Source organism: Hordeum vulgare, chromosome 2H, assembly GCF_904849725.1.
Source record: "Hordeum vulgare subsp. vulgare chromosome 2H, MorexV3_pseudomolecules_assembly, whole genome shotgun sequence".
In the NCBI taxonomy this organism is placed as follows: Eukaryota; Viridiplantae; Streptophyta; class Magnoliopsida; order Poales; family Poaceae; genus Hordeum; species Hordeum vulgare.
Window position 1 is genome coordinate 659,559,359 of NC_058519.1, and position 72,089 is coordinate 659,631,447.

A 72,089-nucleotide genomic window follows, 5' to 3' on the forward strand; every position below is an offset into this window, starting at 1 on the left:
CTCCACAAGGAATGGAAGGGAGGGGGTGGCCATCATTGAAATGAGGGGAATGACGGGAACAAAGTGAAGAGATAAGGACAACTTTTTTTTCTTTGAGAAGAAGATGAGGAGAACGTTTTTTCGAAGAAGATGAGCAAAGTGCTCCGGAGGACGCGCTTTGTGTCTCGTCCGGAGGCTTGGTGTCTATGCTCAGAGCAGCAAAAAATAATTTAAAATATATATTGTTCAATTTATTTTTGAAAATATGTTGTAAAAAAAATGCTATTACCCATCAAAAAACAAAACATTATTACCATTCAATAAAAATGACAATTGTTATTAAAAAAGTAATCCAATTTTTATGTAAGCATTACATTATATTTTAAAACTTAAAAAAATACTCCTTTCGTCCAAAAATAGATGTCTTACATTTAACATTTAATATTTAATGACAAAAAAAATAGGTTTTCAATTTTTTTTTCTAGCCCGGTGCAACGCACGGGCATTTATATTAGTATTATTAATGTAAAGATTCGTGACCCACGTACAAACATCAGAAAAAGGCCAACGTATGAAAAAACAACAACGAAGAACAGCTATGCCCGATGCTGCCAGCCCATATAAACAAAGGACCCAACTATACGAGACAACCATGCGAGAACAGTGCTAAAAGAAAAACCATGCGATAACAAGCCCTAGAAGGCAGATACAGCTTGGCACACAAAATTGACAAGGACACGGAGCAAATCATTAGTTTGCACGAATATTTCAGCCTTGATCATGTGGTGGACAATTTAGATGTGAGATACTAGTACGTAGTTATTTTACATCTAGATGTGAAATACAAGTAAAACTGTTTTTTTTTTCGTTGCAAGACTCTTTTCTGCTATATAATGGGATGGGAAGGGCTGCTACGTACGTAGATTAGTGAGGAAACACCAGACGACGGCAGGCAGAGCACTAAGAGTAGACGACGATGACGGCGGCGCCCGCCGCACGTTGTGGTGATCGCCTTTCCCTTCGCCTCCCACGCGATGAAGCTGTTCCGCCTAGCGCGCACCCTAGCGGCGGCGGCGCCGGCGGCGACCTTCCCCTTCCTCTCCACCGCCGGTTCCCTCGCGCAGCTGCTACAGGGGCAGGAGCAGGACGCGCTCGAGGTCGAGGGTAACCTACGCTTCGTGGAGGTCGCGGACGGTTTGTCAGGTGGCGCCGGGGAGGTGACGACGACGCCGCCGCACCCTATGATGCGTCTGAACCTCTTCTTGGCGGCCGCTGAGGCTGGCAGCGTCAGGGAGGCGCTGGAGACGGCTTGCGCCTCCGCGGGCGGCGCCAGGGTGACCTGCGTGGTCGGGGACGCGTTCGCGTGGATGGCCGCCGAGGCGGCGGCGCCATGGGTTCCGGTCTGGACGGGCGGTCCCAGCGCTCTCCTTGCGCACCTCCGCGGTGAAGCTCTGCGCGATGACATCGGCGACCAAGGTACACACGAACATGACACGATCTATCATCATGAATTAATGCATGGAGGTTACTTGGAGGAAGCTTCGCTGATTGTGATTGCTGGAAAAATTTACTCTACTGTACTAACTTGACTTGCAGCCGCGAGCCGAGGTGATGAGCTGCTCACCTCCCACCCGGGCCTCGCCAGCTACCGCGTCCGGGACCTCCCCGACGGCTTGCTCTCCGGCAGCATGGACTTGCCACCAATCGTCGCCTTGTTCCGTCGCATAGCCGAGCGCCTTCCCCGCGCCGCCACTGCCGTCATCTTGAACACCTTCCCGGGTCTCCTCCCGGAGGACGTCACGGCCGCTCTCGCCGCGGAGATCCCGGAGTGCCTCGCCGTCGGCCCCTTCCACCTTCTCCCAGTCCCCGGCGATGATGGCGTCGACGGCACGACCGACCCCTACGGATGCCTCGCCTGGCTGGACCGCCACCCCGCCCGCGCCGTCGCGTACGCCAGCTTCGGCACGGTCGTGACCGCCGTGGCAGGAGGGCCGGAGGAGCTGCGCGAGCTAGCGGCAGGGATGGAGGCGACCGGCGCGCCGTTCCTCTGGTCACTGCCGGAGGAGCACTGGGCGCACCTCCCGCCGGGGTTCTTGGACGTTGAGCGCGCCAAGGTGAAGGTGGTGCCGTGGGCGCCACAGGCGGCCGTGCTGCGGCACGCGTCGGTGGGCGCCTTCGTGACGCACGCCGGGTGGGCGTCGGTGCTGGAGGGCGTGTGCGGCGGCGTGCCCATGGCGTGCCGTCCCTTCTTCAGCGACCAGAGGATGAACGCGCGGCTGGTGGCGCACGTCTGGTGCTTCGGCATGGTCTTTGAGGAGCCCATGACGCGCGGGGCCGTGACGGCGGCGGTGTCGTCGCTGCTCGCTGGTGATCATGGGGCCAGGATGAGAGAGGTGCGGGGTATAGCTGCCAATGCGTTCGCGCCACACGGCGGCGGCAGGGAGAACTTGGATAAGCTTGTCAAGATTGTCTGCCCACAACTGTGATGTCTCAAGTCTCGGGTCATGTCACCATATCCTTCCTATATGCATGGTGGAGTGGAGTACTACACTTTTAGCCTACTTTGATTGATTGATTGATTGGAGAAGGAGAAGGAGAAGGAGAAGAAGAAGAAGTTGCAAAAACACATCATACATTCCCTCAACTCACGGTGTACTCCTCGTCGATCTCCCTCGCTGGCCAATGTATGATGTCGTGGTAAGAGCATCTCTAACACCCGCCCAGCGCGCGGCGCGTTAAAAATGAGTTTGCCACGCGCCCTTCACGTGTTTTGGCGCGACGGGCGGCGCTGGCTCCAGCGATTGTTGTAAAATGCAGCGTGCGCGTCTAGCTTCAGCAGACGCGTTAAAATGCAGCGCGCGTGCTATCGTTCAGACAACATATACGCTCAAAACACAAGCCAAAAAGATCAAACACAAACAAAATAAATCAACATAATTAGTTCAATTTCGTTACAACTGAAACAAATAGTTTATTACAACTCAAACAGATAGTTTATTACAACTCAAACAAATAGTTTATCTTTCAATACAACTTCAACAATACAACACCAAATGCACAAATCATGATGCTCTTTATCGGCCATTTCATGCCCACCATTTCTCGATGACATCCTTATGAAGATTAACATGCGTTTTGGGACGCCGAATGACATGATAAAAGGCAACGAAATGGACCATTCTTTCAACCCTCCGCCGCACTCTTTGGATTGCTCCACGCCCACGGAGCCTTTTGTATGCTTCACAAATCAAGATGTCTTCTGCCGCATTGTAGTTAGCAGCCCTCCCTCTAGGCACGAGCCCCTCATCATCGTTGTCAAGCCCCTACTCGCCGGCGTACTCTTGCAATGGAGCCTCGTGTCAGGCGGCAAAGGAGTGCGCCCCAACACCCATGACATCGATGTACGTGTCATTGTCGAACCTAGATGCATTGCAAGCGAATAAATAGATGCAATTGTTGAACGAATTTGCAATTGGGAAAAAGAGGTGAAAATTACCCCATGCCCATTTCATCGAGCACGTTGGAGGCGGCCGGAGTGCGGGTCACAGATCGCTCCAAATCCAGCTCCGACGGCGGTGGCGGTGGGAGCTCGGCCTCCATGGCGGACTCCTCGAGTGATTTAGGCTTGGCGCCGCGGTCGGCGACCACCTTCTTCTTCCTCCCCTCGAGCGCCTCCGTCGGAGCGCGCTTGCTACCACCGCCGGTTGTGAGCGATTTTGGTCGGATTCCAGGCGCGAGCGGCTCCTGAGCAGCGGCCGACGATGGATTCCCGCCCGCAAAGACCGAACGGGGAGGCACTAGGCCCGGCCAATGAGCCGGCGGAACCCTAGGGTCCGCGGGGCCATGAGCGACGTCGTAGGAGGCTCTCGGGAGTGCGGATGGGGCGGAGAGAGTCGCCGACGGCGTGCAGAGGTGTGGGAGGGGCGCACCACCCTCGTCCATGGCGTGGAGGCGGTCGGCGGCGGTCGAGTCGCGGGTGGGAGAGACAAAGCGGAAGGGGCGAAGCGGATTTCAGAGTGGCAGTTGGACGCGTACAGGGTAAAATGGAAAGGATGGGGCACGTCTCCGCGCGGCCCTCTCTAGCCCATATTTAGGGCAGAGAGGAGCAGAATTTGGGGTTGGTCCAATTTGAGGTACGTGATAGGGCACCTGTTGGAGAGCGTTTTTTGCCCTCTCATATCCCAAAAACGGTTTTTAGGGCATCATAGCTAAAATGGGGTATCTATTAGAGATGCTCTTAGTGTTTGGATTTGACATTGCTCTCGTGGTACAGGTGTTTGTGAAGGGATGGTCAATGTGCTTCTTGAGGCATTGTTTTTCGAAAAACATTCTCTCCGTACAATGCGCTGGCCATGGTTAAACATTTTTCTTTAATATTTTGGTTGTGTGCATTCTGCAATAACTCTTATATGGTCCTGTTGGCGAGACAGAATGATCAGATATGGTGTTGGTATTAATATATCGGAATTGCTAAATTTCAGTTGATTGAGACTTAAGTATGTCTGAGTCGATGCTATATTGGTAAGATCTTATGTGAATGTTTGTATAACTTTTCTTTTTTTTCTTTCTTATATATTTTGTCACTTGGGTTAAGTATCAGTCGACGGAGATCTAGCCACATCCTTAATATATTCCTTTTAGAGGTTCATATGTAAAAATATCTAACTTTTGGATCTTCGTGAGTAAAAAACGCTGCTTCAACAGATGGTCCATATGTAAAAAAATACATCACCGTCTCCCGAAGATGTAAAAACGAAAACTTCGTGATGCAATTTTACATCACGAGATACAACTGATGTAAAACTGCGGCCGTACGCCAAACGACCAACTGCCAGTTCATTCCCCTTCCGCCTCGCGACCGCCCGCCTGTGATCGAGCACCAGTCGCCGAAAGTCGTCGTCGGCACCGCCGAAGTCATCGCCGCCATCGCCCCAAATCGCCTCCACCGCCCTAGCCCGCGTTGCCTTCCCCGTCGGAGGACGTCTCACAGCCGCCCCGACGCCGCTGTTTCGAGAAGCAGCCGCGGTTTGATTCGCCGACTCCGACGGTCCGACAGCCCATATAGCTCCGCTCCGCCGGACGCCGTGCTCCCTTCTCCTCTGCGTCGCCGTCCGCAGCAGCGACCAATCCAACCGTCGCCCATCTTCTTCCACCCCGTGCACAAGATGTTCGACGGAATTTCCCAAGGTAAAAAAAGACGAAACTTGATGATTTAAATTGGGATTGGATAGTATGTTTGACGGTGGTTGCCTGCATTGCAGACGAGCTCGGTTGACTCCTCATTCGTGGATGGTTCATCCTCGGACGAGGAATATGATTTGCATGAAGAAGAAGGCATTGCTATTCTAGTGGCCGTGCACAAGGGGACGAAGCCAAAGTTACCAAATGGAGAAGCACCACTAGTGACCTTCGAATCAAATGGCCGCACATACAACTATGGGTATTATCTTGCAGATGGGATCTACCCAAGGTGGAGTACATTTGTCAAGCCGGTTGCAAAACCCGAAGGTAAGAAAGAACTCGTCTTTCACAATGCACAAGCGGCCGCTAGAAAAGATGTTGAGAGGGCTTTCGGGATTTTGCAATGTCAATTTGCTATTGTGCGAGGACCATCTAGATTCTGGGATCAAAAGATCCTTTGATACACCATGATTGCTTGCGTGATTATGCACAATATGATCATTGAAAACGAGCGTAGAAAACATTTAGATTACAACTTCTATCACTTCATGGGCATTCTTGTTAACCCCATGCGAAAAGAACAACGCATCAGACGTTTCATGAAGGTGTACAGCGAGATTAGAGACATCATTGTGCATGATCAACTCGAGAAAGATTTGCCATATGTGCAGATGTATAGTGGCTGAACAGCAGTTGCGCTGCTGCCGACCGATTTTGCATCTTCATTTTGAACCATCTGTTGGAGTTGCTCTTTTTTTACATCTTCATTTTGAACCATCTATTGGAGTTGAGCCTTTTTTTAGAAGATGTAAAAAATACTTTTTAATGCTCTAAATTTAGACCATCATCGGTTTGAAGTATTAAAATATACATCATCTATTGAAGATGCTCTTAGTGAAAGAATAGATTGACCTCCACTCTATTTTTGGTGAAAATTTTTCCTTTTGATATTTTGCCACATGTATGGCCGTATGGGCACACTAGTCATGCCGAAGATATACCATAGCACAAAATACTGTACAAGATAGCAGCCCCTGAGTGAGGGGGTGAGAGAGAAAGAGATACGGCCTCGGGGTGTACACGTCGATTCTATCTCTCTGCAATGACATCCAAGATAGGTGCAACTGTCTGGCATGTGTTCCAATCATAATCACATGTGTGACTGTGAGTGACTGCTCGCTGTAGCCTGAAGCTGACGAATCCAATCATAATCATACATACATAGCCAGCCAGCCAGTCGGTCCCTAGCTAATTACAGTAATTTCTTGTACATGGACGCGTTCGTGGCCCCATTCCCATACATACACTGCTCATCGCTGCGTTGGCTCTCTACACTCTACCCCGCTATGGATTTCTACCCCGCTATTGATCTGGTGCATGGTCCCTCAATCTCAACTCACACACTCCTCGTCGCCGCGTTGGCTGGCTCCACTCTATCCCGTTATATATATGTGGCGGCAGATCTGCCGTGTCGGTGTGTGTCATCCCCTCCTAAATAGTACTCCCTCCGTTCCTAAATATAAGTCTTTCTAGAGATTTCACTAATGGACTATATACGAATGTATATAGACATACTTTAGAGTGTACATTCAATCATTTTGCTCCGTATGTAGACACATACTGAAATCGCTTAAAAGACTTATATTTAGGAACGGAGGGAGTACTAGCGTGTTTGGTTGGGGTAATTAGAGTCGGGGAATGGAAATTAAAGATGTACGAGACTTTAAATTTAGGGAGTGTTTATTTATAAATCAGCTGATTTGTAATTGCTGTCATTCAATTTTTTCCTCCAATAAACTGTTGACAGCTGTTTGTTCAACAGAACTAAAAATAAAGAGTTAAGCAGCCATTTTCCCCATACAAAACGGGTCGGGTTGAAAACGGGTCAAACAACAAGCAAACAAACACGGTTTCTCCCAGTTGTCCTCGTTTCCTTGTTCCACCTGACATGAAAAAAAAACAAATCAACAAATCAGATCCACAGGACTGTTGACAGTTGTCAGTTTGAGCCAAAACCCTGCAAACATCCCAGCCCCTCTCCCCCCTAAGAGATCTCCCCCGGAACAGATCTCACATCTAGCCATGGGGAAGGTGGAGAAGAAGAAGAAAGAACAACAAATACAAAACATATCAATAACCTCATAGACATGGCAGAGAGGGGGTGGTACCTGGACACGAGCAAGGAGAATCACCATCACACAATTCATGGGCCAGCAACTCATGTCTTCTCCCTGCTTTATCTGATACAGTGCAAAATTACACAGTAAATTCCAAGTAAATTACACAGTAAATCCCATGTAAATCCAAAGCATCCCATGTAAATTACAGTGCATATCCCCTAGCAAAAAACAGTACAACTCCCTGCTTTATCTGATACAGTGCAAAATTACACAGTAAATCCCATGTAAATTACACAGTTAATCCCATGTACATCCACTGCAATCCCATGTAAATTACAGTGCATATGCAGTAATAATCTACAGTGAAAATCCTAAGTGTTTTACATTGTATTAACTGTTGAACCTCAAGGAATTACAGTGTAATACTGAATGAACCTCAAGGAACTTACACTGTATGAAACTCAAGGAATTAGAGTGTAATACTGCATCAACTTACACTTTATATCAGAAAACAAGTACTGTAATTATACTCTGTTGTACTACAATTTACATTGCAAATTCATACACGAACTTTTTTAATTACTCCCATCTACGTATTTATGCTAACACTGACATTTATGTCCTAAAAAATATATCAAATGACGAGCAAGATGCAGTAGAGACACACTGTTAATTGCAGTAATAATGTCTGTTATTTTCCTAGTTAGCTGACATTATTTCAAAATTATTTGCAGGGGGACACAAAGGAAACAACAGATGCAGAAGAATACCTAATGTCACTATCACAAGAAGACCTCATACTAAATGTGAGTAACAATGCTCAGAAATACAAAAAAGATGAAACCAATTTCTGAATGACCATATTGACAATAAATCATAACAAAATACCGCAGGGATCATTTTCGTTTACTGCACTCCTACAATCATACATCATATACAAGGTAAACTACAGAATCACAGATCAATGCAGAAGGGCAAAGAGAAAAAATACCTGAAAATGTTCTAAAAAGGAGAAGAAACTTGCAGGTGCATTCAGCGAATAGACAACCAAACATCAATCACCAGGAAGAGGGGCACTCCAGCAAACAAGCAGATGCCACCTACAACTCAGGAAATGCAAAGGTAAATAAAATTCCTTTCTAAAACAATATAGAACAAAAAAAGTAAGGAAAATAATACTGAATAATAAAGATTATGATGACTTACTCAGCATTTGCACGCATGGCAAGAGTCGACATGCGATGAGGCACTAGCAGAAGAAAATCCTTGGGAGGCAGACCTGTTTGAGAACATCAACATAAATGAGGTAAGAGGATACAAAATAATGTGATTCAACTACATATCATAAAAACAAAAAAAGTAAAAAAATAAAATCTAACACATTGACACTGAAAAAATGCAGATGAACGAAGATGTTGCTCATACAGGTGAAATCACAAATCAAAACAATCAAGAAGAAAGAAGGGAACACGAGGACTTGCACCAACAACGGGAAATCAATACCAACATTGATGATGAAGATGCATTTCTTGATGAAGATGACATTGAGATGTTCCTGCAAAATGAAGAGAATGCGGCCTCAGAAGGAAATTTGATGAACACTAGCAGCAATTTCAAACCACACCTAGGCATGCTATTCAAAACAAATGAAGAAGCGCAGGAGTACTTCAATTCGTACTCAAAAATAGCTGGGTTCTCAGTGGCAACTGTGGCAACTTCAAGAACAGTGGGCAAGAAAAGGAACAATGAAATTACAAGAATTACTATGAAATGCAACAAGTATGGCAAGACAAAAGAAGGGGAAAAGGAAAATGAAGTGCCTATAAGAAAGACAACTGTCATTGCAAAATCTGATTGCAAAGTTGTGATGGTCATTAATGAAAAAGAAGGCATGTGGGTTGTTACAAGACAACAACTAGAACACAACCATGAAATGACGCCAAACAGTAGATTCTTCACATCACATAAATACATGTCAGAGGAGGAGAAGTGCGTGATTAGAGTTTTGAAGCATACCAACCTAGAGACGAGACAGATAGTTGTTGTCCTAGCATACTTGAGAGGAGGCATGGCTAACCTACTCATACGTCTCCAACGTATCTATAATTTTTGATGGTTTCATGCTATTATCTTGTCAAACTTTGGATGTTTTGCATGCCTTTTATATATTTTTTGGAACTAACTTATTAACTCAATGCCAAGTGCCAGTTCCTTTTTTTTCCATGTTTTTGACCCCTTTCAGAGGAGACTTTGAAATGGAGTCCAAACGGAAGAAAATCCCCGAAAAGATTTTTTTTGGAACGAAAGAAGATCGGGGAGCTTGGGAGCCAAGGCAGGGGAGCCCCAGGGGCCCCAGGGGCCCCCACCCCGCGGCCAAGGGGGCGCGCCATCCAAGCTTGTGGGCCCCCTGGACGCCCTTTGCCCTAGGTCTTTCGCCTATATATTCCCATAAATTCCAGAAAAAATTAGGAGATCATCGCAATCACTTTTCCGCCGCCGCAAGCTTCTGTCTTCGCAAGATTCCATCTGGGGCACGTCCTGGTGCCCTGCCGGAGGGGGGATTCGGACACGGAGGGCTTCTCCATCAACACCATGACCTCTCCGATGATGCGTGAGTAGTTCACCATAGACCTACAGGTCCATAGCTATTAACTAGATGGCTTCTTCTCTCTCTTGGATCTTCAATACAAAGTTCTCCATGATCTTCATGGAGATCTATCCGATGTAATCTTCTTTTGCGGTGTGTTTGTCGAGATCCGATAAATTATGGATTTATGATCAAATTATCTATGAATCTTATTTGAGTTTCTTCTGATCTCTCTTATGCATGATTTCATATCCTTGTAATTCTCTTCGAGTTGTGGGTTTTGTCTGGCCAACTAGATCTATGATTCTTGCAATGGGAGAAGTGCTTGGTTTTGGGTTCATACCATGCGGTGACCTCACCCAGTGACAGAAGGGGTAGTGAGGCACGCATCGTGTTGTTACCATCAAGGGTAAAAAGATGGGGTTTTCATCATTGGTTTGAGATTATCCCTCTACATCATGTCATCTTGCTTAAAGCGTTACTCTGTTCGTCATGAACTCAATACATTAGATGCATGTTGGATAGCGGTCGATGTGTGGAGTAATAGTAGTAGATGCAGAAAGTATCGGTCTACTTGTCTCGGACGTGATGCCTATATGTATGATCATTGCCTTAGATATGGTCATGACTTTGCGCGGTTCTATCAATTGCTCGACATTAATTTGTTCACCCACCGTGATACTTGCTTTTTGAGAGAAGCCTCTAGTGAACACTATGGCCCCGAGGGTCTACTCCACACCATATTTTCAGCCTTACACTTTTTACTTCGTTGCACTTTCCGCCTTCAGATCTCACTTTGCAAACAATCTTGAAGGGACTGACAACCCCTTTGAAGCGTTGGGTGCAAGCTTGTTTGTGTTTGCGCAGGTACTCTGGACTTGACGAGACCCTCCTTCTGGATCGATACCTTGGTTCTCAAACTGAGGGAAATACTTACTGCTCCTGTGCTGCATCACCCTTTCCTCTTCAAGGGAAAAACCAACGCAAGCCCAGCCTCTGTCAACGTGTCAATTTCTGGCGTTGTTGTCTGTGGGATAGCACCTACCATACACGAAGAAGCAGGTCACAAATTATGCAGGAACAATAAACGGAGACATGACAAACTCTGACATGATGGAAGTAGTGCAAATGTTCAACAAGAAGCAAGCAGGAAATCCTGGGTTTTGCTACTCGTTTGAGCTTGATGGAGAGAATAAAGTAAGAAGCTTATTCTGGACAGATGTGAGGTCAAGAATCATGTATGACATTTGTGGTGACTGCATAAGTTTTGAAACAACTTTCCTAACAAACAAATACAACCTACCTTTTCGCACCGTTTGTTGGAATATCACCACACGGAAACACATACTTGTTTGGTTGTGGATTCATAATCAATGAAACAGCAAATACATTCAGTTGGTTGTTTGAACAGTTTTTTATGGCCATGGGAGGTAAGTATCCAAAATCAATCATCACTGATCAAGACAAAGCTATGCAACAAGCAATAGAAAGAGTTTTCCCTAATGCTACACACAAGAGTTGCTTGTTTCACATAAAGAAAAAGGCATAGGAGAAGGTAGGTCCCTGTTTTCAAGCAAACGAGGGATTGTATGAAGATTTTTAGGACATTGTGGACAACTCACTAACTGTGGAAGAATTTGAAACACAATGGACAGAAATGATAGCGAAGTACCAAGTCCACCACACAAAATACTTCAGTGACATGTGGGAAAACAGGAAAAAAATTATTCATGTTTATTTCAAGGACAAATTCTTCCCCTTTATACAAACAACAACAAGGAGTGAAGGAACTAATGCCCTATTCAAAAAGGGGGTTGGAGCAAAGTTCAATGCTACTAGCTTCTTAAGGGAGTACGACAGGATAATTGATGTGATTCATGCCAGGGAAGAAGAATGTGACCACAACTCAACAAACAAAAAGATTGCCATGAAAGCATTTTGGTCAAAATATGGCATAGAAAGGCAAGCTCATGAACTATATAACCTTGGCATCTTCAGGAAATTTCAACAGAAGGTGGCGGTTACTACAAGGCTCAATGTGTACGAACATGAAGAAAACAAGTACTACAACGTGTGCCAATCAGAAAGCTATCCCTTAAAGGAGTTAAGGAAAAGAAAGTATCTAGTGCAAGTATGTCTAAATGAAGAAGAATACTCTTGCATATGTTGTACATTCCAAAAATATGGGATATTATGTTCACACATACTACGAGTGATGATCCATCTAAACATTGAGAAGACACCAGACAAGTACATCATTGACAGGTGGAGAAAAAATGACTACAAAAAAGACTTGACAAAGACACAACAGTGGCAGCTGAGAACTCGACATTGAGATACAATATACTTGCAAGGAAATTGGTACACGTTGCATCCAATGCATCAAAGAAGAAAAGGAAATATGAATACCTACTTGGAGAATTTGACAGGATAGAGAGCGAGAAATGGATGACGAAGAAGAAACTGGAGATGAGGGGCAGACAGAAACCACTTGAACAGTCACTTTCATGCCAACAAGAGGGGAAGGAGATGGAACAACCACATCATTGACAATACAAGACCCTTATATTGCAAAAACAAAAGGAAGACCAAGGATGCTAACTATACGAGAAGCAATAAAGCAGAACAAGTTCTAAAAATGCTCGCACTGCGGTTCGAACAACCACACTATCAAGAAATGCACCAACCTTGACAAGCAATACAACCTACCTAGAAGCAACCTCTTTGCATGAGGAATGGCCCGACCAAGATCATCAGCGGGCTCATATGGTGCCTCTACTTTAGCTTCTTCCCCCATTGTAGTACCATCATATTCGGGGAACAAAGGATAGTCCTCTTCTTATTTATTCTCTTCCATTAGAACCCCTCTTTCTCCGTGCTTGGTCCAGTATTTATAGTCGAATATGAAACTGGACGTAAACAGGTGGACATGAATGACTCTTGACTTAGAGTAAGTTTTATCATTCTTACAGACAACACATGGACAAGACATAAAACCATCCCGTTGGTTTGCCTCAGCTGCACGCAGAAAACTCTGCAAGCCATCAATGAACTAGGGAGAGCGTCGGTCATCGTACATCCATTGCCGGTTCATCTTCATTACACAAGACCGAAAATACCAAATTAATAGAAGTTCACACATAAAGTTCATACACACTTATTCTCATAAAGCAAGATACAAGAGTTTCTAGCTAAAACATTAAATACAACAACAAATGTGATCAACATCGCAACTAAGATAACAATTGATCCAACAAAATAGTGATACCAAGCCTCTTTATTAAGGGCATATTTTCTAATCCGTCTAATCTTCAAGCGCATTGCATCCATCTTGATCTTGTTATCATCGACGACAACGACAACATACAACTCTAATTTCATCTTCTCTTCTTCAATTCTTTTCAAAATTTCTTTCAAATACTCATTTTCTTTTTCAGCTAAATTTAACTTCTCGGCAAGAGGGTCAGTTGCAATTTCCGCTTCACATACCTCCTAGATAAAAATATCTATGTCAACTTGATGGGCATAATTGTCATATAAACGAGAAATGCAGCAAATAGTTATAAAAGAGAATATACCACATCTGAATCATAAAGTGGACGAGGGCCGACGCGGACGGAAATCAAGACCATGACACTATGTATAACAAACAATCATACAGGTAAGAAAACTATCTAAATCATACAAATAAGATTTTTGTGGAATAAAAAGGATAAGAACAAGAGGATCACCAAGGTGGTGCCTGCGACGAGACTGTGCGGGCGATCGACGGTGGTTAGGACGGGGACGGGAAGGCACCACTAAGTAAACTACACTTACACATATGCAAACTAAGATGTTAATTTGAGCTCAAATTGCATATAAATCAAATAAACTCCCACATAATTACTCCCAAACTAAAACTCACAAATCACTATAATTATAGAGCATTGCACGAGCTAATCTAGCAATGAGATATGAAAGAACAAAGTTGCTAAACTTTGTAAACACTTGGATGGATGGGGTGCCTCAAATCTTGACAAATCTAGGAAGAAATTGAGGATGAACTTGAGCAAGGGAAGAGAACAGAGGAGAGAAAGGAGAAAATAGAGAGCTTGGGCTCGGGCTGGACGAAGCACTATTTATAGTGATACTTTTAGTCCCTGTTGGTGATACAAACCGGGACTAAAGATCTATCTCTATTCCCGATTTGTATTACCAACCGGGACTAATTGCCCTCGCAGGGGCTCCAGCCTGACAAAACCCTGTCACCACCCCTTTAGTCCCCGTTGGTAACACCAACCGGGACTAGAGGTTCCTAATAAACCGGGACATAAAGCATGCCTCACGAACCGGGACTAGTGGCAGCATTAGTCCCGGTTCAAAAGCAAATCGAGATTAATGCTTCAAACCAAAGCCCTGTATTCTACTAGTGATGGCGAACCATTGGGCGACCATCCAGCAGGCCTGCAACAACTGGCATGGGATTTAAGAGGAGGTCATCGCTCGCCTGGAAAGCGGCGCCAACTTCGAGCGTCAGGTATGTCCATCGCTCGTCGGGCCATCTCTTCACCGTGTACTTCACCGTCGGCACTTGTTCTTCGAATGTGCAGATGGTTTAGATGTTCGACATGTTTCACTGGGGCAACAACAACCAAGACTTCAAATTGCTTCATGTGTTCACCAGGATCGAGTCATGCGAGAAATGGATAGACTGTTGGCTCGCTCTCGCCAAGGCCAAGGACGGCGTCTACAACCCGGACGCGCCTGCCTCGGCGGCGGTAGAAGGGCGTCCCAATGGGAAGAAAAGTGCCAAGACGGTGAGGGACGCGACACCCGCTGTTGAACGACTGCAATCATTGATAGAACAGTGCATCACCGATGCCAAGAGCAACGGCACTGAGAGGTAGGAGAAATCGAAGGCGAGGTGTTTGACGTTGATGATGAAGGAGGACAACAAGCTCGACCTTCTCAGGACCAACGTCGCCGCGAAGAAGAGGAACACTCACCTTTCGTTCCTGATGGGAGTAGACGTGTCGACAATGGATGAGCAGGTGAAGGCGTGGTACCTGGCAGAGCATGACCTCATCTTTAACTAGATACCGGGACCGGCAATGACCACTGCCACAACGACGCGCGCTGAAACTGTGCCCACAACGCTGAGCACTGAAGTTGTGCCCACGATGCCGAGCACTGAAGCCGTGCCTACAACACCGACGTCTCCCAGCCCTATGACGGAGGAGCCTACCGTTTGAGTTCCACGCCTATGGTTCCTACCCTTTTGATCGGCAGACTTTGGCTATGTTCGATCGCCGGTCTTGTGGCATGATGACCGTCGACCTGTGGCATGATGATCGCCGTACTTGTCTTTTTTTGATAGCGGGAAAGACAACTTTGAATTATTTGTGCGTTGGGGGCCGAAACCTGGGGCGTGATGTTGGAATATTCCCTAGAGGCAATGATAAATAAGTTATTATTATAATTCTTGTGTCAAGATAATCGTTTATTATCCATGCTATAATTGTATTGAATGAAGTCTTAGATACATGTGTAGATACAAAGACAAAACACTATCCCTAGCAAGCCTCTAGTTGGCTAGCCAGTTGATCAAAGATAGTCAAGGTCTTCTGACTATGTGCAAGGTGTTGTTGCTTGATAACTGGATCACATCATTGGGTGAATCATGTGATGGACTAGACCCAAACTAATAAATGTAGCACGTTGATCGTGTCATTTTGTTGCTACTGTTTTCTGCGTGTCAAGTATTTATTCCTATGACCATGAGATCATATAACTTACTGACACTGGAGGAATGCCTTGTGTGTATCAAATGTCACAACGTAACTGGGTGACTATAAAGATGCTCTACAGGTATCTCCGAAGGTGCCTATTGAGTTAGTATGGATCAAGACTGGGATCTGTCACTCCGTGTGACAGAGAGGTATCTCGAGGCCCACTCGGTAATACAACATCACACACAAGCCTAGCAAGCAATGTGACTTAGTGTAAGCCACGGGATCTTGTATTACGGAATGGGTAAAGAGACTTGCCGGTAAACGAGATTGAAATAGGTATGTGGATACTGACGATCGAATCTCGGGCAAGTAACATACCGAAGGACAAAGGGAATGACATACAGGATTATATGAATCCTTGGCACTGAGGTTCAAACGATAAGATCTTCGTAGAATATGTAGGATCCAATATGGGCATCCAGGTCTCGCTATTGGATATTGACTGAGGAGTCCCTCGGGTCATGTCTACATAGTTCTCGAACTCGCTGGGTCTGCACACTTAAGGTTCGGCGTTGTTTTATCCGTATTTGAGTTATATGGTTGGTTACCGAACGTTGTTCGGAGTACCGGATGAGATCACGGACGTCACGAGGGTTTCCGGAATGGTCCGGAGACGAAGATTGATATATAGGATGACCTCATTTGATTACCGTAAAGTTTTCGACATTACCGGGAATGTACCGGGAGTGACGAATGGGTTCCGGATGTTCACCGGGGGGGCAGCCCACCCGGGGGAAGCCCATAGGCCTTAGGGGTGCCGCACCAGCCGTTAGTGGGCTGGTGGGCAAGCCCAAGAAGGCCCCTGCGCAAGAGATAAGAAAAATCAAAGAGAAAAAAAAGGGGAAGTGGGAAGGAAGGGGAGGACTCCACCTTCCAATCCTAGTTGGACTAGGATTGGAGGAGGAATCCTCCTCTCCCCCTTCGACCGACCCCTTGGGGCTCTCTTGAGCCTCAAGGCAAGGTCCCTCCCCTCCCTCCTACATATACTGAGGTATTAGGGCTAATTTGAGACAACTTTGCCACGACAGCCCGACCACATACCTGCACGGTTTTTCCTCTAGATCGCGTTTCTACGGAGCTCGGGCGGAGCCCTGCTAAGATAAGATCACCACCAACCTCCAGATCGCCATCACGCTGCCGGAGAACTCATCTACCTCTTCGTCTCTCTTGCTGGATCAAGAAGGCCGAGATCATCGTCGAGTTGTACGTGTGCTGAACGCGGAGGTGCCGTCCGTTCGGCACTAGATCGGAGCGGATCGCGGGACGGTTCGTGGGACGGTTCGCGGGGCGGATCGAGGGACGTGAGGACGTTCCACTACATCAACCGCGTTTCTTAACACTTCCTGCTGTGCGATCTACAAGGGTACATAGATCTGAAATCCCCCTGTAGATGGACATCACCATGTCTTCGTGCGCGTAGGAAAATTTTTGTTTCCCATGCGACGTTCCCCAACACGTGAAAGGAAACTTGATTCCCCAGGCTGAAAAAAACGTCGGCACAGACGCTCAAAGCCCTTCGTCGGGTGCCTTGGGGGGGGGGCAAACGGCTGGAGATGCTCTTAGCTTCCACTCGACTATTCCAGTCATTCGTTCGTGTCTATCTTCCATTAGAAACTAAATCTAAACACTAAAGGCTATCTTGTACACACACATCGCTTGTATGCACTTGTGTTTGTTTATTTGTGCAATACCAATATACCATCCCACAAGATATTTTCATGCATGTGTTGGGTAACGTCGCATGGTAAACAAAAAATTTCTTACGCGCACGAAGACCTATCATGGTGATGTCCATCTACGAGAGGGGATGTGTGATCTACGTACCCTTGTAGACCGTACAGCAGAAGCGTTAGTGAACGCGGTTGATGTAGTGGAACGTCCTCATGTCCCTCGATCCGCCCCGCGAACCGTCCCGCGATCAGTCCCACGATCTAGTGCCGAACGGACGGCACCTCCGCGTTCAGCACACGTACAGCTCGACAATGATCTCGGCCTTCTTGATCCAGCAAGAGAGACGGAGAGGTAGAAGAGTTCTCCGGCAGCGTGACGGCGCTCCGGAGGTTGGTGATGATCTCGTCTCAGCAGGGCTCCGCCCGAGCTCCGCAGAAACGCGATCTAGAGGAAAAACCGTGGAGGTATGTGGTCAGGCTGCCTTGGAAAAGTCGTCTCAAATCAGCCCTAAAGCCTCCGTATATATAGGTGGGAGAGGGGGGACCTTTCCTTGGGGATCAAGGAGCCCCAAGGGGGTCGGCCGAGCCAAAGGGGGGAAGGACTCCCCCCCCAAACCGAGTCCTACTTGGTTTGGTGGGTGGAGTCCTTCTTTCCTTTCCCACCTCCTCCTTTTTTTTTCTTTTCTCTTTGATTTTTCTTCCAATATGCATAGGGCCCTTTTTGGGCTGTCCCACCAGCCCACTAAGGGCTGGTGCACCACCCTCAAGGCCTATGGGCTTCCCCGGGGTGGGTTGCCCCCCCCCCCGGTGAACTCCCGGAACCCATTCGTCATTCCCGGTACATTCCCGGTAACTCCGAAAACCTTCCGGTAATCAAATGAGGTCATCCTATATATCAATCTTCGTTTCCGGACCATTTCGGAAACCCTCATGACGTCCGTGATCTCATCCGGGACTCCTAACAACATTTGGTAACCAACCATATAACTCAAATACGCATAAAACAACGTCGAACCTTAAGTGTGCAGACCCTGCGGGTTCGAGAACTATGTAGACATGACCCGAGAGACTCCTCGGTCAATATCCAATAGTGGGACCTGGATGCCCATATTGGATCCTACATATTCTACGAAGATCTTATCGTTTGAACCTCAGTGCCAAGGATTCATATAATCCCGTATGTCATTCCCTTTGTCCTTCGGTATGTTACTTGCCCGAGATTCGATCGTTAGTATCCGCATACCTATTTCAGTCTCGTTTACCGGCAAGTCTCTTTACTCGTTCCGTAATACAAGATCCCGCAACTTACACTAAGTTACATTGCTTGCAAGGCTTGTGTGTGATGTTGTATTACCGAGTGGGCCCCGAGATACCTTTCCGTCACACGGAGTGACGAATCCCAGTCTTGATCCATACTAACTCAACGAACACCTTCGGAGATACCTGTAGAGCATCTTTATAGTCACCTAGTTACGTTGCGACGTTAGATACACACAAAGTATTCCTCCGGTGTTAGTGAGTTATATGATCTCATGGTCATAGGAACAAATACTTGACACGCAGAAAATAGTAGCAACAAAATGACACGATCAACATGCTATGTCTATTAGTTTGGGTCTAGTCCATCACGTGATTCTCGTAATGACGTGATCCAGTTATCAAGCAACAACACCTTGTTCATAATCAGAAGACACTGACTATCTTTGATCAACTGGCTAGCCAACTAGAGGCTTGCTAGGGACAGTGTTTTGTCTATGTATCCACACATGTAAATGAGTCTTCATTCAATACAATTATAGCATGGATAATAAACGATTATCTTGATACAGGAATTATAATAATAACTATATTTATTATTGCCTCTAGGGCATAATTCCAACACTTATCTCAGCAGGGCTCCGCCCGAGCTCCGCAGAAACGCGATCTAGAGGAAAAACCGTGGAGGTATGTGGTCGGGCTGCCGTGGAAAAGTCGTCTCAAATCAGCCCTAAAACCTCCGTATATATAGGAGGAAGAGGGGGAGCCTTGCCTTGGGGTCCAAGGACCCCTAAGGGTTTCGGCCGAGCCAAGGGGGGCAGCCCTCCCCTTCCAAACCTAGTCCAACTAGGTTTGGAAGGAGGAGTCCTTCCCCCTTTTCCCACCTCCTCTTTTTTTTTCTCTTTGATTTTCTTCCTATGGCGCATAGGGCCTTCTTGGGCTGTCCCACCAGCCCACTAAGGGCTGGTGTGCCACCCCCAAGGCCTATGGGCTTCCCCGGGGTGGGTTGCCCCCCCCCCCCCGGTGAACTCCCGGAACCCATTCGTCATTCCCGGTACATTCCCGGTAACTCCGAAAACCTTCCGGTAATCAAATGAGGTCATCCTATATATCAATCTTAGTTTCCACACCATTCCGGAAACCCTCGTGACGTCCGTGATCTCATACGGGACTCGGAACAACATTCGGTAACCAACCATATAACTCAAATACGCATAAAACAACGTCGAACCTTAAGTGTGCAGACCCTGCGGGTTCGAGAACTATGTAGACATGACCCGAGAGACTCCTCGGTCAATATCCAATAGCGGGACCTGGATGCCCATATTGGATCCTACATATTCTACGAAGATCTTATCGTTTGAACCTCAGTGCCAAGGATTCATATAATCCCGTATGTCATTCCCTTTGTCCTTCGGTATGTTACTTGCCCGAGATTCGATCGTCAGTATCCGTATACCTATTTCAATCTCGTTTACCGGCAAGTCTCTTTACTCGTTCCGTAATACAGGATCCCGCAACTTACACTAAGTCACATTGCTTGCAAGGCTTGTGTGTGATGTTGTATTACCGAGTGGGCCCCGAGATACCTCTCCGTCACACGGAGTGACAAATCCCAGTCTCGATCCATACTAACTCAACGAACACCTTCAGAGATACCTGTAGAGCATCTTTATAGTCACCCAGTTACGTTGCGACGTTTGACACACACAAAGTATTCCTCCGGTGTCAGTGAGTTATATGATCTCATGGTCATAGGAACAAATACTTGACACGCAGAAAACAGTAGCAACAAAATGACACGATCAACATGCTACGTCTATTAGTTTGGGTCTAGTCCATCACGTGATTCTCCTAATGACGTGATCCAGTTATCAAGCAACAACACCTTGTTTATAATCAGAAGACACTGACTATCTTTGATCAACTGGCTAGCCAACTAGAGGCTTGCTAGGGACAGTGTTTTGTCTATGTATCCACACATGTAAATGAGTCTTCATTCAATACAATTATAGCATGGATAATAAACGATTATCTTGATACAGGAATTATAATAATAACTATATTATTATTGCCTCTAGGGCATAATTCCAACAGTCTCCCACTTGCACTAGAGTCAATAATCTAGCCCTCACATCATCATGCGAATTACATTGTAATAAATCTAACACCCATACAGTTCTGGTGTTGATCATGCTTTGCCCATGGAAGAGGTTTAGTCAGCGGGTCTGCTACATTCAGATCCGTGTGCACTTTGCATATATTCACGTCCTCCCCTTCGACGTAGTCGCGCATGAGGTTGAAGCGCCGTTTGATGTGTCTGGACTTCTTGTGAAACCGTGGTTCCTTTGCTAAGGCAATGGCACTCGTGTTGTCACAGAACAAGGTTATTGGATTCAGTGCACTTGGCACCACTCCAAGATCCGTCATGAACTGCTTCATCCAGACGCCCTCCTTAGCTGCCTCCGAGGCAGCCATGTAGTCCGCTTAACATGTAGAATCTGCTACGACGCTTTGCTTGGAACTGCACCAGCTTACCGCACCCCCATTAAGAATAAATACGTATCCGGTCTGCGACTTAGAGTCGTCCGGATCAGTGTCGAAGCTTGCATCGACGTAACCTTTTACGGCGAGCTCTTCGTCACCTCCATACACGAGAAACATCTCCTTAGTCCTTTTCAGGTACTTCAGGATATTCTTGACCGCCGTCCAGTGATCCACTCCTGGATTACTCTGGAACCTACCTGTCATACTTATGGCCAGGCTAACGTCCGGTCTAGTGCACAGCATTGTATACATGATAGAACCTATGGCTGAAGCATAGGGGATGGTGCTCATATGCTCTCTATCCTCATCAGTTGCTGGGCACTGAGTCTTACTCAATCTCGTACCTTGTAAAACTGGCAAGAACCCTTTCTTGGACTATTCCATTTTGAACCTCTTCAAAACTTTATCAAGGTATGTGCTTTGTGAAAGTCCTATCAGGCGTTTTGATCTATCCCTGTAGATCTTAATGCCTAGAATGTAAGCAACTTCTCCTAGGTCCTTCATAGAGAAACTTTTATTCAAGTAATCCTTTATGCTCTCCAAAAACTCTACGTTGTTTCCAATCAGCAATATGTCATCCACATATAATATTAGAAACGCCACAGAGCTCCCACTCACTTTCTTGTAAATACAAGATTCTCCAACCACTTGTATAAACCCAAATGCTTTGATCACCTCATCAAAGCGTTAGTTCCAACTCCGAGATGCTTGCACCAGTCCATAAATGGATCGCTGGAGCTTGCACACCTTGTTAGCATTCTTAGGATCGACAAAACCATCGGGTTGCATCATATACAACTCTTCCTTAAGGAAACCGTTAAGGAACGCCGTTTTGACATCCATCTGCCAGATTTCATAATCGAAAAATGCAGCTATTGCTAACATGATTCTGACGGACTTAAGCATCGCTACGGGTGAGAATGTCTCATCGTAGTCAACTCCTTGAACTTGTGAAAAACCCTTTGCCACAAGTCGAGCTTTATAAACGGTCACATTGTCGTCAGCGTCCGTCTTCCTCTTAAAGATCCATTTGTTCTGAATAGCCTTATGGCCCTCACGCAGTACTTCCAAAGTCCACACTTTGTTCTCATACATGGATCCTATCTCGGACTTCATGGCTTCTAGGCATTTGTTGGAATCTAGGCCCACCATTGCTTCTTCATAATTTGCAGGTTCATTGTTGTCTAACAACATGATTGACAAGACGGGATTACCGTACCACTCTGGAGCAGCACGTGGTCTCGTCGACCTGCGTGGTTCGACAGAAACTTGAACCGGAGTTTCATGATCATCATCATTAACTTCCTCCTCAACCGGCGTCGCAACGACGGAGGTTTCCCCTTGCCCTGCTCCACCATCCAGAGGGATGAGAGGTTCAACAACCTCATCAAGTTCTATCTTCCTCCCACTCAATTCTCTCAAGAGAAACTCCTTCTCGAGAAAAGCTCCATTTTTAGCAACAAACACTTTGCCCTCGGATTTGAGATAGAAGGTGTACCCAACTGTCTCTTTTGGGTAACCTATGAAGATGCACTTTTCCGCTCTGGGTTCCAGCTTTTCAGGCTGAAGCTTTTTGACATAAGCATCACATCCCCAAACTTTAAGAAACGATAACTTTGGCCTTTTGCCATACCACAGTTCATATGGTGTCGTCTCAACGGATTCTGATGGTGCCCTATTTAAAGTGAATGTAGCTGTTTCTAATGCATAACCCCAAAACGATAACGGCAAATCGGTAAGAGACATCATAGATCGCACCATCTCTAATAAACTACGATTACGACGTTCGGACACACCATTACGCTGTGGTGTTCCAGGCGGTGTCAACTGTGAAACAATTCCACATTGTCTTAAGTGAGCACCAAACTCAAAACTCGGATATTCACCCCCACGATCAGACCGTAGGAACTTGATCTTCTTGTTACGATGATTTTCAACTTCACTCTGAAATTGCTTGAACTTTTCAAATGTTTCAGACTTGTGCTTCATTAAGTAGACATAACCATATATACTCAAATCGTCAGTGAAGGTGAGAAAATAACGATATCCGCCGCGTGCCTCTACGCTCATCGGACCACACACATCGGTATGTATGATTTCCAACAAGTCACTTGCACGCTCCATTGTTCCGGAGAACGGAGTTTTAGTCATCTTGCCCATGAGGCATGGTTCGCACGTGTCAAGTGAATCAAAGTCAAGTGACTCCAAAAGTCCATCGGCATGGAGTTTCTTCATGCGCTTTACACCAATATGACCTAAGCGGCAGTGCCACAAAAATATGGCGCTATCATTGTTAACTCTAACTCTTTTGGTCTCAATGTTATGTATGTGTGTATCGCTATCAAGATTCAATATGAACAATCCTCTCACATTGGGTGCATGACCATAAAAGATGTTACTCATAGAAATAGAACAACCATTATTCTCTGACTTAAAAGAGTAACCGTCTCGCAATAAACAAGATCCAGATATAATGTTCATGCTCAACGCAGGCACTAAATAACAATGATTCAAGTTCATAACTAATCCTGATGGTAACTGAAGTGAAACTGTGCCGACGGCGATTGCATCAACCTTGGAACCATTTCCTACGTGCATCGTCACTTCATCTTTCGCCAGCCTTCGTCTATTCCGCAGTTCCTGTTTCGAGTTGCAAATATGAGCAACAGAACCGGTATCGAATACCCACGCACTACTACAAGAGCCGGTTAAGTACACAACAATAACATGTATATCAAATATACCTGATTTTCTTTGGCCGCCTTCTTATCAGCCAGATACTTGGGGCAATTGCGCTTCCAGTGACCCATACCCTTGCAATAGTAACACTCTGTTTCAGGCTTAGGTTCAGCTTTGGGTTTCTTCGTTGGATTGGCAACAGGCTTGCCGATCTTCTTTGATTTACCCTTCTTGCCTTTGCCGTTTCTCTTGAAACTAGTGGTCTTATTCACCATCAACACTTGATGTTCTTTACGGAGTTCAGACTCTGCGACTTTCAGCATCGCAAACAACTCGCCGGGTGACTTGTTCATCCCTTGCATGTTGTAGTTCAACACAAAGCCTTTATAGCTTGGCGGCAGTGATTGAAGGATTCTGTCAGTGATAGCCTCTTGCGGGAGTTCAATCCCCAGCTCAGCTAGACGGTTTGAGTACCCAGACATTTTGAGCACATGTTCACTGACAGACGAGTTCTCCTCCATCTTGCAAGCATAGAATTTATCGGAGGTCTCATACCTCTCGATCCGGGCGTTCTTCTGAAAGATAAACTTCAACTCTTGGAACATCTCAACTGCTCCATGATGCTCAAAGCGACGTTGAAGTCCCGGTTCTAAGCCATACAAGACTGCACATTGAACTACTGAGTAGTCCTCCTTACGTGCTAACCAAGCGTTCTTAACATCCTGATCAGCCGTAGCGGGTGGTTCATCTCCTAGCGCAGCATTAAGGACATAATCCTTCTTCCCAGCTTGTAAGATTAGCTTAAGATTACGAGCCCAATCTACAAAGTTGCTTCCATCATCTTTCAACTTAGCTTTCTCTAGGAACGTATTAAAATTCAGGGTGACTCTCGCGTGAGCCATGATCCACAACACAAATATAATCAAAGTGGACTTAGACTATGTTCAAGATAATTAGAGTTTAACTTAATCGAATTACTCGCTAAACTCCCACTCAAAAAGTACATCTCTCTAGTCATTTGAGTGGTTCATGATCCACTTACACTAGCTCAAGTCCGATCATCACGTGAGTTGAGCATAGTTTCAGTGGTAAGCATCCCCATGCTAATCATATCATCTATATGATTCATGATCGACCTTTCGGTCTCATGTGTTCCGAGGCCATGTCTGCACATGCTAGGCTCGTCAAGCTTAACCCGAGTGTTCCGCGTGCGCAACTGCTTTGCACCCGTTATATGCGAACGTTGAGTCTATCACACCCGATCATCACGTGGTGTCTCGAAACGACGAACTGTAGCAACGGTGCACAGTCGGGGAGAACACAATTTCGTCTTAAAATTTTAGTGAGAGATCACCTCATAATGTTGCCGTCGTTCTAGGCAAAATAAGGTGCATAAAAGGATTAACATCACATGCAATTCATAAGTGACATGATATGGCCATCATCACGTGCTCCTTGATCTCCATCACCAAGCACCGGCACGATCTTCTTGTCACCGGCGCCACACCATGATCTCCATCAACGTGTCGCCATCGGGGTTGTCGTGCTACTCATGCTATTACTACTAAAGCTACATCCTAGCAAAATAGTAAATGCATCTGCAAGCACAAACGTTAGTATAAAGACAACCCTATGGCTCCTGCCGGTTGCCGTACCATCGACGTGCAAGTCGATATTATCTATTACAACATGATCATCTCATACATCCAATATATCACATCACATCGTTGGCCATATCACATCACAAGCATACCCTGCAAAAACAAGTTAGAGTCCTCTAATTTTGTTGTTGCCTGTTTTACGTGGTGACCATGGGTATCTAGTAGGATCGCATCTTACTTACGCAAACACCACAACGGAGATATATGAGTTGCTATTTAACCTCATCCAAGGACCTCCTCGGTCAAATCCGATTCAACTAAAGTTGGAGAAACTGACACCCGCCAGTCATCTTTGAGCAACGGAGTTACTCGTAGCGATGAAACCAGTCTCTCGTAGGCGTACGAGTAATGTCGGTCCGAGCCGCTTCGATCCAACAATACCGCGGAATCAAGAAAAGACTAAGGAGGGCAGCAAAACGCACATCACCGCCCACAAAAACTTTTGTGTTCTACTCGAGAAGACATCTACGCATGAACCTAGCTCATGATGCCACTGTTGGGTAACGTCGCATGGGAAACAAAAAAAATTCTTACGCGCACGAAGACCTATCATGGTGATGTCCATCTACGAGAGGGGATGTGTGATCTACGTACCCTTGTAGACCGTACAGCAGAAGCGTTAGTGAACGCGGTTGATGTAGTGGAACGTCCTCATGTCCCTCGATCCGCCCCGCGAACCGTCCCGCGATTAGTCCCACGATCTAGTGCCGAACGGACGGCACCTCCGCGTTCAGCACACGTACAGCTCGACGATGATCTCGGCCTTCTTGATCCAGCAAGAGAGACGGAGAGGTAGAAGAGTTCTCCGGCAGCGTGACGGTGCTCCGGAGGTTGGTGGTGATCTTATCTCAGCACGGCTCCGCCCGAGCTCCGCAGAAACGCGATCTAGAGGAAAAACCGTGGAGGTATGTGGTCGGGCTACCGTGGAAAAGTCGTTTCAAATCAGCCCTAAAACCTCCGTATATATAGGGGGATGAGGGGGAGCCTTGCCTTGGGGTCCAAGGACTCCTAAAGGTTTCGGCCGAGCCAAGGGGGGCAGCCCTCCCCTTCCAAACCAAGTCCAACTAGGTTTGGAAGGAGGAGTCCTTCCCCCTTTTCCCACCTCCTCTTTTTTTTCTCTTTGATTTTCTTCCTATGGCGCATAGGGCCTTCTTGGGCTGTCCCACCAGCCCACTAAGGGCTGGTGTGCCACCCCCAAGGCCTATGGGCTTCCCCGGGGTGGGTTGCCCCCCCGGTGAACTCCCGGAACCCATTCGTCATTCCCGGTAACTCCGAAAACCTTCCGGTAATCAAATGAGGTCATCCTATATATCAATCTTCGTTTCCGAACCATTCCGGAAACCCTCGTGACGTCCGTGATCTCATCCGGGACTCCGAACAACATTCGGTAACCAACCATATAACTCAAATACGCATAAAACAACGTCGAACCTTAAGTGTGCAGACCTTGCGGGTTCGAGAACTATGTAGACATGACCCGAGAGACTCCTCGGTCAATATCCAATAGCGGGACCTGGATGCCCATATTGGATCCTACATATTCTACGAAGATCTTATCGTTTGAACCTCAGTGCCAAGGATTCATATAATCCCGTATGTCATTCCTTTGTCCTTCGGTATGTTACTTGCCCGAGATTCGATCGTCAGTATTCGTATACCTATTTCAATCTCGTTTACCGGGAAGTCTCTTTACTCGTTCCGTAATACAAGATCCCGCAACTTACACTAAGTCACATTGCTTGCAAGGCTTGTGTGTGATGTTGTATTACCGAGTGGGCCCCGAGATACCTCTCCGTCACACAGAGTGACAAATCCCAGTCTCGATCCATACTAACTCAACGAACACCTTCGGAGATACCTGTAGAGCATCTTTATAGTCACCCAGTTACGTTGCGACGTTTGATACACACAAAGTATTCCTTCGGTGTCAGTGAGTTATATGATCTCATGGTCATAGGAACAAATACTTGACACGCAGAAAACAGTAGCAACAAAATGACACGATCAACATGCTACGTCTATTAGTTTGGGTCTAGTCCATCACGTGATTCTCTAATGACGTGATCCAGTTATCAAGCAACAACACCTTGTTTATAATCAGAAGACACTGACTATCTTTGATCAACTGGCTAGCCAACTAGAGGCTTGCTAGGGACAGTGTTTTGTCTATGTATCCACACATGTATATAAGTCTTCATTCAATACAATTATAGCATGGATAATAAACGATTATCTTGATACAGGAATTATAATAATAACTATATTATTATTGTCTCTAGGGCATAATTCCAACAGCATGCTCATCTTCTTTTTTCTTGTATAGTTTGATCACGGAAGGCAGTGCAATTATTGAGGCATAGTTACTAAAATTTATAAACTTTCCCTCTCGCTCTTTGTCCATTTTATCATAGCAATATTGTCCCGCTCATATGAAATTCATGTGTAAAGCACATGAAATTCTAAGTAGGTGCAATTCGAAATTGTGATTATATTAGGGTTACTTGATTAGAGAGGTGGCACATACAGAAAGAAAAGGAATGCATTGAATTTTGGAAGAGTTTCTCGTAATAATAGACTTCATGGTTTGTTTGATTTATTTGAATAACTTAAAAGAAAAATGCTATCATGTAATGTTACTATGAGCAAACATAGTTGCTCAATTGTCGGTCTAGAAGGCATTGCTTACTGTATGAATCTAATTCAAATTGTAATGTCATTATAATATGAATTAACAAAATAATCATCTAGAACTTATAGCTCAAATAATTGCAGTACAGTGCACTGCTATACCGGATCACGAATCATGATTCGTACCACTTTCTTAATTAAACCAGGTGCATATGATGGATTATGAGAAGCAGTTTAAGCATATGCACTACCGGAAATTGCTTTTGGAGCTTGGCCTCCATGGTGGCCTCTAAATTTGAAATCCAAAATTCATGAAAATATATATTTTCCAGGTCAAAAAATTCTGAAAACAATTACAGATATACATCAAGGCATAATGCACAAGTGTGTAATTTTTCATACCAAAATATGTTGAAATGAGGGTTGTGCAAAAAAAAAACAAATCTAGGCTTTCTAACACATGATACTATTCATCATTTCAGGTCTTGAATTTGTATTTTTTGTACATATCACAATTCAAAGTATTTCATTATAAATTTATACACACATGTACAATACATCCTTACATACATGCATATCTTTTTTTAGAATTTTTTGAAATCAAATTTTTTATATTTTGACTTTTTTTGAAAACCGGCCTCCATGGAGCTCGGGAGCCAAAAGGCCCTACTCTAGGCGGTACTCTTTATACAAAAACTTTGATGTTTTTTTCTTGCTTCCAATCAGCCACTTTCATAACACTTTGACCCATTTTAGTGATACATGTTGAGAAAGATTTACATCTTGTTGTAATATTCTTGATTTAGTCAGTCAACGTCGCTATATACTTTTACTTAACATAACAATCGCCAGGGTATACTATATAGATCAAACACCGACAAAAATGTGCACTGGTATTTAAGCTCATAATGCATTCTCTTTTGGAAGTATGTATATGACCAGTGGTATGCTTATGTAATCTATCCTTGCTACAGAACTTTTTTCTTTTAGTTTTATCTTCCTCTCCCTCTCCCTCCATTCCAGAATACAACTTGTATCAATTTTCATGCATGTTAAATTTGTGTATGTTTGACCAAGACAATAGAATAAAATATCAATATCTACAATACAAAATAAATAAAATATGAAAATTCTTTTCGTGATGAATCTAATGATACAGATTTGATACTGTAGATATATTTTTTCAAGAAACTTGGTCAAACATGCTCATGTTTGACTTATCTAGTTCAAATTTGGTATGTCATTTTATCATTTAGTTTGCTTGCATTTCATGGGATTTTGTATCTAATCTTTTTTTAAGGGGTAATACCAACTTTATTCATCAAAAGCCACATTTAGTGGATTTTTTCACTGTTTTGATCCTTAAGGCGCAAGTTCATCACGTAACGAACTCGGTTTGAGAGTATTTCACGTTTTGACCCTTTTGGAAACGCCACAATCCGTGACGTTGCAGCCCTGTTGCCAAACGCCAGTCTACTGGACGTTGCAGGCCTTCTGTGCAACGCCAGTCTACTATACATTGCAGCCCTTCTCAGAAACGCCAAGGGGGCTGGCGTTGCAACCCTTCTCAGAAACGCCAAGGGGGCTGGCGTTGCAGGCCTCATAAGTAACTGCCCCGCGGCCCCTTCGTCCACCTCCACTTCTTTCTTCCTCCTCTTTCACGAAAAAGCTCTCCCTCCTCCTCCAGATCCCCCCTTCGATCTCCCTCCTCCCCCAACCGTTTTGTTGGTTCTTTTGGGCAAATCGAAGAGGCCGGTAAGCTCCTCCAATCCCTCCAATTAGTTTTTGCAATGATTTTGTATTTGTGTAGATTTCTTTTGCACTAGGTGTACGTATGTTTTGAAGTAAAATTTATTTTGTGATTGTTAATAGGTGTAGTTTATGGTGTGTCTAGGTGTAGTTTTTGGTGGCTATATGTATAACCTAGGTTTTGTTCATATTATCCGCATTAGGTTTATGCCTAGGTTTAGTTCATATTATTCGAAGAGGCCGGTAATAATTTTCTTCATATTATGTAGGATGTTTCGGCCCGATCAATATCCGGGTCTTGATGACTACTATGAGCAGAAGCATCGTGCGGTGCTAGTTGAAAGAGGAGAGGTAATTATGATTTTGTTGATGATTATTTTTATATACTCCATGATTTGTATATTTTGACAAGTTGAGTCAATTAACAAATTATGCCTTTGTTTGTTTAGGTTACTCCACTACTTCGTTTGAGGGGGCACAACCCCAATGAAACTCTTGTATATGACCCTCGTTACGAGCCATATTTTAGAAGAATGGATCTTCTTCAATTTGTGCTCAACTTTAAAGGCACACCACCATGGTTGAACGCCACTGCCCTAACAGCACTTACGGATCGATGGAGGCCGGAGACGCACTCTTTTCACCTTCCTCTTGGTGAGATGAAGGTTACAGGGAAGGTTACAGGGAAGATATTACTATGATCTCCGGGCTTCCTATCGAGGGCAGAGCTCTTACAGGGAAGGTTAGGGCCGCCGGGTGGCGACAACGGGTTGCAACATTGGTTGGTGTTGAACCCGAGCCATGGACTGATGAAACTAGGAAGGATCCTAGGCCATCCGGTGTGTTGTTCTCTTGGATACAGAGACATTTTCACAGATGCCCAAGGGATGCTAGTCCGCTTGTTGTGGAGAGGTTCGCGAGAGCTTATCTCTGGAATCTTTTGACCCAAGTGGTGTTTCCAGATGGCACTGGGGACACAGCCTCATGGATGTTCTTGGATCCGCTTCGTGACTGGGATGTGAAGTGGAGTTGGGGTTCGGCGGCACTAGCCTTCTTGTACCGTCAGGTATGGCTTAATATCATGCATTTTCATTTTATTCAATGAGATATGATGCATTTTCATTTTATTAAATCTGTAGTTGGATGGAGCATGCATGAGGAGTAAGCCGACGTCCTGTCTTGGAGGTTTCGTCTGGGCCCTACAGGTTTGGATGTGGGAGCGTATCCCTGTTGGCCGGAACTTCAGCCTTGCTCCGGAAGAACCCTGGAAGTACCCGTTTGACGGGGACGAGGAGCGATACCCCACTATCGCACACACATGGGCTAATGTCCAATGGACGAGTATCGCGGCTATGGGGCGGTATAAGGCATACATAAGCGAGCTTGACATGCTAACTTACGAACAGGTAAATGCTTTATCAAATTTGCTGATTTTTTTTCATGGATGGTTGAGTGACTTGTTGTTATGTAGGTTAATTGGAGGCCGTACACGATACTTAGGCAGTATCCTCTGAGCAACATGTGCCTTCGTGACCAGCATCTTTGGCGTGTGCGGTGCCCGATGATATGCTTTTATGCGGTGGAGTGGCATCTTTCTCATCGTGTTTCAAAGCAGTTCGGGGTACAACAACGCACCCCGCCAGATTACATTGAGACAAGTGTGAAGCTACATAAGTGAGTCTTTTGTATCACGTGTTTCTCCTGTTGATCAATGTCTAACATGAAAAAATGAAACTGATGTAGTATTCTAATGCTTTGTTAAGACTGTCATCAGTTGGGAGGAGCACCACATTACTTGGGTGGACATGTGGAATGCTCAGAGACAACATCGAGTTGAAAATGATGAAACACCCGACACTGACGAGGCGACATACTTAAGGCATTTGGAGTGGATGCGTACAGAGTACAGAGTTATCCATAAGGCTGCCTGGACTCGTTCCGATTGCTTGGACTTACTGCCGAGTGAGGCTGCTGATGCTGCATTCAACAATTCAATTAGGGAGACAGTTGGAGCGCATCTTGACTATGGTCCTCTCCATGACCGAGTGGTACGTCCCTCCTTTAAAATATAAACAAGTGTCATTTATTCGTGGATGGTATGTCACATGTATTTTATCCAGGGCACGGAGCTATGGAGATGTATCAATGAGAGTAACGTGGTCCTTGCCCGTGCCCCATGTCCACAAACGGACGGACTTGTTAGAACTACTATGCAGGTTTGATGCCTTGTTAACCTTTGTTTTGTCATACCTTTGTTAGCATATTAACATGTCATTATCTTTTCCTTGCGCAGAAGGTCGCCAATCGGTGCCGCACACTAGCGGCTTTATTTTCTTGCCACGGTGTTTCGTCCACCGATGTGAGGGCACGTGCGCAGTACGCGATGGATGTGCAGTCTTCCGCTCGTCCGTCTGCCAGCCGACCACGGGCCTCTTTCGCTCGTCCGTCTTCGAGTCGAGCACATGTTTCTTCTAGCCGAGCACATGAAGAGGAGATTGAAGAAGAAGATGAGTCCGGCAACGAGGCCGCGGATCCGGACTTCATTGAGTTTGGGGCTTCGCAGATGGAAGATGCTTCGCAGCCAAGTCAACCCACTCAGCCGACGGAAGAAACACGTCGAGCTAGCTCAAGGAACATCAGACGTCCTGGCTGGCAGAACACTCCAAAGGGCTACGTTACTAAGGGCAACATGGCTGCAAAGAGAGGGAGGAAGTGAAGTATGTTACCTATGTCGTATTCTGAGTGTTATGATGTTGTCTGTTGAACTATGTTGTCTGTTGAACTATGTTTTCTGTTGAACTATGTTGTTTGTTGAACTACGTTTGTTGAACTATGAACTATGATGTTATGTTGAGTCTTATGATTTAAATTATGGTGTTATGCTTTGAATTATGGTGTTATATTTTGATGAATGGTGTTATGCTGTGAATTATGGTGTTATGTTTTGATGAATGGTGTTATGCTGTGAATTATGGTGTTATGTTTTGATGAATGGTGTTATGCTGTGAATTATGGTGTTATGTTTTGATGAATGGTGTTATGCTGTGAATTATGGTCTTACGATTTAAACTATATTCTATGAAATATGTTTGTTGATCAAAACAGTGAAAAAATCTTGTTTTGGGGTACTGGACTAAGGAAACGCCAGGGAGCCTGGCGTTTCTGGTTGGGTCTGCAACGCCAGCAGGTCTGGCGTTTCTGCGCTGGTGCAACGCTGGCGAGGACCCGAGCACTACGGTACTGGACTAAGGAAACGCCAGGGAGCCTGGCGTTTCTGCTTTGGTCTGCAATGCCAGCAGCTTTGGCGTTGCTGCTAAGAGTTGCAACGTCCAGTAGAGTGGCGTTGCACATGAGGCCTGCAACGTCCAGTAGACTGACGTTTGGCATAAGGCCTGCAACGCCACGGACTATGTCGTTTCCAAAAGGGTCAAAACATGAAATACTTTCGAACCGAGTTCGTTACGTGATCAACTTGCGGCTTAAGGATCAAAACAGTGAAAAATCCACATTTAATGGGATACAAAACGGATCATGGGGTTGTCCTAACCAAACATTTCATGCGATTTTGTATCTAATCTTCTATATCGTGCCACCAATTTCTTTTTCTTTTTTGCTCTTAGGGTGTTGGGTCGCGTTGGACGGGTCACCGAAAGCCCATTCCAGTTTTTGCCGTGCTTGGCCCAAGTCCCGAATCTAACTGCCTTCCCGTCCCCGTCTCCCCGTCAGCCATCTGACTTCTCCGCCCCACTGCTCGCCTCCGTCGCCTCCGCCGCCGTCTCCGCCGGCCCGACCCGGCGGGGGAATGGGGAACATGACCCGGTCGGACTCCCCCGTCTCGCGCCGCATCGTCCTCTCCTTCCTCGACTTCCTCAGCTCCGGTCAGCGCCACTCCCGCCCCCCTCCCCCCTCTCCGTTCGCCCGCTGCTGCTGCTGCTGTTTCTGCCGGAGCTGGTGCCGTCGTTTCGATTCATCTCCCCGCGCTGACAGATTGATGCGTGGCTTGCTTCCTGAGCGGGGGGGGGGGGGGGGGGGGGGGGGAGGGGGGGGGGGAGGGGGGGGGGATCGGATCGCCCGCGGCGGCCATGCCAAACGATTTTGATATGGTAGGGTTCAGACAGGTAGCCATTCCAACTAGGTTTCCTGGCTCGATGTTGGGATTCACCATGCTGTAATTGGGCTCTGTTTAACTGACTAGAGAATTCACCATGCTGGAATCGGGCTCTGTTTGGTGTGATACCGCTGGTATTTATGCGTATGGCCGGATTGCATTGCTCAAAGTGGCAGCTTTAGGTTTCTTTAGGTAGGGGAGGTTTGTCGAGGGGCCAATGGCCGATATAGACGACTGTAAATTAATTTGTGTTTCTTGTTTCTTTTTGCCGTCTCTATATGAAAACGTCTGGTTTCGTTAAAACTGCATGGAATTTGGTAAAATCTACTCCCTCCATACCTAAATATAAGTCTTTTAAGATATTTCACTAGATGTCTACATACGAAGTAAAATGAGTGAATCTATACTCTAAAGTATGTCTATATACATCCGTATGTAGTCCATTAGTGAAACCTCTAGAAAGACTTATATTTAGGAACGGAGGAAGTACTAGCTAAATTTGGTGGCTTGTTGCTACAGTTGTAATTAAAAGAGGCGCCAATTCTCGTATAGGCTTGTTGGCTTGTTCCTACAGCTGTAATTGTGGAACCAAAAAAAGGTCTCTCGCTGGCTCCCTGTTAGTGGCTGTTGTGCCGGCCTGTTCTCGGCAACAGGCGGCAGTGCAGATGGGCCCTATGGGTTGATGCCAGGACATGGTTTCCGTTTGACCGAGACTTATTCTTCTTCTTAGCGCAATACCGTGGGACTGTCTTTCCCCACCGCCCGAGATTTTATTTTATTAGAATAGGCAAATATGTCAATAAAAATAACTTGCACATAGAGAAAGAAAAGAGTTACAGCTGAGGGCCCGAGGCACATTACTGTTCTGGGTTCCTTTTTTGTTTATTTACCATCGGTCCTTCTGACATTGGAAGCATATATGGAATGCAGTTGAGTTAGCTCCTGGGGCTAACCATGAAGCTCTTGAGGTCGCTAAGGATTGCCTGGAGTCCCTTTTTAGCATCAACTCATCATCAACTAGCGAAATGATACAGCCAGGACTTCTCCTTGAACTCTTTACTTGTCTGCAAGCTAATGAACAAGATAGGGCAAGACCAGATCCCGTGTCACGATCAGTGTCAGACAAACCTACCTGCAGTGCAAGTACTTCCAATATCCAAGAAGAGTCAAATAAATGTACAACATCAAATGTATGCCCCCTCTCATTTCTCACACAATTTTTATGTTAGATTATTTGTATCTACCATCATCATCTATCCGTTTTATATTAATTCATATAAATGCATGCCTTTTTCTGTGATTGACATGCCATTGCACATTAATTAGATATATGCATTATGCTTTGTTTGATCGTTTTTTTCTATTTTCTTCCCCAAATACCCTTCATAAGATATTCTCTGCATCTTTTTATCAGAGTGAAGGCCAAGTGGAAGAAACCTTTGACCTAGGTATGACCATGGCTTAAACCGAGACCCTCCTCCATGATGAGTCGTCCATATATTGTTGGAAACTTTCAAGTTCGTTTTTGTAAAGCTTTGCTGCCTTTGTGCTATTGATTCCATTTGTAGGGTCTTGGGACCATTATCTCCTAATGAGGGATGTAAAACGAATCAGTTTTTCTCACGGCGTTTGGTTTTTTGTCAGATCATGCAGGAGATGAGCTGTTTGCAAAATTCTATGCTGCACTTGATGAAATAAATTTCTTCAAGATATCACCAGCTGGTGATGAGGATCCTGATCAACTTTCAAAAGCATCACAATTCTTCGATGATGCATTGCTGGTATGATGTATTGTTTTTGTTATTTGGTTTTTTAGCATTTTCAGGCTTAATGAAGTAAACAGTTTGTTGTCATCACTACCAAAGGAAAGCTATTGCTTTTCCAATTAATTACTTACATTGTGTTCGTAATAAACTATGCTTTATCTCTGTTTAGGAGGTGCGCAAGTCGGGAAGACAAGTGGCAAGTTTAGTTGACCTTGCAGAATTCTTTAAATCGAAAGGTACTTAGCTAGAATCCTTGGTTGTTTCATATGTCCAAGTTTTGATGTCTCAGGTTTTTGTCTATTCATTAGTTTCTGCAGCAAATTTAAAGCATCACATGACTTAGAAAACTTAAATTATCTTTTTGTCATAAAAGGCTTTCCAGTTCAGGCCCTATATGTGCATTATGTTATTGGTGTGGATGTTCGGAGTTTTAGCAGCTAACTGCATTTTTTTTATCAGGCAATGACTTCATGAGATCAAAACAACACCTAAAAGCTGTAGAGCTGTACACCGGTGCCATTGCATTGAGCAGAAAAAACGCCATTTACTATTGTAACAGGTATGCATAGTTACTAGAATTTTGGATGACTGTTTTATTGAACATACAGCTGCTAAATGTGCAGTGGCAGTTTGTTGGATCTAATTGTGAAATCTCGTGCCAAGTTGAACTTCACGGAATAATTTCAGAGATGATAATGTGGAAATTAAAAAATGGGTCTTTCATTAGTAATGTGTAATGGACTTTTGAAACGGCGTAAGTAGTCAAGTAACTAATTGTGCTTCATAAACATCCATTCTGCATGTCGGCGCAAACTAGTTTAAATGCATACTGCTACATTGCCCCCAAATTCCTGCTCCTGCACTCTTATTCCTACTGCTTGTATAGCATGTGATGTGGTGATGGGCAAAGTATCTGTTGTTATTGATTTCTCATCTTGGATGCAACTAAGAGTTCTGAAAACCTCTTCAAACCAAGCTGCAGCTGGTTACAAACTGTATATGTCTTGGGCTGGTTCACTGGGAACTCCTGGAAATCTGATATTTGAGATTATTGAATGCTTAGGAAACACAAGCTTGTCTGTCGCTTTAGACTTAATGAAATGGAATGAATGGCACCGGCTGATTTCTTATGCCAGCAGGGGTGGAGCTACGATAAAATCATTTATGGTGTCAAATGATTACCAACGATTTTGTACTACTATTCTGTAGTGACAAACTACTGTTACACATGTGCAGTGACCCTGGTATATTTAGAAGAATGAACAGTGGCCATTTTTCCTGGCTTCGTCTCTGGTTGCTAGAGTGATCTTTATTCTTCTTCTTGTTCCGGTAGTGGTGTTATGAACCGTTTATAACAAGTACTCGTAACTGCTGTTCACAAAATTATTTATTATATTCATGCTTTCATGTAACATGTAAAGTACATGTTTCTTTCAGGGCTGCTGCATATACACTTCTTAATATGTGCAATGAAGCTGTTGAGGACTGCCTGAAGTCAATTGAAATTGATCCGAACTACAGCAAAGCATATAGCCGCCTTGGATCTGCTTATTTTTCAATGGGGAATTTTCATGATGCTTTACACAAGGGATACTTGAAAGGTTGGTAGTGTATAAACCTTAAGTTGATTTTGGTAATACAGTGATGTATTGTGCTATATGTTACATTATGAGGCGCAGACGAAAGTCCTCATTCGTGCAGTTGTGTGTTAATTAGTTCTTCTGGGAAGAATTTTCTATTTGAATTTTAGGCTGAAACATTGAGCCTTCTCTTAACTTTTAACTTGCATAGTATCCAACCTAACAAAAGAGCAATTGTTTTTGTATTTTATGTAGATTATTCTGTTACGATCCATCATTCCACAATCTACTGAATTGATGTGACTCTAAATTTATATATTTATAGTGTCACCATACATCCAATCTTGTCAAACAGATATTTGCTTCTCCTGCCATGTTATCTGACGATGGCTTGCATTCAGTACTGTGTAAACTCTGGTTTTTATATTGGATGTATTCTCTTCACCTTGCAGTGATTGTAACATTTTAGCAGTTAATTGTTTCCGCCTTGTGTCCATCAAATTAGCAGTTCCATTTGCAATTCATTAAATGATACCTACATTATTTATTACTCCCTCCGTTCCGAATTACTTGTTGTAGAAATGGATGTATCTAGAACTAAAAATACGCCTAGATACATCCATTCTCGCGACAAGTAATTTGGGGCGGAGGGAATATATCCAGTAATATGGACCGTATGGGGAACTCACTTTGTTCTTCCTGCAGCCTCTGAACTTGAGCCTAGCAATGAAAATGTTCGACTGAATATTGAGGTAGCCTTCTTTTGTTTTCTCTTCTCTTTCTCAGTAGGGGTCTGGATAGAGTTTGTTTCCTTCTATTAGCACTAATCACTACTGATTTTTATTTTGCTCTGCGTCGAAAACTTTAGGCCACCAAAAGGAAGCTGGCTGAACAGCGAGCTGCACCAGGACAGGTACTGTGACTAGAAATCTACATGTGCTTTTTGAAATGAACTATGAAATATATCGTGTTGGCTTAACAAATCAGGACTGTCATTTCTCTTACAATATAACAATGTGCATGATCAGAGCTCCTGCTTGGAACCTCCATGATATGTTAATATGCGTAGAATGTTGATATTGTTTGGTCATGTTGGGATGATTTAATTTCTTCCCTTGGACTTCTTGAAATCACCGAGTAATCCATCTCCTTGTTTGTAGAACACACATGCACGTCAAGGACAAGAATCACATTCATGGTTTGGTGGCCAGGCGAGCAGTGGTGTTCCTTTCACAGTATTCCCTCCTGGAAGTGCTCCTCCCCCTCCTGAATTCTTCAATATGATGAACCTTGGGCCTGGTTATGGCCAGCAGCCACCTCAGCATTCCGTAAATATAAATCTGAATGACATCTTTGGTCATGCAAACGTCAATGGGAATGCCCAGGGGCACCCATTGTCCGGGAATCCAGGCACCCAAACCCCACCGGCTCCTTTCCCAGCAAACGCTGCAGTCCCTCCCGCTTTCTCCTTCATGGGCTCGGGCAATGAAGCAAATCATGCGCAGCAGGCTTCAGGCGGACATGGCGGAGGGCAGGGTGAACCCACCGGTGCCCAGACGGACGCAGGCATCCACATAAATATTGGGGAGAACATGGTGAGCCCGGAGCAGGCCGCCGAGGCTCTCAGAGCTGTGATGCAGATGTTTGGACCGCAGATGGGGCCAAATGAAGGCGGCGGTGCGCCTAGAGGTTCGTCGACTCTCTCTTCTTTGTACTTTATTACAAGGGTCTTTTTCGTTTTCTCACTGAATTTTGCATCTCGGTTGGTACCTGAAACACATCAGGGGGGCTAACGTGCATTTTTGCCATTTTCCTTAAAACACCAGTAGTATCATTGTTTGTCTTGTAAAGGGATCATTATAATGCGCACCTCTCTAGGTGAGTGCCTTGCGTTAACTGTTACTCCAACAGGCTGAGTCACTGACTGCTCTACTGTGATGTGCGCTTTGCTTAATTGTGCATGCAGGAGCGCCGCCACCACCACCACCTGGTTCAATCTGATCTGATCTGATCTGGTCTGAGAAGCCGAGCCCAAAGGAGTGGAGTGTAATGTTGTTGTTGTGGACTTGTGGTTGTTGTTGATAGTCTGTCAGACATCCCCGCTGCCGTCGGCCTGGCCTCATCACATTGTTGTCCTGGTTCTGGTTGGTAAATGTGTTGGCTGTTTACAAGACACATGGCCAAGGACCTGTTGCATCCTGCCGCTGCCATAACCCTCTCTCTTTCCATCTGAGAATCAACAGAGAAAATATGAAGAATCCATGCATGTATGTACCTGCGAAAGATTTCCTTTCCTAGCCGTCCATTGTATTGTCTGATTGACGATGGATGCTCTTTAAAGAAATACTAGCAAAAAAGCCCATGCGTTGCAACGGAAGAGAAAATAACACACGCTTTGAACGTAATATATTTTCACATGACATCACATTTGTGTTGTCGACGATGGCCTCAGTGCTCACACAACTAAAACGCGTTTGAATGTATAATCACTCGGAATAAGATGAGAAATATGTTGTTTCTTTCTATGAGATTTTTCAAAGGTGTGCATATGTGGTTAACGATGTTTTCTTTCCTCTCAATTTGGTTTTAATTTAATGAATATTTATTGCAATTCGTATGGTCGTCGAAAAGAGAGAAAAAAAAAAACCGTGCACTACAGATTAAGTTTGCACCAAAAAATATATTTAAGAAGTATTCAACAGCTAAAAATAACATCCTATTTCTACACATTTTTTCAATCAAATTTCATATATAACATGTTAAAATCGAAGTTACGGTTTAAAAGATATGAATAATTTTGTTTTAGATAAAATATGGATTGATTAACTGCAAAGTCAGGGTTTTTTTTGTTAAAACAAAAAAATGTTTCAGCTGACTTAAATAGGGACGGCGGGTTGATTACCTGAAACATCAGGGAGTTTTTTGTAAAATGCAAAAAAACGGTTCGACTCTGACTAAAAGATGGACCACGGGTTGATTATCTAAACCTGTGAGGACTTTTCTATAAAACGACAGGAAACGGTTCGTTCTGACTTAAAGTTGGACTGCAGGTTAATTAACTGAAACTGCGAGGGCTTTTCTGCAAAATAACCGACGACGGACGACAGAAGCGTTGCGCGCTTTATTATTACTAGCAAAAGAGCCCGTGCGTTGCAACGGAAGAGAAAATAACACGTATTCTTAATACAATAACCACGACTCAATACATTAATAGGTCTACGTCTTTTAGTTCCAAATGACATCACATTTTAAGGTCCCTCTCTCTCTCTCTGAGAGAAAATTCAGTACGTTCAGTATGCTTAGTTACAGAAGAAGTATACGCCAACTCGATTCATATTTAATTAACAAATCAAGAAATCGAAGCATGAAAGAATATTGCGTACAGGTATTCCAAATAATTTAAATTTATGTCATGTGAACTTATATTAATAATGAACATATAATAAGTAAGCATGGATATAATCTTACTTGATGTTTCAAGTTGCATGGTCTCTCTCCTCCTCGGTGATGACCACAAATATTTGCATGACGATGAAAATAGCAAAGCATGTTTTATTAATTAATGATAGCATATGCATAAGAGCATTATTTTTGTCTTGCTGATTTGAGTGTATGCATTTGTAATCAAAGTAAAGTCTTAATTTGGTTGCAAACATATTAGATAGCTCCATCAAAACAATAAATTTGTAAGTACATGCATGCCAAATGTCCAAGATTGCATATCAACATCGATATATACTTAAAAAAATCAGCAGAAAAACAGTTTAAAACAATATGAAAAATCACAGCTAAGCCATTGATTTACGTAAAGTTTGTATAAGCATCATTGTTCACTTTTTTATACATTACAAACATTTTTTTGCGGGTGACATCAGATCATTTTATATATACACGTTTAATATTTTCAATTTCATGGTTAACATTTTTAAAACATATTTAGTTTTGATGTTTACTTTTTTTTATACACAGTCTACATATTTTGTATGCATCATGAACATTTTTTATATACATGTTTGACATTATACAAATACACGATTAACATTTTTGAAAAGTTATATTTTTTATGTCTACTTCGTTTCATACACATTGTATATTTTTTATATGTTTTTCTTATACATCGAAAATATTTTTCTATGCACATTTAAAGTTTTTTAAATACATGATCAATATTTTCAAAATAAAACAAAAATATATTATTTATGATACCTACGCTACGCACTGTACATTATTTGTATATATGAAAACATTTTTGTCTATATGTTTGACATTTCTTAAATCCATGATTAATATTTGTGCAAAGTTTATGCTAAAAGAGAAAAAAACATAGAAAAACTGAAAAAAGAAGAAAAAAAAAACAAAAAGAGAGAAAAGGGGGAGAAAAAGTGCTAGAACATGGAAACATTTTTGTCTATAAGTTTGACATTTCTTAAATCCATGATTAATATTTGTGCAAAGTTTATGCTAAAAGAGAAAAAAACACAAAAAACATAGAAAAACTGAAAAAAGAAGAAAAAAAACAAAAAGAGAGAAAAGGGGGAGAAAAGGTGCTAGAACCAGGGATCAAACCTAGCTCTCCTACATGCACAAGAGTTGCACCAGCCAGTACACTTCATACATGGTAATGACAAATCACGGTTTCAAGCTTTAAGAAGGATAGCGTACAACGACTTTGACAGAAAAAAAATCTAAACCGTTTTTTGACTTATGGATGGCATATTGGGTAATTTAAGCCAACTTCGAGGAGACAATTTAAATGACGTACCACATAAGCAATAGGTGCTTTATTATATATATATATATATATAGCAAAAGGACCCGTGCGTTGCAACGAGAGAAAAAAATCAGCATCTTCAATGACGATGACCACATTATGTTCATATATCATCGCATGATTTTAAAATTTTGTTCACAAATGCAAGAAAAAAATTCTTCTTTTAATTTTATTCACAATTCACAAGTTGAAACAAAATTCATATTTTAAAAAAATATCATGGTTGTCAAAAAACTTGATAACTCAAATAATTATTCTGAATTTCAAGAAACATTTTTTAAAATATACTATAATATTCCGATCCACCCTAACAATTAATTCTTCAAAATTCACTCACGTATATAATTTGAAAGACTCAGAAGCATTACTGTTGAACTGCATACACTCGATCATTAGTGAACATTTTTACAAATTTGGGAACATTTTTAAAATCAAGAACATTTTTTACTACTTATAAACATTTTTTTTAAATTCCAAACAATATTTTATATTACGAACTGTTTTCAAGTATTTTCTTGTGAATTGGCGGATAATTCATTTTTGAATTATCAAACATTTTTAATTGCATTAAAGAAATTTCGCAAAATGATGGACTTTTTTTGATTCACGAATGTTTTCTCCAAAATTACGATTTTGTAATATGTAAACATTTTTACAAAAATCCGGAACAATTTTTGAATTTGGAAATATTTTATGTTTTATCAAACATATATGTAAATATAACTTTTTGAATATCGAAATTTTATTTTTTATTAATTTCAATTAGAAAAATAAAAAGGAATAGATAAATAATAGTAACTAAAAAACTTAAAAAATAGGCCCCCTCCCATGGGCTGGCCCAAATGGGCGTGCTGTGTATTTTCCAACGAACAGAGCATAGTATAGCTGGTCCCCATGCTTGGCCCGGCCCATGCGAGGATACCGTGCAAAACGTATTTTATAACTTATATAGTGGCATTGGTGGGTAATATTAGAGAATTTTGAAGGTAATTTTAATGACATACCACAGAAGCAATAGGTGCTTTATTAGTAACTAGCAAAAGGGCTCGTGCGTTGCAACGGAAGAAAAAAATCAGAATCTCCGATGATGATTATCACATTATGTTCACACATCATCGCTTGATTTTCAAATTTTGTGCACAAATGTAAGAAAATGTTCTTCTTTAAAATTTATTCACAAGCTGAAGCAATCTTCATATTTCAAAAAAAAAAATCATGGTGGTCAAAAATCTTGGTAATTCAAAGAATTATTTTGAATCTTAAGAATGTTTTTAGAGAACATACAATAATAATCCGATTCACCCGACAGTTAATTGTTCAAAATTCACACGATATATTGTCACAAAGACTTAGAAGCATTACTGTTTAACTACATACCTTAGATCCTTCGTGAACATTTTTACAAATATGATAACAATTTTAAAATCGAGAACATTTTTTACAATCTACAAACATTTACTAAAAATCAAAAACGTTTTTTATATTTCAAACGGGTTTTAAGTATTTTCTTCTGAATTGGCGAACAATTCTAGAATAGACGAACATATTTTTTGAAGTTGGATGATTTTGACCCTGAGGCAGTCTACATCTTGTGAAACTGACAGTACATCAGCATCAAAAGAAATCACATTACCATCATAAAGTGGGCTTCTAGATATCCTTGACGGTAGGTTAGGTGACATCATCTTGTTACCCTTTGTGCTAGTGAACCAAGACGATGGTAGTGGTGATCCGAGTTCCCCTTTCTTGAAATGACCGGACTTCTCTAACCCCCAACGGGCTCTGGCCAACATCAACCGAGAAAGAGATCTGTGATGAACAGTCCTCGCCGAATGCTGGGCTTCTCATCACCTCACCAACAAATATGATATCCGTTTCTTCGAAAATTGCTCGGCCGTCCCTATCCGAGCTGCTGTCACGGCCAAGGTCGCTCTCAAACGTCTCTATGACCTGAGCAGACGTGTACACACCTGAAAATGCTGGCAGCTGCGAGCCATTCCGAACATCGGGCACTGGATTTTCATCTATCGAAGTGCAAGAGTCGTCTTCAAGTCCCTTTGCTTCCACTGCATCAAATTCATCGATGGAGTCACTCAGGTACTGTGGAAGGACTGGAATAATCCTGACCATTCCAGAGGCATTACAACCATTCCTCCCCTGCAAGCTCCCAGTAACCGACTTCTTGATCAGAAGGCAACCAAATCCAGTTGGATCAGAACCAAACACCCAGTAGAATGAGGTTATAATGAAGCCCGACCGGAACAGCGAGAGCCCCAGCGAGTCCATGTCCTTGGGACCAAGTGCACCATCATCAAGCATAACATGCCGGCCATTCTACTGCGCCAGCACCATCCACTGGTAGGAGTACTTGGCGCAGTCACTCGAGACTGCGTAGGGAAAATGAACAATCCGACTGCAACGTCCCGTCGCCTGGCCTCACATTCTCGCCTCCCGGAAGCGCGCCTGCGAGTGCCGCCAGCTTCTCCGGTGACATGTCCGCTGCGCCCCCCGGCCGGTGACCTGTCCGCCACGCTTTGCCCGGCCTCTCCCCGATCGTTGACTCCGCTCGATGCCGAGCCGCCAGCGCGCAAGAGACCCCGACACCAACGGATCCGCGCGGCGAGGGGAGGAGGAGAAGGGGGAGGGGGAGGAGGAGGATCCGTGGGCGCCTCGGGCGCGATTTTAGGTGGACCTCCGCTGCCGCACTTCGCTGCCCCCCGCGCGTGTGCTGCCGCGCGTCGCCGCCTCCAGCCTCGTCGCCCCGCCGCATGGTGCGCTGTGCCCGCCGCCAGATCCAGCCCGGCTCGCCATGGATCCGGCCGCCCCACGCTCCCCTCGGCCTCGCCTCCACCTCTGACCACCGCCGCAACACTCGCTGGCGCCGGAGCCGTCGTCGACGGAGCGGTCTCCTCCTCAGCCAGATCGGGACCGGACCGTCCCGATCCACCCCATCCCTGACCGGTGGAGGACAGGGGCTTTTATGAAAAAACGAAACTTTTTTTTCATTTAATGGAGAACCGCGGGTTGATTTTGAAATAATAGGAGGGCGCTTTTGTAAAACGACCACGACGGACGACAGAAGTATTAGCTGCTTTATTATTACTAGCAAAAGGACCCGTGCGTTGCAACGGGAGAAAAATAATTATAATCTCCAATCATGCTGATCTTATTATGTCTTTAAAATCTTAGGACATTTCTTGAAATGCATGAACATTTTTTGAATTAGCAAACATTTTTTTCAATTGCACTCAAAAAATAACACACAAACTTTTTTTCAAAATCATGGACTTTAATTGTTTTCACCAACATTATTCTCAAAATTATGAACATTTTCTTGAATATGCGAATATTTTTAAAAAATCCTGAGCATTTTTTGAATTCACAAACATTTTATATTTTCTTCAAACTTTTATTTCAAAATTCCCAGTTTTATAAATTGCAAAAGTTTTTCAAAGTTCTAAACTATTTAAACTAAAAAATGGAACAGAAAAATGAAAATAAAAAATGAGACTAAAAACACAGACACGAACTGTTTTTAAGATATTTACACGGACTTTTATTTAAAGTCGTTGACTTTTTTATTTTATGGACATTTTCTCAAAGTTTTTAACATTTTTTATATGCAAACATTTATCAAAACTCCTGAGTAGTTTTTGAATTCTAAAAAAATATATGTTTTTTTGAATATTTTATTTCGAAATTCTCAGTTTCTTAAATTTGAGAAAAGTTGTTTGAAGTTCTAAATTATTTAAAGTAGGAAAACAAAATGGAACTGAAAAGAAAAATAAAAAAACTAAACTAAAAAAACAGGCGTCCACGCATGGGCCGGCCCAAACAGGTGTGCTGCATCCTTTTCCAACGCCTAGAGCGTAATATAGGAGGTGCCTACATGGGCCAGCCCAGTCCGGAGATTTTCCTGTTTAAAGCGTTTTTTATGATTTATAGCTAGCATTGGTGTGTAATTTTAGTCAACTTTAAGGACAATTTGGATGACGTACGGAAGAAGCACTATTTGCTTTATTAGTAGGTAAAGATTATTAGGGAGAGATAAATAAATATATAAAATAGAAAAAGGGAAGGGATTAGGGGAGACTATAAGACTTGAGAGGGAGTATCTGACTAGATAAATATGCGTTGGGAGGCACTCTATTGATTTTGGTTGAGTAACTTGATGGCTAGCTGTTGGTAAAAATCTTGATGGCTGGCTGTTTGCTTTGGTTTTTGCTGCTAGTTAAATATTTTTCTAAGTTCATGAATTTTCAAAATTCATGAGTTTGGAAAAAAGTGTTATGATTTTTTTTAAAACACGAATTTGTGAAGGTTCATACATTTGAAAAAGTTCATGAGGCCGATTTTTTTCACAAAATTTAGAAAAATAATAAAACGTCTCTCAGGTCTCAACTCGTCTGGACTTACTTGTAATAGACGGCGTCAAGTCAGGCAAATCCTATTGGGCTTTGTAAACCTTCTGGAAGCTTCCTAGCTTTTTGTTTTGTTTAGGTTTGTACAGGACTGGCTTTTGTGCGGGTTTTCTCTTTTTATTTTCTTGTTTATTTTATTAACTTTTTTCTTTTACTTTCTCATCTAACTTTTAATTACCTTTTCCTTTTTTGGAAAGAAAAACCTTTTACAATTTCAACGAACTAATTTTCAAACGAACATTTTCTTAAATCAATGAACCTTTTCCAATTTAATGCTTTTTTAAAAATTCTATAAAGTTTTATAGTTTATGATGAATGTTTTTGAATATCGATGATCTTTTTTGAAAACAGATGATTTTTTTTTTAAATTGATGAACATTTTCCAAAATTGATGAATTTTTTGAAGATCTGCGAACTTTTTTTTCAGTTCAATGAATATTTTTATAAATTGATGAACATTTTCCAAAATTGATGAATTTTTTTATGGTCTGTGAACTTTTTTTTCAGTTCAATGAATATTTTTATAAATTGATAAACCTTTTTGCAAAATTCATGAATGTTTTTCACAATTCGTGTTATTTTATTTGTTTATTTTTTTCCCAATTTCATGGTTTTTGTAAACTCACAAACTTTTTTTAGCAAATCGATAAACTTTTTATTATTTCATGAACACATTCGAAATGTCAAAAAACTGGGTGCCTATATTTTTCTTGTACCAGCAGCGCAACACAGTCAGAGAAAAATGCAAACGAATGGAATTTATGTGGCGAACAATTGTTTTTTAGAGCAAGCGAGTGGTGTTTAATGGACCATGGCCCGTGACCCAACCACACATGGTGGCCATCCGCGAGAGATAAGGCATGCAATCATTAATTGAGAAGTAAATCTTTTAAAGATCACTCCCACCTTTTCAGGCAGCGACAATTAGCGCACTGCATGCGTGTCACTTGTCAAAACCTGGAAGTTCTACCATTTTTCGTAGATATGTATTTTTAAAAGTTTTATCTTCCAAACCGTGTGTCTAAATCTGGAAACATTTTTGTTGTTGGGTTTCTCACACAGAGATCTTTAAAATTAGATCTCATGTTGATAGATTTTGACAAACTTTTTTTCACGAAAAATTAAACGAAAAAAACCGTGCCTATCACGATAGGAAAAACGTGTTTGTTTTCCATTTTTTCCGTTTCGAGAGTCACGGTCGTACCTCTCACGAAGGTAAAACCGTGCATCTCACAGAAAGTAATAATAATAAATGCGTTTTTTCTTTTGAAGAGGCATGGTCGTGCCTCCCGCAAGGAAAAATCATGCCTCTCGCGTAAGCAAAACGGTGCCTCTCGCAGAAAAAACTAAAAGAGCGTTTTTCCATTCCAAGTGGCACGACTGTGTCTCGTGAAGACAAAATCGTGCCTCTCGCGGAATCAAAATCGTGCGTCTCATGAAAAAAAAACAGAGAACACATTTTTCGTTTAAATTTTTTAAATTTCTTTTGTAAAAAAAATAAGACCGGCGAAAAAAGGGAGAAATCCGAAGGAAATACTCAGAGCGTGACACGTGTCGGTGACTCAGAACGCGTCAAATGGCGACGCATGAGAGAAGTGGCGGAGCTATACAAAAATGGATGGGGGGCGAAACATAAAATACAAGGGTTTTGGGGGCCAAAAGCTAAAAAAATCTCATCTAAGCCCTTACATATTTTTTTCTTCACAAATTGGTTCAATGTTGGAGGGCCACAGCCCCAGGAGCCTACATAGCTCCGCCGTTTCATGAGAGTGCTCGTTGGGAGGTTTGTGAAGAAGCGCTCGTTAACTAGTTGCTCACGATAAGGCTTGCTCCTCTCAAGAGTTTCTAAATAAATTTTGGGCCGGTTTGTTACGGTGGGATCTGGTGTCACTTCGTGCCAATAAAAATTGTGACCGAGCAGCAGGTTGTGGGCGCGTAAGAGCATCTCCAACAGGCGCGATATACAAGCGCCGCGCCGCAAAAAAGCCAGTTTTAGCGCGCGCGCAACGCGCCGGGCAGCTCCAGCGGGCGCGCAAAAACGGCGCGCGCGCCATTTCCATTTCAGCGCGCTGGCCGAAACGCAACCCCGCGCCCCTTATTTGCTGCGCTGGCTCCCGCGCGCGCGACTCTCCCGCGCTCGCTCCTGTTCTCTCCCGCGGTCGCTCCTCCTCTCTCCCGCGCTCCTGCTCTCTCCCGCGCTCGCTCCTCCCTCATCCGGCCGCGCCGCCGCCGCCGCTCGCGCCCCCGCGACCGTTCAGCGCTTCCCCGGCCTATCCCCGGGCCACCGTCGCTGCCCGTGCCCGCCGGCGACCACTCAGGCGCTTCCCCGGCCTGTCTCTGCTGCGGGCGCCGCTCGAGCCCCCCGGCGACTGTTCAGGCGCTTCCCCGGCCTCCCCGCGACGCCGCGCTTCCGCCCCACCCCCTCCGAGTCCGGCCGGCCCTCGCGCGCCTCTGACGTTCGAGGAACAGCGCCCGAGAGCTCGCTGTCGCGCCGCGCCCGCAAGGTGTTCGACAAAACGCCTACAAGGTATGTATTGCTCCAAACTTATGAATTTGGTGCATGTTTTGAATGGTAGTTTTTACAGTATAGTATTGAACATTGTAGATGAGTTCGTCGTATAATTCTTCCGAAGAAGAATTTGATATGGAAGAGGAGGAGGATCTTGCAATGATCATAGCTATGCATATCAATAAAAAACCGAAGCACGGTGGTTCGGTTATGGGTCGGGAGAAAATTTGGAGAGATAGGATTGATGCCCATAACAGATGGATGAAGAACTATTTCGTGGAGAATCCCACATACCCGGAGTCGTATTTTCGTCGCCGGTTTAGGATGAGCACAGACTTGTTCAAGCGCATTGCAGAGAAACTAGGGAGCCATGACCGGTTTTTCCAGCAAATGAGGAATGCCGTCGGAGAGCTTGGGCATAACACCTTTCTGAAGGTGACAGCCGCATTGCGTATGTTGGCATACGGTATCCCGGCTGATCTAGTTGATGATCACTTGGCTATGGGTGAGAGCCAAGCCATCATGTGTGTCAAGCGCTTTGCAGTGGGAATTGTGCAAGTGTTTGGCGAGGAGTATTTGAGATCTCCCACTGCTGAAGACGTCGCAAGGCTATTGGCGATGAACAAGGCTCGCGGCTTTCCTGGCATGCTTGGCTCAATAGATTGCATGCATTGGAGTTGGAAGAATTGTCCAAAGGCATGGCATGGGCAATTCCACGGCCAAAAAATGGTTCCACTATAATCCTTGAAGCGGTGGCCGATCAGGAGACTTGGATTTGGCATGCATTCTTTGGAATGCCTGGATCTTTGAATGATATCAATGTTGTCAATCGGTCACCACTGATGAATAAGATTGCAGATGGTGAGTTGCCACCGGTGCAGTTTGTAGCAAATGACCGTACGTACAACTATGGCTATTATCTAGCGGATGACATCTATCCAAAGTGGCAAACCTTCGTGAAGCCGTTGAAAAAGCCGGAAGGTAAGAAAAATCTTGATTTCCACAATGCTCAGGCGGCTGCTAGAAAAGATGTGGAGAGAGCATTTGGAATTTTGCAAGCCCAGTTTGCTATTGTTAGAGGACCGGCTAGATTTTGGGATTCAAAAATGCTTTGGTACATCATGCACGCTTGTGTGATCATGCACAACATGGTCATCGAGAATGAGCGTGGCCAAGATTTAGATTACTCACAATATGAGCTCTTGGGACATCCCGTGCGAGTGCGACGGAGGGCTGAAAGGGTAGCCCGTTTTGTTGCCTCCTATCATGTCATTCGGCGTCCCGCAACACACAATGATCTTCAGAAGGATCTGATTGAAGAGTGGTGGACATGACATGGACGACAAAGAGCATGATTTGGTTGTGTTTATTGCATTATTTGTATTGTATTGTATTGTATTGTTCATGAACTATTGGTTGTGTTTATTGCATTATTTGTTGTACTGAAGGATAAACTATATGTTTGAGTTGTAAGACTTTTTATTGTTGATTTATTTTGTTTGTTTGATCGTTTTTGCGCCTATTTTTTGAAATGTATATGTGGTGTATATGTCGTTTGTGCGTGCTGCGCGTGCTGCATTTTTGGACACTGCTGGAGCGGCGCGCGCTGCATTATAGCGCGGCTGCTGGAGCCAGCGCATATCCCCGCGCTAAACCAGCCGAAGCGCGCGCTGCACACACATTTTTTGAGCGCGGCACGAACGCGCCTGTTGGAGATGCTCTAAGAAGCTGATATGGAGAGCAACTAATTAAAGCATACGCCCTGCGAGAGCCCTTGCAATGGTCACTTTTGTGGGATGATAGTGATGCGTCCAACCATTTTCACGTGTTGACCGCTCTCTTCAGGGTTTTTTCCGCACATATTATGTTTTCGTGTTCTAGATTTTTCTTTTGCCTTTTTATTTTACCCTTAGTTTTCCCTAGGTTTTGGTGGAAAATTATGAAATTTTTTCTGTGAATTTTTTTTGTGCTTCAAGAAGAAGTACATATTTTCTTTTTCTGGAGTCACAGATTTGCTTTCGTGGAAAGCACAACTTGGAAAGGCAAATAAACCTTGTTATTTTTGCTTCTACGGAACGCATATATTCGCTTCTTGGGCAGACACGGATTTGCTTTCGCGACAAGCACAACCCAGAGAGGAAAATATCAAGATTTTTTTTTTGCATGGTTTGTTTTTGATTCCACAAGAAGCATTGATTTGTTTGTGAAAACGCACAATTTGCTTTTCACTAGACACGGATTTGCTTTCACGACAAGCACAACTCAGAGGGGAAAATAACAAGATTTCTTTTGCATGGTTTGTTTTTGATATCACAAGAAGCATTGATTTGTTTGTGAAAACGCAAAAGTTGCTTTCCACTAGAAACATAACTGAGTTCTCAGAAAGGGAAATATACATGACATTTCGAAAATGTTCACTCCTTTAAAACTTTACATGATATTTTGAAAAATGTTATGCAATGCAACGAAAAGTTTGCATAATTCAGAAACAAATAGTTCATAACATTCAAAAAATGTATATTATATTAAAAAAATATTCACGAGTTTCAAAATTAAATTTGAGACTTAAAATAAAATAAAATATAAAACATCTTCGCATGGATAATTTTGTTGGTATCAGTAAAAACATTCAAGGTGCAGTTGAAAAATGTTCAAATGTTTGTACTTGAATTTAAAAATAAAACTGTACTTAAAATTGTTACAATGCCTTTGATTTTTTTAACTTAATGTATACAATTGTTTTGTATACAAAAGATGTGCATGTGTATGAAAAAATAAACATCACAGGATATATTTAGGAAAAAGTTTAATTATGCGATGCAAAAACATGGTTAATTATGTATTTTGAAAATGTTAAACGTTGTATCTAATTTGAAGAAAATGTGTGATGCGTCTGAAAAGCATAGACATGTGATGAAAACAAAACAGAAAATGGTGAAAACTGAAGAAATAAATAAAGAAGATCTCAGAAACCTGATAAAAAGCAGAAGAAAAACCAATGAAAATTGTGATACCTTAAAAGGAAAAGAAAGACAAAAAAATCCTAGAGTAAGTAACAGTACTAGACCGGTAACTAGCCTCGCACATGAGGCGCGCCGAAATTAGCTCGCGCATGAAGCGAGAGAAAATGCCATCTCTCACTTAAAGCGAGATTTGCATCCATATCGCCCGAAGGGCTCGTCCGTATGCCATTCGTTTTCTTTCATTTTCTTTCTTTGGGTGTTCTTTTTTCTTGTGTTTTCTGTTTTTAGTTATTTCTATATCTTTCTTTCACACTCAATACCTGTTATTTTTATGTTTTTATTTCAGTTTCCTTTGTTTTTATGTTTTGAGTGTCCTTTTCGATTTTCATAGGTTTTTATTTGTACATTTTTCCTATACTCCGGGAACAATATTTAAATAGACGTTCAACTTTTTTGAAAATTTATAAGTTTTGTTGTTTATTTTTAAATACACATTGTATATATTGTCTTCATATGAGGAATATTTTATTTTACATACATGTTTATGATTTTAGTAATGTACTTTGGGTTGTCTAATATTTCAATAAACATTTGTACCTCGTTTTGTATAAATCAGAAATATTTTATACATACATGTTTATCAATTTCCAAATTCAGGATTAACTTTTTGTAAAACACATATTTTTTAGTCTGCTTTTTCCATTCACTTTCTTAAAACTAATTATACAACAAGAATATTTTTATATACAAGTTTAACATTGTCCAAATGCATGATTAACATTTTTCAAAACTTATAGTTGTTATGTTGATTTTTTTCATACACATTCTACAATTTTTCTATATGTGATAAATATAAAAGAAAATCGTTTCTAAGAGGCACGACTGTGCTTTTTGAGGAAGCAAATTCGTGCCTCTCATGAAAAAAACGTGCCTCTCGAGAGAAAAATATATTTTTTCACGCATTTTTTAATTTATTTTTTCATCCAAAAGCTAAGAAAGACAGTAGGAAAAATGAAACACCGAAAATACCCGTAAAAACCATTTAAAAAGCCGAAAACACCTGTGGAATTTTTTATAGATAAAACGTACTGAACGCGCACATGGCGACGGTTGAAAACGTGTCAAATTGCGTTGCCTAAGAGTAATCCTTGAGAGGCTCCCGGAGGAATGCTCCTCAGATAGTTGTCTTCCTAAAAACAGATGTTCTCTGCATCTAATTATGGGGGACCGCCTGGATCAACATGAGAGACTCAAAAGGAAAAAAGCCGGAGAGACGCCCAAAAAATATGCATTGTGATTGTTGATAGGCCGGTTTTGTATGGCTGATTTTAGCCCATTGTTCCGGTAAATCTGTTGACAGTTCATGCCTGGTCGTGGTCTCATGAACCTTGTACGCTTGTTGTATTCTCTCTCTGTCCGGGAATTGACGTACCATTTGTTAGCCCATGCTTGTTTGATGAATGCCGCGATGACGCCATAATTTCAAGTAAAAGAAAGATGCATGTTTAATCTCGAAAATCAAAAGGCGAACATGGGTGCACGCACATCCGCATGAATAATCAATTCACAAAAAAAATACTGATTATTTTAGAAAATTCTGAAATTTTGCGGTAAGAAACTTAGTTGACCATTCTACTCACATGGAAAGTTTCATGATGTATTAACATCCATGGTATTTTTAGTAAAGGAAATATAATTATGGTCATACTATTCATCAAACAGTGTTTTTAATATAGCTTCAGTTTTGTTATTTTTGCCCAGATTACCATGGATGTGATTTCTTCGTGAAGCTTCATACACGAGTATACTAATTGACTATGTATACTACAAAAATAATTTCTGATTTTTTTTAATTTTTTGCTAGCATTTTTTGAATTTATTTTTTAAATGTTCACCAAATCCGCGTCGGTTTGATCTTTTTTTTTATGCTTGTTCTTGTTTACAATGCATCCCTGAAGCTTGTGGGCCGCTGAGTCCATATTCCATAGACGTGCACATGTATGTGTGTATGTCTGCTTTGGTGTTTATCTATGTACTATTGTATGGGCTAGAATCATCTTACAATTTTGGCGGCTACATGAGGGAAGGGGAGGTCAAGATTATCCACAATGGAAAGTAACATAAAGTAATAACATGTATATGTTACTAGTCTAATCTACGATCTTCATAATGGATAGTAACATAGGAACACTAATATTGAGCCTTTCATTTATTAGATTATAGACTCATCTTGTCTTGATATCATGGTATGTGGCGGACGCGGCGTTTTGGCTCCCGGGCTCATATGAGCCCGGGCGTAAATAGTACGCCGGTTTGGGGTTCAAAAAATGTCCACAAAAATTTAATGTTTTCGTGGTGCAAGATGCTCCTATGTGTGAACTCCTTGTAAAATTTTGTGAAGTTTGGAATTCGAGAAGCTCACAACAAAAAAGATAAAATTCAGATGTGTGAGTAACTTTTGAAAATCACACTATTCATATCTGATTTTGTCTTTTTTTGCCGCGAGCTCCTCGAATGTCCAAACTTCATAAAATTTTGCAAGGAGTTCACACATTGAAGCATCTTGCATCATAAAAAAAATTAAATTTTTTGGGTCCAAACCGCCATACTGTTCAGGCTCATATGAGCTCGGGGTCAGAGATGGATTACCGGTATGTGTCATGTTACTTAGAGCATGGTTAATAGTAGAGCCAACTGCTGGGTATATGGTGTTGTCATGTCATACATAGTCATCACTTATAGTCACTCATACAATAAGCTTAGATATAAGGTTGGCTATAAGAGTACTATTTTTTTATTTTCTCTCTATTTTTTTCTTTATATTTATTGCATTTATCTAAAAAAAGGCATATAGCTAGGCTCTTGCATGAGATCCCACTCCCACCATTTCGTTATGTCCCTCTCCTCCACATAGGCGAAAATGCCATTTAAGCGGGCTATAAACCCATTATTGTACTTGCTCTCATAGTATGAGTAACTAGCTATGTTACTCAGTTTCTCTTTCTTTTTATTAACTAGGAAAATGGCACGTGCGTTGCAACGAAAAGAAATCTCATCACACTCTCGCATTTCATGTACTTTCTCCATTCCTAAATATTTGTCTTTCTACAGAGATTCAACTACGAACTACATACGGAGCAAAATGAATAAACTTACACTCTAAAATATGTCTATATACATCCGTATGCACTCCGTAGTGAAATATCTAAAAAGACAAATATTTAAGAACAAAGAGAATATGTTTCTTCATTAATTTTGCATGCATGTCTTAGATATCAGTTTAATTAGCCCACCATATAGAAGGTTAATTAGCCAATCATATACCCCTATATAGGGAGGCGTGGCTCTCTCCTCTTTCGTTGGTTTGGGCTTCCATCCAATTTTCCTTTAGTTTTAGGACATCTGCTAGTGATGCTGCAAATTAACATCAGTCGTAAAGAAATTACATACAGACCTAAAAACAAAATATAACCAAAACAAAACATATTTTTATGAATCACACATTTTTGGACCGCTATTTCTAAGTGTTTTCAGGTCTCTTTTCAATTTTCATGGTCAACATTTTTCAAAACATATTTATTTTTGATTTCTACTTTTTATACACATTCTAAATTTTTGGTATACATCAAGAATAGCATTGTATGTCTGATTATCATTTTATGTTTGACATTTTCCAAGTTTTTATGTTTGACATTTTAAATTTCTATTTCTAAGTTTTTATGTTTGACATTTTCCAAATACATGATTATCATTTTTTAATATTAATTTATTACGTCTGATTTGTTCTGTAGACATTGTATTGTTGTGTATACATTTTTCTTATATATTGGAAACATTTTTCTATGCACATTTAATATTTTTATATGCCTGATAAAAAAATTCAAAAAAGAATTAAAAATAATATTGTTATTTTTCCATATGCATTGAACATTTTTTGTATACAACGAAAACTTCTTTATTCAAGTTTAGCATTCCTTTTAATGCATGAATAACATTTTATCAAAGTTTGCATATAGGTGATTTTTATAATTAAAATATTCAGAGTATATCTAAATAAAGTCAAAATAAAAAGATAAGAAAAATAAGGGCTCAAGGCCACACTGGGCCGGCCCGGTCGGGGAGCTGGCGACAGAGGAAAAGGGAGAGAATAAAGGGATTTGTTAGTAAACCTGAGAATGGTTATTATAAAACCGAGTGTAACGGTTCGGTTCTTACTTTGGGTTTGATTGGTTTTGGTTTTATTGGGCTGAGATTTTTTTAGTTTGGTTTTGGTTTGGGTATGTGGAGAAACCAGTTTGGTTATAGTTGGTTATGGGTTTAAACGGTTTGGTTATTAGCGGTTATAAACTATGGGTCCAAACCGGTTTTTAGGCATTGGTTATATGCAATAACTAACGACAACCGAGAACGAGTATGTTTGATCCGCATGCTTGCTGTAATGCACTCTGTAATTATGTATTATGAAGAAACACTACATGAAAATCGAAAGTGTTTGCTTGTGCTTTGGCTAAGCAATTTGGTTTTAATACACTTATTAGTGAGATTTTCGGTCATGGGCATTTTCTTTTTGCCTCTTGCTGTGTACTGACTGTATCTCACGGATAACTTTGTTCCCAAACTGCAGTAGATGTACTTATGCATTTTCTATCTCATTTCCTTCTTAACATGTCAACTTGTGCAATCATATGTATATTAAAGCAAATCCATAGTTATGTACTGGGTTTAAACCCACGGTTATGTATTGGGTTTAAACTGGTTTGGATGGAAAAAATAGTGGGTTCAGTTTTCGTTGGGTTGAAAATGACATTAAATGGGTATGGTTCAAGTATGGTTTTGAGAGATAAATGAACGGGTATGGTTCAAATATGGTTCAAGTATGAAATCATTCTCACGTTTATTTGTTAGTGATCGAACCTGGGTCTGCAAGTTCGAAGATCAAGGCTTCAACCAGTCGGGATGACCGTGGAAATGCAATACAGTGGTGGATCACTTCCTTTTGAATAAGAAGAACGGCCGATTTAAAAAGGAAAAACCGAATCATTTTTTCCGCTTATTGGTGGCATAGGAGGTAATTCATGCGAACTTTAGGAACAAATTTTATGACGTACGACCAGAAACAGTATTTGCTTTATTATTAGATATAGATTAGTTGTCATATCATATTTTTCATTTAGATAACATTTATGTTACTACCCATATTACTTTTACTGTGGTTAGTCTAAGAGAAAGTGAAGCCTGTCTTTTTCTCTGGATGTAGCATATGGCAGACAGGGAGTATGATCCAACCAAAGTGCACCAATCATTTCGCGGATCCTTCTTTCACCTTTTTTGCATGCATACATTCCGGTAGGAATAAATGGCTACCTGTCTGGCAATCTAGGTTAGCTTCTTTTCTTTCTACTTTCTTTTTTGAGCTTATTGAGATTCTAGAACATCTAGAGCCGGAGTTAGTAAATTTCACCCCAACGAGTTCACGGACATTGGCCGAACCTTCAAATCTTCGCTTCCACAACCGGACTTAGCATATTAAACTTGTAAAATACTTGTCTTTGTCATCTAACTTGCCCTCTCATTGATATACGGTGCTTTCTTCCGTATCGGGCCGCATTTCGCGCACACATGGCTTCCCAACGTGGCTGAGGTGGCTGAGGTGGCGGCACCAATTCTCACAGAAATTGAAGAGCTAGCTCTCAGTTTTACATCATTTTGTATTTATCATGAAATAAGATCAGTAAATGGTCCTGCACATCTTTATGCTAAGCGTGCTTGTACGCTTAATGTGACCGACAGCTGGTTAGAATCTATCCCTAGCTTCCTGATCAGCAGGCTCTTGGTTGACTGCTCAGCGGATGCATTCGTTGAATAAAGCTTTCAGAAATTCCCCGCAAAAAAAAAGTGGCTGAGGCGAGGCTAATCAGTGCACATTTTTTTTTCAGAAAGCACCCTTGTATTTAAGGTTTTACACAAAAAATCCTCAAAGAAAATTAAAAAAGACTGGAGTAGAGATGGGGATTCAAACCCACGACCAGCTGCCCAGTAGCATCGCATAGATAACCAGTCTATAAACTGACATTTGACATTTAATTAGCACAGTTATCTTTTTACAACATTGACTGTAAAAATTACAGTACAAATCACCTACATATTTATTTAGGTTCGAATAATTTAAACTTAAAAAAAATTATGGACAAGAATAAATATATGTATTTTTTTGGATAAATCAATGCACTTTTTGTTTTAATTCGAATAATTTTGAATTTGAAAATATAGATAAAAGAAAATATAGGTCAAAATGAATGCACGTAATTTTTTCAGACAAATCAACGGAATTTTTGTTTGAATTCAAATAATTGTAATTTTTTAAATCTAGTTAAAAGAAAATAAAGATCAGAATGCATGTACGTAAATTTTCCGGACAAATCAACTTAATTTTTTTTGAATTCAAAGAATTTTAAATTAAATATTATAAATAGAAAATATAGTGCAGAATGAATGAATGTATATTTCTTCCGGAAAAATCAGCTCAAATTTTGTTTGAGTTCTAAAAAAGGTAAATTAAAAAATCTAGATAATAGAAAATATAGTTCAGTTGATTTGTCCGAAATAAATTGAAAATCATAATATTTTAAAATGAAAAATAGATGACTCAATCAGAATGAACGCACTCTCCCCGTGATAATATGCATATGTCATGGCGAATTTCTATTTCCCTTGTAGTGTTCTCTATTATAACAAGATAAATAACAACATGTACGTGAACATTTCTATTCCCTGCAGGAACATTTTCTGAATACATGAACATTTCTAAAATGCAACTTATGTTTTAAATTACAAAAATACTTTCTATATTATTTAAACATTTTTGAAAATGTTATGTACTGTTTTTTTGCAGCATATGAACATTTTGTTTTTTAGTTAGGGCATGAACATTTTTGAAATGTCACAAACAACAGAATATAAGTTATTTCCTTAGATCTATTTATTCCGGAGGGGAATAGCACAGCAGGTGTTAGTTTTCGTTTATTCTTTTATTTTTGATAACACACCACTTTATAAATTATGGCATAATGTTCATACAAATAGATTTTCGGATGCATTCGGGAGACACACCACGCCAAACACGACACCCTAGCTGAGCGAACATTGTATTAAAGAACTATTCTTTTGTTAGTCTTACACACGGGGACTAGTAAGAAGAATAGGCAATGGTATGTCTACAAAGATTTGGAGTATAAATTGGATCCCAAGGACTGAGATATGCGTCCCATTGTGGCATTGCCGCATTGGTGATAGACCCTCCATAGTTCGCGATTGAATTAATAAACGTTACAGAAGCAAGGTGGGATGTTGAACTAGTGCGGCAAGTTTTTCTCCCATATGGTGCTGAGGCGATTATGAATATTCCAAACTTCCAATATGCACTCGCAACATAGAAGATTACTGGCCGTGGGGCTTTGAGAAGTTGGGCGATTTTCAGTTCACCCGGCATATAGAATGATGGTGGAAACAAAAAAGAGAAGAGATGACTAGCTTGAGGAGAGGCATGGATCTTCGAACACGGCTGCTGATAAAGACTCTTAGGACATGTTATGGCATACTATGGTTCCGACAAAGTTGAAAATGTTCTTGTGAAGACTAGCCCGCCACGAGTCAATAGCTCCCGTGCGACGTTTTTCCTGCGAATTGGCTGCAAAACGACAACGTTCGCAAGAACAGCTCTGCTGCGACATCTCTTTGCGTACAAATAGTCCAGACACGACATGGCCCTTAAGCACACTCTCTGTCAGGATTAGGTGAAGCCGGACGGTACCCACAGCTTATCCACGTCGGCGTGGGACCCAGATGAAGGCGAATGCGGTTAAACAGTTTTCCCCTGCGCGCGCATCCTCCCTCTTCTTCTTCTCTGACGACGAAGCACGGCAACGCCGGCGAGCTCCGATTCAGACAAGCATACTTACAATCATTCAACCGAAATCGACCGAATTCAAACAACATAGATAGAGTTTAGCAAACATAACAGATAATTAGGTTCGATTACACACGTAGTAGTATCCGCGTAGTTCTAATGGCGGGCTCGTCGGAGCAAAAGCCACACAGAGTACTTCGATTACATAACTCTACGCGGGTATCCCGCAGCTCATGCCCCTAGTTAGATTTTCAAAATTGGGCTCACCTGAGCCCCATGGATGCGGCCCCGACGAGGCGGCGGCGCCGCTCAGTCAGAGTCGGAGTCGGAGGCGCCCCACCCCCTGTCGGCGCGGGATTTCTCGTTGGCTTAGTGGAAGCAGAACTCGTCGAGCTCCTCTTCCATCTGCCGGCGCGCGATGAGCTGTCGCGGCTCGTCCTTGGTGCGCTCCATAATCTCGACGATGACGCCGTCGAGGTTGTCGTCGTCGACGTAGTCTCCTGGCAGAAAGTCGAGGCGCCCGGGGCGTGGTGCCAAGCCCTGCTCCCCCTCCCTCTTTGGAGGCGGCAGCGGTGCGCGTGCAATGGTGAAGCTCCCCGTGCCACCCGCGCTAGAGGAGCTGCCATGCAGTCGCCTCACGCCGCCGTCGTCATCTGGCGGTCGTACTCCTCCACCTCGCACCGATCGAACGCACGTGGCGGCGCTAGCCCCCAGTTCGTGTACTTGTGTGCGCCGCGCTTCCGAGCAGCGTCAAAAGCAACCCGCGCCCCCTGTTTCGGGTTAGAGTCGGGCGCTGGCCGCTTCGCCCCATTTCGATCCTTGTTAGAGCGTTTTTCGCCGCCGAAATGGCCATCGCGCGAGCTGGAAGATCCGGGCCTCATGATCGTCGCACGGCGGCGCTTGATCTGCGACGACGGGGCTGAATTGCGTGGTTTTGGTGGTCGTCAACGGCGAGAGTGACCCAGATCTGAATGTGTAAATAGCTACGGTACGACACATTTGAACGTATAACTAGGGGATTTAACTAGTGACACTGACATCCCTGGCCCACGGATCAGATTGACCGGTCAGCCCCCACCTGAGCATGAATAAACTTTTTCTATTCACTGAATAATCCAGAAAATGCTATAAACTTGTACATTCAATATTTTTTGTAATGCAATTCATTTAAATGGAATTGTCAACACATCTAAATGTAATTGTCGACACATTAGTACCATATACATCTTGTTACACACCCAAAACCACTTGTCAAATTCATTTTCATGTTTGAAACTTGTTTAAATGTTGGTCAAACTTAGGTTTGGCCCAGTTTGAAATGAGCATAAAAATTTCAAACAAAATCAAAAATTTAGAAAACCAGTGCACATGTTCTTACTTTGTCATATACTAACAACTCAAATTAATTTGGCTGTTTTAGACATGGTGGACAAAAAACTTGCTTAGAAATGGGTTGTTTACCCTAGCTTTGGAGCTAATTTGAAACTCATGTGTGAAGACAAGTGGTTTTGGGTGTGGAACTTGAAACTTTCAAAAACCTCACGAAATCTTCATTTTGGAGTGACTAAGAAGGATCGAGGCTTGGTTTTTCATTTTCATGTTTGAAACTTGTTTAAATGTTGGTCAAATTTAGGTTTGACACAATTTGAAATGAGCATAAGAAATTCAATTTTTTTTGAAATATTGAAAAAACAGTGCACATATTTCACCTTGTCATATACTAACAACTCAAATTGTTTTATACACGGTGGAAAAAAAACTTGTTTAGAAATGGGTTGTTTATCCTACCTTTGAAGCTAATATGAAACTCATGGGTGAAGAAAATTGGTTTTGGGTGTTCAACTTGAAACTTTCAAAAACCCTCACAAAAGCTTCATTTTGGAGTGACTAAGAAGGATCCAGGCTTGGTTTTTCATTTTCATGTTTGAAACTTGACCAAGTTTGAAATGAGCATAAAAAAATCAAAAAATAAAAATAAAAAAATTTAGAAAACGAGTGCACATGTTCTTACTTTGTCATATACTAACAACTCAAATTGATTTGGTTGTTTTAGATATGATGGACAAAAAAACTTGCTTAAAGATGGGTTGTTTGAAAACCCTACGACCTTGTTATTGATAACCATCTTTGTGAAGGTTTTTTCATGATAAACTTCATAGTACAGGTTTCTTATTTTTCCTATCGAATTAGTTACATAGAATGATGATTGACACAAGTTTTCTATTTTTTTAATTAGTTATGTTCAACCCTAACCCATGAAAACCTCTCAAAACCCCTCAAAACCCCATCAAAACCTTGCACCTGTCCGGACCATTGGATCACCGTGAATGGACGGTCTGCATCAGGCAGTAGGGCTTCAAACCAACAATACCGTCGAATCGAGAAAAGACTAAGGAGGGCAGGAAATCAAACATCAACGCCCACAAAAACTATTGTGTTCTACTCGAGATTACATCTATGCATGAACCTAGCTCATGATGCCACTGTTGGGGAACGTTGCATGGAAACAAAAAAATTCTTACGCACACAAAGACCTATCATGGTGATGTTCATCTACGAGAGGGAGATCGGATCCACATACCCTTGTAGATCGCTAAGCGGGAAGCGTTAAGAAACGCGGTTGATGTAGTGGTACAGCTTCATGATTCAAATCACCGTCGTCCCACGATCCATTTTGATCTAGCGCCGAACGGACGGCACCTCCGCGTTCAGCACACGTACAACTCGATGACGATCTCCGCCTTCTTGATCCAGCAAGAGAGACGGGGAAGTAGATGAGTTCTCCGGCAGCGTGACGACGCGTCGGTGATGGTGATGATCTATTCCTGCAGGGCTCCACCCGAGCTCCGCAGAAAACCGATCTAGAGGAAGAACTACGAAGTAGAGGTTTGAGTTGCACGTGACAAAGTTATGTCTCAAAAATCCTAAAACCTCTAGTGTATATAGGACGAGGGGAGGGGCTAGCCTTGGGGATCAAGGGAGCCCCTAGGGCGCCGGCCGAAAGGAGGAGGAGGACTCCAACTCCAATTCGGTTTGGGGAAGGAGGAGTCCTCCTCTTCCTTCCCACCTCCCTCTTTTTTTGAGTTTTCCTTTCCTAGCGCCATAGCCCACTTGGGCTGGCCTCACCAGCCCACTAAGGGCTGGTGCGTCACCCTTGGACTATTGGGCTCACTCCCGGGTGGGTGGGCCCCTCCCGGTGAAAACCCGGAACCCATTCGTCACTATCGGTACACTGCCGGTAATGCCCGAAATCTTTCCAGAGACCAAATGAAACCATCCTATATATCAATCTTTGTTTCCGGACCATTTCGGAAACCCTCGTGACGTCCGTGATCTCATCCCGGACTCCGAACAACCTTCGACCACCAACACCTATAACTCAACTATACCGAAACGTCACCGAACCTTAAGTGTGCACACCCTACGGGTTCGAGAACTATGTAGACATGACCTGAGACACTCCCCGGTCAATATACAATAGCGTGACCTGGATGCCCATATTGGATCCTACATATTCTATGAAGATCTTATCGGTTTAACCTCTGTGCCAAGGAGTCATATAATCCCGTATAACATTCCCTTTGTCCTTCAGTATATAACTTGCCCGAGATTTGATCTTCGGTATCCCTATACCTATTTCAATCTCGTTACCGGCAAGTCTCTTTACTCGTTCCGTAATACAAGATCCTGTGACTAACACTTGAGTCACATTGCTTGCAAGGCTTATATGTGATGTTGTATTATCGAGTGGGCCCCGAGATACCTCTCCGTCACACGGAGTGACAAATCCCAGTCTTGATCCATGCTAACTCAACGGACACCTTCGGAGATACTTGTAGAGCACCTTTATAGTCACCTAGTAACGTTGTGACATTTGATACACACAAGGCATTCCTCCGGTGTCAGTGAGTTACATGATCTCATGGTCATAGGAATGAATACTTGACACGCAGAAAACAATAGCAACAAAATGGCACGATCACATTCTACGTTTATAATTTGGGTCTTGTCCATCACATCATTCTCCTAATGATGTGATCCAGTCATCAAGTGACAACACATGCATATGGTCAGAAAACCTTAACCATCATTGATCAACTGACTAGTCAACTAGAGGCTTACTAGAGACATTGTTTTGTCTATATATCCACACATGTATCTATGCTTTCATTCAATACAATTATAGCATGGATAATAAACGATTATCTTGAAACGGGAAATATAATAATAACTATTTTATCATTGCCTTTAGAGCATATTTCTAACACAGGTTCCACTTTATTCTGTTAATCATTATACCCGACGAGGGGATAGTAAAAGTCGTGGACCCGAAACGCACACCCCTCGCTGAATGGGCGAACATGCAGGAATGCCTCCAGAGGTAATTTCAATCATTATGGCACTATATCGCCAACTTTTCGTTCATTTCCTGATAGCAAGCAATTAATAAGAATTCCGTTATTCATTTCATTTTCTTGGCAGGGCTTGGAAACGGTTCACTGCCAAGTGCCGGGGTGTTTGGAAGCCTACATTTAAATAAATGGATGTAAGTAACTACTAGCTAGATACGCGCATCTATTTATTCTAGTTTCAATACCATTATCATTCTTGATTATGTTTTTGATTGAACTTTGTTCTCGTAAAGTGCTTGAGGCAGGAACATGTGAACAATTTATGTGGATACTATGTTTGCGAGTTCATTCGCCAGACGATCAATGAGATGGGCAAAAACCGGGACATAAAAAAATTGAAGTACGATAAATAATACTCACAACTTTATTTTATTACCGTCAATTGTATTCGGTTTCATTGATATATATTGACCCCTTCTTTAAGTTAGATCGAATGGTTGCGGGACGGTCTTCTACCACAGGAACGTGTACGGGCAATTCAAGAGGAAATTGCCAGATTATTAGATGCAGAGGTCCTAGATGTGAAGGGAGAATATTAATGCCCGTCGATGCAATTCAGATGAAATGTTAAAGTGTAAAAGAAATGCATATGTGCATGTGTAGCTCGTGTCTACATTTTGTAATATGTTCGACAAAGCACGACGGATGAGATGGTGTAATATATTTGTGACGATGATGTGCAATATAGTTGTTTCTTTATTGTTGTGTATGTACCATCCAATTTAGTGCAAAACAAGAATTAAAAGTGCATAAAACAAATAAATGGGAAAATAGGGGCAGCAAAATAGCCCCACCCAATTTAGTGCAAAACCCTAAACCATAAAAAGTGCTAAAAAAGGCAACGAAGCAATAGACCCGGTTTGTAATAAGAACCGGGACTAATACCCCTCCCCCCTCGCTCCCAGCCCAGCCACGTGGAGAAATATTAGCCCCGGTTCGGGGCCAACATTAGTCCCGCTCACGAACCGGGGCTAAAGGCCCAACCGAACCGGGGCTATAGCCCCCTTTTCTACTAATGTGTCTAGAGTATGAATAAAAAACGGCAAGGAACCTTTTTTTCTTCTTCTGAAATCCCCGAGAAAAATGAAGGAATTCTTTTTTTACTTGAATTCAAGGAATTCTATGAAGTGAAAGTCTTGCTGTGGTTGAGCCAGGACGGAGGCCCACCTGATAAAACAACACTAAGACTGGTGAATGTTAGGATCATACAACTACAAATGCCGACATGTGTCATGACAAATAAAATTGCTGCCATTATCTGGACAACGAGCCTTCAAGTCTCGGTGGAGGCGAGAAGCATCCAGATTGAAAAAGAATGGAAGGGAAACTTTACCGTCACTAAGGAAAATATAGGTATCGAGTCGGATAAACATTATCCCACCTATTAAGTACACCTAGTAGGGTACAAATAATGGGTGTTCATTCAAAAGAGAAAAGAATGAAGTTTGTACGATATGAAGCATACCTTGTCATACATGCTATGAAGAAGTAGACTCGATCGTCGGTCATGAGTAAAATCATCTTTCGATCCCTCGTTATAATGACAGTATATTCAGATAAGCATGGAGCTTATGGCATTACAAAAACAATACATAAAGAAACACCAAGTATTGACAAATGAATATCAAATGGAGTATCGAACTTGAAGCTGAAAAATAACCCCGCAAGTATTAAAAGTGTATCGATGATACACTATATAAAAAGATGACCAAAATTCATCAAGGTAAGAATACGTTAACAAAAAAAAACTTTTTCTGATAAAGGACATTTACATTCAATTGATATATCGAGTCGATATAACCGCACTGACTGAACGCCCTGCCTCTGCATAGCACGGTGCACACCGCTAAAGCATCCAACAAGACCAAATAGGAAAAAAGATTTACAACAAAAAAAAGGTCAGCCCAAGGTGGGATAGATCCTATTTGAATATTAAACCATCATCATGATGAAAGAAACTCTCCCCGGACGTATGCTCCAGCCGGGTAGACACTATTACAAAAAAATCTATGTTCTCCGGCCTGTGCAGGCAAAGTTGTTAAACACTATTACAAAAAAATCTATGTTCTCCGGCCTGTGCAGGCAAAGTTGTTAGAATCGTGACTCAAGTCTTAGAATCTTACGATCTTACGATCCAAAATAGCCCTTCCGATTCTACGATTCTGCTCGTAGAGTCTAAGTTTCTACTATCCTAATAGTTAAGATTCTACGATTCACGATCCTAACAACAGAGCTCCGATCTGATTCGCATTCTGACAACTTTGTGTGCACGATAAACCAAGTATGAAGACATCGCGTACATTCATAAATAACCTACACAGGACATGAAACATATTTTTAGTTAGAAACATATCATTCCTGGTAAGTCACACAGCCCAACATAAGAGCACCTCCAGCCGTTCGGCCCCCACGGCCTTAAAATAGCGTCGCATGGGGGCCAACCGGCGATAAAATCGACGTGGGGGGCTCGGGTTCCCAGCCACCCCAAGGTCGCCTCAGGCAGCGTTTTTTTAAACCAAAATTCGGCCAAACTAGGCACTTTCATTGATATTTGTACAAATTGAAAACATAATTTAAAAACCATGAAAAACAAACGAGCCTTCTACATGCTGAGGAGCTTGTAGAAGTTGGTGTAGTCGCCATCATCGTCGTCGTCGCCGTTGTCTCCCCAGCCGCCGTCCTTGCTCCACCACTGTCCTGGGTCGCCGTGGCGGACGGTGTTGGATGGCCCGAGCGCCTCCTCCTCGCTGTCGTCATGGATGATGACACCACCCCCCTCGCGGCCGCGGCGCCGGGCGGCGATCTCCTCGAGGGCGCGGCGCTGGCGCTCCATCTCCTGCCGGATGTAACCGTCCCACACCCATTTGAGGCCGGTCTCCTCGTCGGCGGCCATGGCCTCGTGATCCTTCTTCATGGGCAGGAGCGTCGGCTCGGTCTTCGGCTTGACGAGGCGGGAGGAGGAGGCCGAAGGAGAAGGGACGCCGCCCTCGTTGATGACGAGGGCGTCGTTGCGTGTGCACCGCCCGAACGGCATCACCCGCGGCTCTGGCTTGACGGTCAGAAGCGCCGGCGACCCGGAGGAATGGGAGTGGGAGCCGGATGAGGAGGATGACATCATCTCCATGCGCCTCGACGTCCATGAACTCCCATGGCGGCGGGATAAGCAGGGGCGCCGGGTAATCCAACTGCGATGAGTTGCCGTCCTTGATGTGCTCGAGGAAGACATCTAGCGTGCGGCTAGGGATGCTCCACGATAGGCGTCGCCCCTCGGAGTTGAAGCGGCCACGGGGTTCAGCGCCGTTGGTGGTTGCGAGCTGTTCGGCGTGGCTGTGTTCAAAGTATGTCGTCCACAGTGTGTTGCTATCAGGGGCTTACCTCGTAGAGGAGGCAGGCCTCGGGCTCGTGCAGGTGGAGGCGGCCAAAGCCGTTTGCCGCTGCGTCTCCGGGGTAGCGCTCGACCATGGTCATCGATGGAGAAAGGGGCGTCGGCGGCAAAAGGGGGGGAGAGGCGTCGATGGCGGGAGAGGGAGAAGGGCTGTGGAGAGAGGTGTGCGACCACCGGTGAGGGAGGGACGACTTATATAGCCGCGGGTGCGCGACGAGCGGGTGGCAGCCGTGCGTACGTGTGGCGGGAGGGGGCGGGACACGCCTTCACTGCGCCGCCCGTGAGGAATAAATGGAAGGCTGACCGTCGGCAGCCTTCACATTGATTCCCCGCGAGAAAATGAGGCGATGAGGACGACGACGACCAAGTCGCTGACTCGTCGGGTCCACAAAGATTTCGTGCCAAAACTTTTTCCCCGGTGCCCTGGGACGCCCCCAGCACGCCGGGTTTGGCATGGGTCCGCCGGCGGCAAATTCGGCCGTAACCGGCAAAAGACAAGCTTCCGGGGACGCGACTGGACCATTTTTTTCACGCTGGCGACAAAAAGGGCCTTGAGGGGCCTGTTGGGGGCGTGGCTGAAGATGCTCTAAGGTTGCCTTTTTTACAAGAATGTCTGAACAAAATTGTATGTCAATACCCGCAACCAATTGCCGAATATATTATGCACACTACAATGGGGTAAATATTATAAGTTACTTGAACAATGGACCACACTGCACATGCAAATTTACACTAAAAGGTGTTCAATGGCCTCGTCATGTTGACAAAAGATATAAGTATTGATACCTTCCAAGTTACGGCGTGCCAGACTATCTCTAGTCAAGATCAGTCATCTGTTTAAAATCCAAAGGAAGCTTCCACAATTTTCTATTATCAATAGGAACATCACAATGGGCAATCATCTGACTTTACTGAAAACTCCCCGTCGTGATACAAGTTCCATGGAAACTCGTCAGGTTCGTTTGACAGTTGAATGGGCTCCAAACATGTGAGCAATTCATTCCATGCTGCGAGGAGAGGCCCTAATAGGTCCAAAACCTAGCGATTATGACGGATATATGTCAAACAATTAGATACAAGCTCGGATATTGCACCTTAAGTCGAGTGGCATCAAGCCAGGTATCCTCCCAGAACATAACTTGGGATCCATCCCGACCAAGAAAGTGCCAATTGGAAAAATAAATCCTAGCCCTTCATCATACCATATGAAAAATGTGAATCACCTGGTTTCCATTGAAAGAAATATGTCAAACAATACGAAAAATAAATCCTCCCAGAACATAGCTTTGGAACCCACATAGGTGTTACGAATGATTTCCTACCACACTCCATTCTCAGTTAGTAGTTTCTATACCCATTTACTGGGAAGGGCAATGTTTTTAATCTCAAGATCTTGAATTCCAAGACTCCTTCACTATTAGGACGACACAACACATACCACTTAGCTAGTCTATATTTATTCAATGCATTATCACACTGTCAGAAATTGCAAAACCCCTTTCGGCAGGTGGAAGAAGGACAACATGTATAAAACCATAGGCACTAGTGGAAAACGGGCCTTTGGACTGGACCCTTTAGTCCCGGCCTGCCTCTGGGCCGGGACTAAAGGCCCGGCCACGTCGCCCCAATTCCCAATGCCTCCCTCAAGGCTTTAGTCCCGGCCCGTAAGGAGCCTTTAGTCCGGGTTCGTGTCCCAAACCGGGACTAAAGGGCTACGCGGTGGGCAGCCCGCATGTGCGCCACCTTTAGTCCTGGTTTGTGTCTCAAACCGGGACTAAAGTCCTCTGCCTATATATAGCACAACCCCCCTCTCCCCTCTTCCTTGCATTTTTCTTGGATGGAGGATTGTGGGTGTGTGCTAGCTCTCCACTTTTTTTGATGCACTAGAGGTGTTTGTTGAAATGTGTGTTAGAGCGATGCCGCTTCTGTTCACCGAACACAACTACGATATGAGATGCCTGAGCCTCGCTTAAACCTCTTCCTCTTTATTTCTACTTATTCTAAAAGGTTAGCAACTATATTTCCTCGTTTAGACCGTGCGGTACTAATTTTTAGGATCGTGATTGTATTTGATATACTGTCGTATAACACAGATGAGCCATCCATGGATGTACGGTGATCGACGCACAACCGCTTACAGAGAAGGCGTGCATTCTTTTCGAGATGCAGCCGATGCGAACAAGCATGGTGGTGGCTATATGTTTTGTCCATGTGTTGAATGTCGGAATGAGAAGGATTACACTTCCTCAAGAGTCATTCAGAGCCACCTGCTTCGGTCCGGTTTTATGTCGGGCTATAATGTTTGGACCAAGCACGGAGAAAGAGGGGTTATGATGGAAGAAGACGATGAAGAAGAAGAGAACGATGATGACAACTACCGATATATGTTCCCTGAGTATGCTGATACCGCAATGGAAGACAGTGAAGAAGAAGATCAGGATGAAGAACGGGAACCAGATGAGCCCGCTGATGATCTTGGCTGGGTCATTTCTGATGCACGGCGAGGTTGCGACACAGAAAAGGAGAGGTTGCAGTTCGAGAAGATGTTACAGGACCACAACAAATTGTTGTACCCAACTTGTGAAGATGGCCAGAAGAAGCTGGGTAGCACACTGGAATTGCTGAAGTGGAAGGCAGAGACCGGTGTGACTGACTCGTCATTCGAAAAGTTGCTGGTACTGATGAAGAAGATGCTTCCAAGAAAGAACGAATTGCCCGCCAGCACGTACGAAGCAAAGAAGCTTGTCTGCCCTCTAGGATTAGACGTGCAGAAGATACATGCATGCCCTAATGACTGCACCCTCTATCGCGGTGAGAAGTACGAGAATATGCATAAATGCCCGGTATGCACTGCATTGCGGTATAAGATCGGAAAAGATGACCCTAGTGATATTGAGGGCGAGCCACCCAGGAAGAGGGTTCCTGCCAAGGTGATGTGGTATGCTCCTATAATACCACGGTTGAAACGTCTGTTCAGAAATAAAGATCATGCGAAGTTGTTGCGATGGCACATGGAAGATCGTATGAAAGACGATAAGTTGAGGCACACCGCTGATGGTCGGCAGTGGAGAAAAATCGAGAGAGAGTTCCTGATATTTGCAGCTGATGCAAGGAACTTATGGTTAGGTCTGAGTACAGATGGCATGAATCCTTTTGGGGAGCAGAGTTGCTGTCACAGCACCTGGCCCGTTACTCTATGTATCTACAACCTTCCTCCTTGGTTCTGCATGAAGCGGAAGTTCATTATGATGCCAGTGCTTATACAAGGTCCAAAGCAACCCGGCAACGATATTGATGTGTACCTAAGGCCATTAGTTGATGAACTTTTACAGCTGTGGGCCGAACCAGGTGTACGTGTGTGGGACGAGCACAAACAAGAGGAATTTGACCTTCGAGCGTTGCTTTTCGTAACCATCAATGATTGGCCTGCTCTTAGTAACATTTCAGGACAGTCAAACAAGGGATACAATGCATGCACACACTGTTTGGATCAGACAGAAAGTATATATCTGGACAAATGTAGGAAGAATGTGTATCCGTACAATCGTCGTTTTCTTCCGCCCAAGTATCCCTTAAAGAAAAAAGGCAAGCATTTCAATGGCAAGGCAGAACCCCGGGGGAAGCCTGTCATCCGTACTGGTGCTGAAGTATTTGATATGGTCAAAGATTTAAAAGTAATCTTTGGAAAGGGTCCTGGCAGCCAACCTGTTCCTAACGGCCCTGATAAGCGCGTACCCATGTGGAAGAAGAAATCTATATTTTGGGAGCTACCCTGCTGGGAAGTCCATGAGGTCCGCTCGGCAATCGACGTGATGCACCTGACGAAGAATCTCTGCGTGAATATTCTAGGCTTCCTGGGCTTGTATGGGAAGTCAAAAGATACACCGGAAGCACGGGAGGACCAGGAACGTCATAAAGGAAGAGATGGCATGCATCCAGGACAGTTTCAAGGGCGTGCCAGCTACGCTCTTACTAAGGAAGAGAAGGAAATCTTCTTTGAAGTCCTTTTCAGTATCAAGGTCCCGACTGGCTTCTCGTCGAATATAAAGGGAATCGTAAATATGAAAGACAAAAAATTCCAAAACCTAAAGTCTCATGACTGCCACGTGCTTATGACGCAATTGCTTCCGGTTGCATTGAGGGGAATTCTACCGAAAAATGTTCGCCTGGCAATTGTGAAGGTATGTGCATTCCTCAATGCAATTTCTCAGAAGGTAATCGATCGAGAAAGTCTATCAGGGTTACAGATTGATGTGGTCCAATGTCTGGTCAGCTTTGAGTTGTTGTTCCCGCCATCCTTCTTCAATATAATGACACACCTCCTAGTTCACCTAGTCGAAGAGATTAGAATTCTCGGTCCTGTGTTTCTACACAATATGTTCCCCTTCGAGAGGTTCATGGGAGTCTTAAAGAAATATGTTCGTAACCGTGCTAGG

General features: G+C 43.0%; 2 protein-coding genes across 2 annotated transcripts; both read left to right on the forward strand.

The window, feature by feature from the left end:
- The first annotated feature begins 903 nt into the window (after positions 1-903).
- LOC123431328 (anthocyanidin 3-O-glucosyltransferase-like) lies at positions 904-2,584 on the forward strand. Its single transcript, XM_045115150.1, has 2 exons — positions 904-1,455; positions 1,576-2,584. The coding sequence occupies exons 1-2, from the start codon at positions 1,014-1,016 to the stop codon at positions 2,463-2,465; spliced, it is 1,332 nt and encodes a 443-aa protein (XP_044971085.1). The 5' UTR covers positions 904-1,013; the 3' UTR covers positions 2,466-2,584.
- A 30,936-nt stretch (positions 2,585-33,520) lies between these two features.
- Positions 33,521-39,636, forward strand: LOC123428532 (small glutamine-rich tetratricopeptide repeat-containing protein-like). Its single transcript, XM_045112754.1, has 11 exons — positions 33,521-33,710; positions 34,871-35,130; positions 35,355-35,388; positions 35,585-35,721; positions 35,876-35,942; positions 36,166-36,265; positions 37,144-37,307; positions 37,992-38,038; positions 38,155-38,199; positions 38,447-38,975; positions 39,253-39,636. The coding sequence occupies exons 1-11, from the start codon at positions 33,635-33,637 to the stop codon at positions 39,285-39,287; spliced, it is 1,494 nt and encodes a 497-aa protein (XP_044968689.1). The 5' UTR covers positions 33,521-33,634; the 3' UTR covers positions 39,288-39,636.
- Positions 39,637-72,089: the final 32,453 nt, after the last annotated feature.

Bases quoted from the DNA above. Each gene is read 5' to 3' on its own strand.
- LOC123428532 (XM_045112754.1), top strand. From the start codon at position 33,635: ATGGGGAACATGACCCGGTCGGACTCCCCCGTCTCGCGCCGCATCGTC. The intron at 36,266-37,143 runs GTATGCATAGTT...TGTTTCTTTCAG, and splicing joins GCCATTTACTATTGTAACAG to GGCTGCTGCATATACACTTC. The intron at 38,976-39,252 runs GTTCGTCGACTC...TTGTGCATGCAG, and splicing joins AGGCGGCGGTGCGCCTAGAG to GAGCGCCGCCACCACCACCA.
- LOC123431328 (XM_045115150.1), top strand. From the start codon at position 1,014: ATGAAGCTGTTCCGCCTAGCGCGCACCCTAGCGGCGGCGGCGCCGGCG. The intron at 1,456-1,575 runs GTACACACGAAC...CTTGACTTGCAG, and splicing joins CGATGACATCGGCGACCAAG to CCGCGAGCCGAGGTGATGAG.